We start from the raw sequence: 70466 nt of genomic DNA on the forward strand, positions 1-70466 counted from the left end.
ACCAAGTGGCTATTTAATGAGCCTGGGATGCTGAATGCAGCTGCTCTTTCAGGTGGGTGAAACTGCAAGGAACAGAAGACAGGGAAGGTGAACATGTGTGCAAAAGATGGTATTAAATAAGGAGGTCTGGTCATGTAAGGTCTTGTTGGGGAAACTGCTGACTTTCTTGCAGGTTAAAGGCTTGAAGGAATTGCAGAGTCAGGCTCCAGAAAATAAAGGCATACACCAAAAAATTAGCACCTCAGCACACAAACAGGCAAAAATACCAGGTGCAGGGAGGAAAGCCAGTGCAATGCCTTCTGCCCCAACCTTCCTGAGCCCAGTGAAGGATGCAGAGTTTGCATAGAGAACAGCAGATATTGTTGTACAGCAACACCTACCTGGCCATTACATTTATCACCATGCATTGGGTTGCTATCTGCATGTCTCTAGGGTTCCAGACTTTCAGAAACCTCCCATAAGGGCAGAACGAGATAGATTTCTTGCAATGCAGTTTTCCATCTCACCTCTTGGTGTTTCCTATGAGGAAGTCTGGGAGCTAGGAAACGTGTGGCATCACTCTAAGGTTTCAGAGTTGTGTAGAAAGTGTCAGTAGTACCTTCTAAGGTTACACTTGTAGGACTGAGACCTTCCCTGTTCTAGTACTCATCTGCCTGGCTTTGGCAATTTTGCTTTTGACCTACTGTGGCCGCTGTGTGGTGGCTGGAAATACTCCTTGTGCTCCCATGGCTTTTCCTTTAAGGGAGGAGCTGGGAGATGCCTCAGCTTTGGAGCTGGTACTTGAGTTCTGTCTTGGTGCTAGTCACTCCTTGAGTATTTTGGGGTAGAGCTTGAGGACTAGCATAAAAAAAATCAATCCACCTGTAACAGGTATGAGGAAAAGTCCTGGTATCTGATCACAGGTCTTACCAATAAGGAATGGATGTGTTGTAGCCTTATGAATGCCTTGTCACTCACACTTCTCCTGCACTAAGGCCAGCTGTGATGGGTCACACTGCTTTACACAGCATCTGAGCCCAGAACTGAGGTTTGTGTTTGGTATGTCCAAGTTTCTGACACCAAAAGCCTTGGGTAGACACTTATGTCTGGATAGTTTGCAGCAGGCAAAACTCTTAAAAGAAGAGCAGCTAACTGCATATTCATAATGGCACATGCAATACTTGAGAGAAGCCCTTAATTTCTGCCCTGGTGGATCTGGAAACTCACCTCTGGCCATGCCCAGCAACACCCACCCCCAGTCTCTGAGGAGTATGGATCAAGAGGAGCTTTTTGGCCCTTTTCTTCTGAGAAAAAAAAAACAAACACTGATTTCTTCCATTTGAGCACATTATTATTTTTTTAACAAAAGAGCATGATACAGCTCTATACACCAGTTGGAAGCAACGTGATTTGTGTCATGAATACTAATATGCATTTGACAGTATCCTATAAATTCAACACGTTTTGAAGAGCGTTAACAAGAGTTGTAGGAACCATACTTAAATTCTTCCCCTACTTCTTTTCAATTAAAAGAAAGGGAAGCTTGTGAGAGTCTGTATTTGTATCCAAAACAAATATGGCTTGGGTCACGGCAAGACTTCTGCACGCCGTGCTAGACCTGGGTCTACAGCACATTCATTGCTTTTCGTCTCCATGACTCACCCTAAAGCTATAGGAAACAAAAGCTGAAGCTATGTAGATGTGATTTCTAGTTCATTTGCTGTTCATTAGAAAGATTTTCTCTCTCTCATTTGCAGCACCCCTGCTGCTGCGTGTTCATTAGGAGAATGGAATGTATTCCAAATATTTCCTAGCTCTGGCAGGGCAGATGGTGGAAAGTAATTTTCCAAACTCTTCTAGAAAAGGGGGGAAAACACACACCCAAATAACCCCAAGTCACCCCTGCACACCAGAAGAATTTGGCATTTCTGAGTGCAGACGTGCTGTACACTTTCTGTCTCTCTGGTTGTACAGTGCTGTGTGTCGGAGTGGTGGGAAGTGTGTATGAATGGGAATGTATCACATTACATGTGGGATGTTAGCAAGGCTGGGATTTTTTTTCACAGGAAACTGCATTTGCAAAGAGCACACAACAACATGCAGTACCCTAAAAGATGTGTGTGAAGGAGTGAGCAAGATTCATTTCCTTCAATCTTCTGGGCAACCCAATGCCTAAGGGAATTCCAGGGAGGGAGGACAGAGCCTGGGCCATGCTCCAGCTTCTCTGTTCAGCCCCGTGCAGAGGCATGAAGCAAACTGGAAGCTCCTCAGACACACCATCCCCATCCCCTGCCCTTCACCAGTGTGGGCAGAAGGATGTCCAAGTGCTCAGAACTGTGGAGGAAGCAGCTCTGGCTGCGTTTCCCTTCTGCTCCCTGCGGAGTTGGGGGAGCACACAAGCCAAGGCCAGATTTAGCTCTTGGATCCACATGAAACATCTCTCTGCCGACTGCTCCCTTCCTTCGTGCTTAGCCTCTTGTCACGGGAGTGGAAGTCGTATACACACACAAGGGGAACAGAAAAGCCAAGTCAATATGCAGCAGGCAGAGCTGGGAACACAATACGGGCAAAACAAAGAGCGGGGCTGTATTTACTGCCTTCCCGGTGGCATTCACTTCTTGTGCTTGGAGCTGGTTTCCTCTTTTCATGAGCCTCTTGACCTGCAGATCCCTCTCCTCAGCAGACAGACCCCCAAAGCCCCGCGGCTGGATCTTTAGGCCTCTTGAGATCAAACCAGCAAAACACTTTTAACACAGAGCTTGAACTGTGTGTTTGCAGTGAGGCTTTAAGCTCCTTGGTGCTGGCACCCGAGGCTCCTATTTGTTCTCCGGCTCCTGAGGACAGCAGTGGTGCTAAGTCAATACAAACAAACCAAGAGAGGCTTGAGGCAGCATGGCAGAGTACTGCAGCCCCGGGACTGTGCCATGCTCTGGCCCATGGAAGGTGCCTCCAGCTCTGATCTGGGCTGTCAGCTCAGACCAGCATCCCCAACCTGGCAGAACAAGGAACTTCCTCAGAAGGGCATAAGTTGCCCTGCCTGTGCCACTGAGGCACCCAGCTGTGGAGCGAGGCACTTTGACAGCTCCTGCAAAACCCCATCAGGTTTTCAAATCCAAAGTGGTGGATATTCAAGCCCTATCTTTCTGCTGGCACTCTCATGTTGCAGAGTGTGTGGGTGCAGGTGGAGCTGTTGGGGCCTCTCACTTGATTCATTTCATAGAATCATAGAATTATTTAGGTTGGAAAAGACCTTTCAGATCACTGAGTCCAACTATTAACCCAGTATTGCCAACTCTACCACTAAACTGTGTCCCCAGGTGCCACATCTACACATCTGAAATACCTTCAGGGATGGGTACTCCACCACTTCCCTGGGCAGCCTGTTCCAGTGGTTGAGAATCCTTTTAGGGAGGATTTTTTTCCTAATATCCAATCTAAACCTCCCCTGATGCCACTTGAGACCGTTCCCTCTCATCCTATTGCTTGTTACTTAGGAGAAGAGACAAACCCCTACCTTGCTCCATCCTCCTGTCAGGCAGTTCTAGGGAGCGATAAGGTCCTCCCGACACTTCTCCAGACTAAACCCTCCCAGGTCCCTCAACCTTTCCCCATCACACTTGTGCTCCAGGCCCTGCATCAGCTCCGTTGCCCTTCTCTGGACCCGCTCCAGCACCTCAGTGTCTCTCTTGCAGTGAGGGGCCCAGAACTGAACACAGGATTTGAGGTGAGGCTTCACCAGTGCCCAGTACAAGGGAACAATCACTGCCCTGGCTCTGCTGCCACACTATTTCTGATACAGGCCAGATGCCTGTGGCCTTTTTGGCTACCTGAGCACACTGCTGGACATATTCAGCAGCCACCAATCATCGCTCCCGGGTCCCTTTCTGCTGAGTAGCTTTCCAGCCACTCCACTCCCAGCCTGTAGTGTTGTGTGGGATTGTTGTGACCCAGCATAGCTGGGCCTTTGGGTGCAGTTGTATGAAAAAGTGGTTCACAAGCAGACATTTGAAAGAGCACTGAGCACAGGGCAGGAGACACCTCTGCACTCATATTCAGCTTTCAGGCAGCTCTATCCTGTAGAATCCCACCTTCCTGTCGGCTTAGCCAAGTGTGGATACAGCAGTGTGTTGTGCATTGTGTGACGGTTTTGCGGAAGCAGGGTTGTGAAACGGATGCTCTGCAGCCACCGTGACCTTAAAACCTATTGCTGGGTCATCCAGCAGAGAATCAGAATTCCTTCCCAACAGCTGAGTGTGGGTGCCCTTCAGGAACTGCTTTTCCGCTTTGGCTAGCCAGAGCTCCTGCCTGCCAGGACCGTCTGACCGCACTGTCAGCTGAGCTTCAGGAATGTGTCTAAACTACACCTAATACCTCAACCTGTATTTTTCACAGCCCAACACAGTTTTAAACTCCTCTCCATCAGCTATGGCCAGTAGCCTTCAGAGATGAGCAGTGGTTGTAATTGATTCACCAAGACTCCCACTAATTTGTTTTTGCTCAATTGTTGCAATATATTTCATTCCAAACGATTATGCTCTGGAATCAAGCTTCCTTCAGGTAATTTACAGTGTAGCCTATGTATGTGTAAGAAATTTATCGTGATCGTGGTTTTAATTAAAATGCATACGATAATACCGAAAGGAGAGAGGGGGAGGAAGGGAGGGAACCCAGATTAAGTTTTTAATTGTTTTAATAGTGAGATTTGTTTCCGTGAGAACAGGGCATACTGGTTTCCTTGGAAACATTGGCGATGTATTAGCTGTATAAAATCTAGCATAAAAGATTTGCGAAAGTGAAGCCTTTAGGTTTTAACTGATATTATAACTCTTTTCATTTGCAAAATCAGATCTACATGTGGCCCCTAGAGTCCCCAAAAGGTGTCTTTTTTGTGGTTTTCTCTTAAGCCTTAGAATTAATGATTTCACAGATAATCAGAATCATTAGAAACCTAAAACTGCAGTAACAACAACAAAAAAGCCTTCAACAATTCAATATCCCTGATTCATATGATTTAATTAGATGTGCCTGTAAGTTCTCTTTGTGCCAAGCAGTACCAGGCTCAGGCAAGACTCTACATGGTTTGAGAAAGAAGTATAAAAATTTGGCATGTAAACTTTCCAATAAAAGTAGAGATTATTGGTAATGGAGCAAGAGGTGATGTTTTATGTACATCCCACATTATTTTATTGCATACACCACCACTACCTGGATGTACAATACATAATGCACTCCAGGCAGCCTGAAGTTCAGGGTATTGCTGTAGCCGCTACTCACGATCTGGCCTTGCACAAAGTCTCTGATGCCTCTATTTTTCCTGGTGTCAGTCTTAGGAAAGAGAGAAACCCCCGAGAGCATAATTCCCAGAGCCAGCACGTCAGTTTTGGAGCTCCAACACCGCATGGCACCACAGGTCAAATGTACATTTTAAGGTTGTTCTCATCCAAAGTTAAAACACTTTCTTGTCATTCTCTTTGAAAATCAGGCTCTCAAATTATCAATGTTGTCTCTTTTGTGTTCAAAAAGCCTCGTGAGGGAGGATTCAGCTCTCTGCAGTCAAGTGGGATTGAAACAACCAATTTTAATATCTGTGATTCACCTCTAAGCCCAAACTGTGATGATATAGTGCATCTGGAGATCAAATACTGCAAATGCTCTCTTTTAAACAAAAGGGGGGGGGGGGGGGGGAAGACTTTACAGATAAAGTACCAGATGTAGGATTTTGGACTATCAGAGAAAAGAATGGATGGCTTGGTTTTAGTATGTAAGACTAATCACTCAGTTGAAATCATTTCAGCAGCTGAGTAAATAGACTTACGGAAAGGCATTTATGGGATCATTTGGGTTCCAGGATCCTCCCTCTTTCCTAGTCCTCCTGTTTGTTTGCTTTTTCTGTCTCTTTGGTGTTGAAGCTTCCCAGTTAACAGGTTTATTAGGTAGTGATGACGATGTCAAATGCGCAGCTAGCAATGCACATGGCCCCGTGGCGGCCCCGTGGCTGCTCCGCGGCTGTAGGGCCGAGCAAATGGAGTGCAAGTTCAACAGCCCGTCCATGAACAATGGGCCTCTCCGCAGCACGGGCCTGTTCAGCTGTGTGCTTGGCTCGCTGCCACCCAGAGCCATGGCCACTCGAGCCCAAGCTCAGCTCCACCACGCACGTCTTGTCGCCTTTCCCTTCTGCTCTGGTGTGATTCCCACCAGCAGCACCCTGCCTGCTGCCTGCAAGTCTCCCAGCCCATCCCGGGTGACTTCCTGAGCGTTGTTTCCCAAAGTGGCATTTTGGGGGACATAAAATAACCGGAGCCCAACGGGAGGCATAGTTCAGGGCACGGCTGGGGCAGCGGAACCCTGCAGGCCCCGCCGCTGATGTACATGCACAGAACGGGCTGGGGCACCGGCCCCTCCACAGGCAGCGCGGACCCCATGGGCACGGCGGCCGCAGGCCGAGTCCTGGCTGCCGGCCCGCGGCGGGGCTCGTCCGCGGTGCTGGAGCTCCCGCGTCCCTCCAGGGGCAGGGCTGCGGCTGCAGCGGCCGAGCCCCGCTCTGCGACCCCCGGCGCCGCGTTCCTCCGGGCGCCGCGTCCCTCCGGGCACCGCGTCCCTCCGGGCACCGCACACGGGCTCTTTAAGGCGGCGGCGCGGCAAGGAGCGAGCCGCTCCTTTGTCACGGCCCCGGGTCACCGCGCGGTCACGGCCCCGCCCCACGTGGAGTTAGAGCCCACATGGCCGGGCGCGCCCCGCCTCTCTCTGCTAATTGGTTACCGTGCCCCCCTGCCGCCGGACGCCTAGCTTCTGATTGGCTGAGTGCTGGCGTCATTTAGAGGCGGAGGGCGGAGCAACGAGTGTCCGTGACACCGGGCGCCGTCTGGGGCCGCCCCCGCGGCGTCTGGGGGCGACTTAAAGGGGCAGAGCCCCGCTGGGTGCTCGGGGTGGAGGGTTTGGTTCGGAGGGGTCGGGGTGCTGGGTCGCTACTGAGCACAGCCCCTGAGCTCTGCGGCCGTGCCCCGGCCCCGCAGCAGGCGCGGGTGGCAACGATGTGGGGCCGTGGTTGTAATGGTCGGGGCAGGGGCGCCCGGCCCGACCCGTGTCTGCCCGGCGGGGCTGCGCTGCCATCGCCCGAGTGCTCACAGAGCCCGGGCTGCCTGGTCTCACTTTTCGTGCAAGACACAAAAGGAGCTAAACCCAGAGCAGTTGGGTGTTGGCAAACACGAGTATGTTGTGCGTGTGTGTACGTATCTAATCACGCATGTGAGAGCACGGGGGTATGTGGGCATCTGTGAGGACAGGGCAACCCATGAACTGTTGGCAACTGCTCCTAAGCGACAGCACACGGATTCTGGCAGCAAAGTTGTTGTGAGTGGTTCTGCGCTGGCTTTCAGCGTGACTCGAGTGCTTCCTCCGATGAGCTGAGGCTCTTCGCGTGGGTATGTCAGCGCTGAGCCAGAGAGTTCAGGGTCACCTTTGTTCTCCAAAGACCCATTCCTCTCTCCTGTTGTTCCATCAAGAAAAGTCACGGGTTATTTTATGTTCATGCATCTAAAGCGCTTTCCCTAGCGCCAGCACAAGAAACTGAAATGTTTCCAGCTGGGGAGCTGTGAATTCCAAGAGCGATTATTTTTTGTTAGAGAAGTGATACATTTCCTACCAGTGCCTCCAATAAAATGTAAAGGTAGGGTGGAGTCTTTGGAGTGACATCAGCTAGGGTTGTATCAGGCCCCAGATGAGACAGAATGGGTTGGAATAACATTCTGGTGGCTTCAGTAAAAAATTTCATTACAAACAAATACTCACTGACATTTTAGCCCTCCCGCTTGGGAACAAAACCTCCTAAACGGGACCCAACCCAGTGCTGTGCAGAGCTGGGAAACAAGCACTTGGGAAGAAGCAGCTGTGAACTGTCTGAGTTGGTGACAGCAGCTCCTGTCCCAGGGTCATCATCCTGTGTTGGCTGATGCCACAGCCGGAAGGAAGGGGAGAAGAGGGCAAGTGAGTGGGTTCCCAGTGAGGGGTGAGGATTTTGGAGCCTTTTAGGTGCGGTATTGTTCGAGGTCAGTTATTGACACCTTGCAAATGGGTTGAAGTCTCAGGAGAATGCTTCTGCTGTTCCAAACAAGGATGAGGGCTTATCTAATGAAGACTTAATTCACAGCATGCGAATTTTTGTACACTCCAGATCATACCTGAGATGTAGCTGTACTGACTTTCAAAAGCAAACAAGCCCTAAGCTAAAACTGGCGAGCATCTGTGTCCCTGCCCAGCATTGTTCTCCTGTCACAGCAGAGGTCCTGCTCTAATTGTTGAAGAGAATACTTGAGTTTCTGGGACTGAACAGTTAAAAAAAATAAATTAAGAGGTTAGTCACCAAAAGTGGAAACCATGTCTGGAATTGTTAGAAATAAGGCTTGCTTGAAAATAAATATAGAATTATTCACCATGGTAACTATTGCCCTATTGCGTTAGTGCATATTGATTTAACATTAATCCAAAGACTAATGCTGTGAAGTATTTGGTCTCTTTAATGGACAACTGTTTAGTTAAAGCTTTGGGGAGTTGTGGAGTTTTTTGCTTTGTTTTTCCTTAGATCACCTCACCCACTTTCGGAAGAACATGATTTGATTCTAAGGTTACATATTTCTCACATGGCTTTCTCCTTCCAATAACATTTTAGGAATGCCTGCACTGTAATGATTATGCGGCGTTGCTCCCATCTTTAACTAATGCTGAAGTGTTGCAGTGAGGAATAAAGGGACAGATTTAAATGTGACCGCACAGGCAAACGCCTGACTTCTGGTCTGGCGATGAGTGAGAGTATTGTTGTCCAAAGCTAGCCCCAGCAGACTGATGTGTCTACCCAAGGACCTCAGATACCATGGAAGCTCCCGTGTGTCCCTTCCCATGGCTGAAGAGCCCAGTGAGCAGCTTGGCTCACCCTGAAATTCCCACAAAAGCAGGAAGCGAAGGGAGATCTTGTAGTGCCAGCCTCATCCTGGGGCCGTCAGAGGTGTCTCTAGGGAGAACACAAAAAGAAACTGAAGAAAGCTTATCAGTGACAGAATACAGAGGCCAAAATCAACAGAAGTGTATTCCAGGAGAGCAGCACTTGCTCTGACAAACAGCAGTGGGCTGGAGGGTGGATAACGTTATTACAAAGTACAGGGAGAAGCATTTAAATTAGCTGATGTACTTTTAATTTTTACAAGCCCATTTGGGGATGACTTGTATTATTTGCTCTTAAATCATGGTGGAAAAATGCTGATTGTTCTTAAAGCCACATTCAGCCATTCAGATGAAGTCGGGATGGTGGTAAACAGTGCATTTTTAAACCAGCATTGACTTGCAAACAGTTATTTTCTCTGTATTTTTCAAGAAGGTTAGGAAGACGTGTGAACTTGCAGCAGCCTGCATCTGAAACTGGAGCCTTGATCCACCAGAGCTCTGCAAACTTGTAAAAACACCCCCTGGAACAAGGCAGCTGATTCACGGGGTGTGGGCAGGCACCTTTTCCCCTGCGGAGCCGGCTCTTCCACCGCTCATCCAAGCCTGGGCACTGGGTCTTCCTGCCTGCACTGCCTCGGACACTGGTGCTGGTTTGGGTCTTGTGAGATGCCTACACCAAGGCTCCTCTGCCACAGCGCCCATCCCCAGATCATCCTCCCTAAAAACAGGCCTCTGGCCGTGCCCTTCCATGTGCCACCCTGTCTCCCATTCCCTGGGCCCATAAGGTGATGCTGTGCTGAGCTTTGAAAGGCAAAGCTGTGCTTGAAAAGCAGAGCGCAAAGGAGGACTCTGTAACCCACCAGGCAAGGATCTGACCTGTTGCAGGAGAACAGTCTATTTCCTAAAGCTGCATTTACTTCCTGAAGACCATTTAAGGATGTGTCTGGGTCTTAAAATACAATAATTCTGAATCAAACACAAACTGTGGCCACAGCTACACAGCCGATGATCTGGGAGGGCTGTGTCTGGCTGGTATCTCACGCAACATAAGGAAGCATGTAGTGTTCACCTTGACTTAATTTATGGTGGTGCTACGTATTTTAAGTTGCAAGTTGGTGAGCTCAACTGAGTTTACAGCCACCTTTTATGGCCTGTCTAGCAAGGTCCATTGGGAAAGGGTCTCTAATATCCAGCTGCCAAGTGTTTTAAGAAGGAAAATATGTATTTCCAGCTAAATAATAACAGAAGTGGGTTGATCAGTAAGGCTGTCTTAACTGACATTTGTCTTCAGAGTTTTGACCACATGTGTGCCTTGCTTTAAGCATTTCTAGAAATTTCCCTGGCACGAAAGACATGGAGACTTCAAGACCTGAAGGAATTAGCCAAAAGGCAGGTAAGAATTCTCCCTCCTGCATTACTGATGAGGAAACCGAGGCTGGGAACAAAATACAGAAATAGAACTGGAAATGCTTTATTCCCAGTTGTAGCATAGATTTGGGGGGTGTAGTTGTCCCTCTCTGCCAGGCCTGCACTGAGCCCATCCTGCTGCCCTGCGTTGGGGAACAGCACTCGTATGGTTATTCACGTCTGCTCAGCATGGGAAAGCACAAACTCCTCACAGCTCGCTTCTGTCTGAGCCACAAGATCCCCTTCCGTGTTTCCTTTGGATTAGTAATTGTTGGGAGTTACCATCTGTCGAGTGGCAAAGAGTAAAAGATTAAACAACCTGGCAATTCCTTGTTCCTTCTCTTCAGGCATTTTCACAGGACTGGATGGGGAGTGAAGCACAGGTGTGTATTTAGCATTAGTTTGTAAGCAGTCATGTAGGAATGAATTCAATCTTTTGGAGAGGGAATAAAGATTAAACTATACTGGTGAGCAGCACTGTGCCTGACCCGACTATGGATACCATCTGCCCTGTATGATCTCTGTAGCTCTGTATTTGGGCTGGGAGCCTGTCCCTTCCTTACTGCATCCGTTGGGAGCATGGGCCCTGCAAGAGCCTCTCCAGGTATTGTGAGAAAATACAGTTTCTTACAGAATACCTGAAGCTGTCTTGATCTCCCTGTAACAGCATTCACAGAGTATTATAGCAGCTACTTTGCACCACTGTAGTTAAGCTTGTTTCAGCATTTTCATCATAAACCTCTTTCACAGCTTTATTTCCCAGAAAATTAATGGCAGTCTGTCTTGGTTAAGATGCTGCACACCAAGCCCTCAGGAAAAGGTGATGGTTTTAACTTTTACCTGTCAAAAAAGTGAATTGGGTCCCTCCATTTTGAAGTGTAAAACAAAAATGGGAGTTTCTGTCTGAAACAGTTTGGTAGAAGGAAGTGAGCGTTGTTATTTCCACACTGGAGCTAATAGCAGAATTTACACCAAGTTCAGATGCTTACAGGTGCCTCCCCTCATTTCTTTTCCTGTCTCTCCCATTTTCTCTTGGAAATGCTGCATGCGGGAGCTCTCTGCGCAAGCCGAGCCCAGGGCTCCGCGCCTCCCGTTCTTGCGTGCGCGCCGTGGGGCCGAGCCTGCCCCGCGGGTGGATGTGCCGCAGCCCGGCTGCTTCTGGGGCCCGGCTGCCGAATCCACCGCCCAGCGGTGCGGGCGGGCGCGGACCCCACGGACACCGCCGGTGCCTCTCCCCTCCCCGGGCTCCCTCCGCCGGATGCCCCTCGGCGGCGCGGGGCCGCGCGCGGCAGCCCGGGGCGCGCTCCCGCCGAGCCCACCCCCCCCCGGCGGCGGCGGCGGCGCGGGGAAAGGGCAGTCCCCGTCTGGCGCTGACGTCACAGAGCCCGCCCGCGGCTGGCGGCGGCGCGCGGCCGCGTCCCCGTGGCCGTGAATGAGCGCGGGGGGCGGGAGCGGAGCGGGAGCGGGCGGGCAGCGCTCCCAGCGCGTCCCAGCGCGTCCCAGCGCGCCGCGGCCACAAAACTGCGGGGCTGCCGCTCCCTGAGACCGAGGGGGCGCGGAGCAGCCGCCTCTTAGCCCCGTAGAGCCGAGCCGTACCGAGCCGTACAGAGCCGTACAGAGGCGTAGCGAGCCGTATCGAGCCGTACCGAGCAGTACAGAGCCGTACCGAGCAGTACAGAGCCGTACCGAGCCGTACCGAGCCGAGCCGCTGCGGGGGGCGCTGCTCGCTCCGCGCCGCGTTTTTCATTTCCAATTTTTGATCGCAGCTGCATTTCCCTCCCCCCGCCCCCCCGCGCCGAGGAGGAGCCCCGGCTTTATGTGGCGCTGCCCGGGGAGCGCTCGGCGGCCGCCAAGTTCTTTGTGTCGCCGTCGCCGTGGGTTTTTTTTTCTTTTTCTTTTTTTTTTTTTTTAATTTTTAAATGTACAACTTCATGGGGCTGAACAGCACGGCCGTAGCTATTCAGCCCAATGTGTCCTGCACATGCAACTGCAAAAGGTCTTTGTTCCAGAGCATGGAGATCAGTAAGTACTTGTCCTGCTGCGGCTGCCGCGGGGCCGGCCTCGGTTTCCCCCGGGTGCGAGGGGGGGTGCGGGTGGGGAAGTTTCCACGGGGGCTTCCAGCGCTGCGCTTCCGCGGAGTGATTATTATTATACCCCCTCCCCCAGTGCTCTCATCTGTTGCGGTGTGCGCGGTGCGGGTGTGACACGGCGCGGCTGAGCGCTGACACGGGGGTCGGGCTGGCGGGGCAGCTCCCAGCTCTTCCCCATCTCCCGTACCTCGCGCGTTGCCCCTTTCCGCAGCCCCGCGATGCTCCGACCGGTGCTTCCGCGTGTCTGCCGGCCAAAGCGGGTGCCGCTGACCGGCCCCCAGCCTGCTCCGGGGCTCCTCGCCAGCCCCGGTGTTCATCACCTTCATCTGGGTACGGGGGGAGCGCTGCGGTCCGGACACCCGAGTGGGGCTTACTTGTATTTGGGAACCTGCTCCCCCGCCTCCAGCCCCTGGGGGCTTTTTGTTACGAGGGGCGATTTGCGGGTTTTATTAGTGTTTTGAACCCTCGCAGAGTAGCGGTGAGGACGGTGCCTGACCTAAATACCCACTACTTTTCTGTTTGCTCTTTCCCTCCTGGAGATAAAGTGCATGGAGGTGAGAGGGAAAGAACATAATTGCTGAGAAAGGGGAAGTGAGTTGGTTTCTCTGGCAATTCGATGCAGGTGGTATTTTCTGTGAAGGGAAGGGTTTTGAGGCATCCCAGGCTGGGCAGGTTGTCAGAGTTGTGCCCGCTTAACACCTTGTTCTGTGTTGTGAAATCTAAATCCGACACAGACTAATGCAAAATGGCCCAAAATGAAAACTTGGGAAAGAGTCTTGGTTTTGCATATATTCCTGGCACTGCGATGGGGCAGGCTCACGCTCGGTGCATGCAGGGGAAAGTCAGCTGAGCTCTGCCTGTTTCTTCTAGCACAGGGTTTGCCCCGTTACCTCCAGCGGGGCTGCAGAGCAGTATTTTAGAGCCAGCATCTGTCCCTTGGTATTCTGGGTGACTTTTGTCCAGTGTCATCTGCCTTCGCCTTCTCCGGTTTCATCGTTGTTTAATTCAGGTGTCTGAGTCGTGGAGAAGGTCTGTAGGCATTTGTATGCTGGGTACTAAAATGTGTTCCTTCTGAATTTTAGCATAAACCATACCCTTTGTACTGTATGCACATTTAATCTTGATTTAATCTCATTCGTGTTCAGACAAAACTAAGCTGGATTTGCCTGATTTTATTAACACTACGGGTACTGAATAGACCATTATTCTTCCCTGACTTTAACAGGCCAGGCTAGATGTGCATACCAATAGCAGTGTATAAATAATGAAGATACAGTTCTTTTTTGTGTCAGCCAGTTGGTGAACATAAACTGTGTCCCACAGAATTGCAAGGATGAGAGACTTTACTTTGTGTCAGATCAAGGCTCGTGGTTATGATAAAAGTTGTGAATTAAAATACATGTCTTTTGAAGAAAAGGCTTCTCTTCCAGCCTAACTCTTGGCATGAGGTTATGTTGAAACAACTCAGGCTTTGTAATACCATTCCTTGGCTGTTTAGAAATAGCGTATTTTATATTTTTTCCCCATTTTTTTCAGCATATGCAAGGCTTGGGAGGGAGCAGGTGCTGGTTATGGATGTGGGGTGAGAGGCTGGGAACAGTGGAGCATATGCCGGAGGACACCTTGCCTGGATTTGATGTGTGTCCTGGGAGTCCTGTGCCGTATGGCTCCCGAGAGCCTTCCCGCACCCGCGCCCCGTATCAGCCACTCGGCTGTGGGATCCTGGCACTCAGGCGCCAAGTTCCCATCAGCTCCTGGGATCCTTGGATTGAGCTCCCTTAATGCTGCCACCCTTACCTCATTTTCGGGTAGGTTTCTGTATCACCAGTGTTCTTCATATTTCCTGCCGATGGCGTGCAGCATTAGCTCACCTCTGTGCTACAGGAGAGCTTTGGTTGCATTGCAGAGGCTGTTACCTGATCGCTTCCTCCACCTGGGATCAGTGGAAAGGACAGGGTTGAGCCTCCCTCAGATAAATTCAGTATATAGTTTTCTCCCACCTCTAATCACTTGCTTTTATTTCTCTTTCTCATGCGACTTTGAGCATCTACCACCAGCTGCTACTTAATTTTCTAGCCAAAAGTTGCCACGCAGGAATGCTTCAGGAAGGTGGCATAACTGTAAACTCTTTTAATTTACCCCTCTAATTAGGTTAACTGTACAACTGATCCCCAAAAATACTTCTTTGCAGGCTTTATTCCATCTGGCAGGCTGCGGCGCTGCGGTGGAGGAAGCAGCTGGGTTCTGTGTGTGGCGCTCCCAGATTAGGATTAGAAAAGGGCTTTTTGGGGGGCGGGGAGCAGAGTCTCGCCCGCTGGGGCTGTAGTGCCAGTACGCCAGGCGGCCTTAAGCAGCCAGACGTCTGTGCCCGTGGTCTCTAATCGCTTCGGCTGGGTGAAAGAGGTCAGGGGTGATTGTCGTGGCGGAAGAGCCTGTAAATAACTAATTATTTGGCACAGGGAACGTGCTGCCTTCCCGCCGGCTTCCCCGCTCACTTCTCCAGGGCAGCTCAGCTCCAATGCTGTGGCCCTGGAGGGACTTACCCTGGAAGATAAGGGGATGCTGCCTCCGCGGGCAACCGAGCATCCGTGTGAAAGGATGGCTCGAGGCACAGGGCATGAGGGCAGGTGGAGGCTTTGCTCGTGCAGTGCCATTCAAGAGGTTAAGATGTGTTGTTGGTCTTCCCAGGAGATGAGGCCGTTCCCCTCACCTTGCTGGGATCAGAGCAGTGTGCCCAGCCGATGGTGGACTGGGGCAAGCGAACCGAGAGAGCTGGTTTGTGTCCAAGTGAGGACTTCCAGGTTTTCACATTCTTTGGTTTAATAACAAACCAAAGGCAGATGGCTCAGCTAAGGATCGCATTTCCTTTCCACTTCAGACTGCTTTTCTGGCAAATAGGTTTCTTTCCTGATGCTGTGTCAATGGCAATTATGGCTTCTTCCAGGGCAGAGTGGAAAATAGCCATGTACTTCTTTCTTGCCCCCGAGTTTTCCTTCAGGAGGGAGGGATGGGAGAGCTGCTACCAGTGTTTCAACAAGCCAGAGAGCATTTGCACAGTGTGCTCAGCTTGTGGCATCTCAGTTTGACTCCAGCCAACCCAGTGTGTTCCCTGTGTCTGGCTTTGGCCATGTGTCTGTGGCAGCACCGCTTTTTGCCAAGATCAGCGTCCCCAGGTACAATACAGGAGGAGTGGAGCAGGATGGCTTTTGCTTATGGTGTACTAAGAACCGCCTGTAGTGCCCTTTGCTATCCCCAGGGACCCTGTCAGTCTGCAGCCCCAGCACTGCAGGTCCTACCTCATGTACCCAGGGCAGGAGGGAAAGTCCTAATTCCCTGTGCTTGGAGAGCACAGGGGTCTCAAAATTGCAGTTAATTTTGTGCCCTCAGGCAGTGATTCTAATCTTAGTGTTTTATAATGGGTGTTGAATGAGAGAGTGAAAATACACAGGGGAGGAAACAGGGGAAAATAGTCAAAACTTTGTTTTTCTCCTCTGGGTGAACACCTGGGTTGTGTGGTGCTGCACAGCGGGGCTGGCACACACAGCAGCAGAGGTGATCATATATAATGCAAACTGGAGACAAGACACGGGTAATTCTTCCTTTTCATTAAATATGAGGGTATATTCCAAAGAGGATGCTTGATACCAAGCCCTGATGAAGGCATCCTCTACCCCACGAATAAGCCTTTGGCTTGCCTTGGTTTTATTTAGTAGTATGTTTTCAGATCTTGGTTGTGAGAGGAGCGGCACTGAAGGGTGTGTGGGAAACAGCAACCATACTCTGTTCCTTAAAACAAGGAATTCCCAAGGTAAGGTCTGGGATCAGCTCTGAATTTTCAGGGTATTTAATTAGCTAAACTACCACTTCTTCCTTTGCAGATGAAGAGTACGTACAAATGTTTGTTCTAATTCAGTTTTGCTGTTGCTCACCAAATACACTAATATTTTTAGATTTCCCAGGCTGAGAGTTGGTGGTGTGATAAATTCAGTTTTAGAAAGAATTTGTAAACCTGAATTATAAATGGATAGACATGAGGAGACCTTTCCAAGGGAAGTACCAAAATATATGGTGTCACTAATAGACAGTAATTACCATCCAGCTTCTTTCCTGAATAACTCACTGTACCGTCATGTCTGTTGGTCTTGTTTCAGGTAATAGCAACCGTCAGAATTCGGTAATCCTAATTAGCTAAAAAAGGTCATTTGTTTGCAGTGGTGTTTCATGTAAAAACGGACTGCCAGTTTGCTCCTTGGAAGGCAATCCGGCGTGCGGTTTGTCTTATCAGATCCCTCCAGTTCTCTGATGCATGGTGCATCTGTTGTTGGTGTGTTCCATCAAAGTAATAAAGCCTGGCTGGAAGGCTGGTGAGGAGAGAGGTACAAGGGCCACTTTGCTGCAATTAGGTGGAAACTTGGTTCACACCATGAGCACACTCCCAGACGTCCATAAAGCAAAGGAATCATTGATGTTGACAGCGATGTTTTATGCAGTGTTTTCTGTCTGTGGGACTAAATTGCTGGGTGATTATTTTACAGTTGTTTTGGGTAGTACAACATAGGTCACTTGGGCAGATCCCCTTTGAGGAGATCCTGTGAGGAGACATCAGGGACCTGCTCTGGCTGTGGACAGCGCAGCCAAGTCTGGTCCTGGAGAGGACCCATTTGAGCACAAGGCTCCTGTCCGTGCGAGCAGGATATGACCCATCATCTCCATCTGTCAGAGCTGGTTACGTGGCTGCTGCATTGCTGCTTCCCTGCTGCACTAAATGTAGTAGTTGTGTTGGGGCTCCTTGAGGAGTGCAGGGTGCAGTAGAGCTGTGTCACAGCAATACTGGTGTTAAGCTGGACTGGCTACCTGAGCTGTGAGCACTTCACGTTTGCAGGGTGAGACTGTACACGTACACACCTCAGAGCTCACAAGTTTTCAGTGCTTGAGAAGGTGTTGGGGTACTGTTGGTGTGAGTACACAGGCATAAACGCATTTGTGAAAGTGAATTGATTTTGCAATACAGGAGAGTAGTTGAGAATGAACTGGTTAATGAAGTAGTTGGTAACCAGAGAAAGGAGTTGGGGGTTCAGGTTTTTGTTTGCTTTTTTTATAAAAGCAGATAAATTTCAGCTGTAGGAGTTTATCATCCAAATCAGAGGATTTGGGGAGCTGTTGAGAGTAAAGAGAGCTTTGATGATTTGGCAAGGAATACAGCTTCTAAGGCAGCACTTTGATCTGCATTTTAAATGCTTCTTTGTAATGACAGTTTCACAATTTCTTTTCTCATTTTAAGTCAGTTTTGCAGAGGTATGTTTTGAGAGAAAATAGTAACAGCACACATTATTCTTGTTGGCTCCGGAGCCAGCTAGAACTTGTAGTTCATCCCAGATCTTTTGGCTACTATGGTAAATTTATGATTACACCAAAAAGGAAATTAGCAGAGATGTTAAATATTATCAAAGCTTTGCAAATCTTTTGAAATAGCTCCAGTGTGAAACCTAAACTCGCATTAGCATTTTTGCTGCGGTTATGTCGTACAGTATTCAAGCATCCACCTAATATTTCAGGTTCCTGATGCTGCTTACTTTTTTTTCCCCTTCTGAAGGACATGTTGCTGTTTAGCACGTGTGCCCTTTTAGTCTTGCATTGCACCTGAAGACCTTGATTCTAGTGACTCAAGCTTTTTAAAGACAACCCAGTGCTGCTGTAGTGGTGCTATCGGGAACCTTTTTGTTCTCCTTCTATCTACAGCACATCCTCAGATAAACTCGTCATTGGAGGAAGAAGGTTGTTGTCGCCTACGTATTCTTATACAAGAGCTTGTTGCATTAATTTATGTAGTATGGGTAGAGTGGGAGCGAGGGTAGGAATTGGGAATGTTTATTAAGGTTTTCATGTAGATCTTGCAGAGCATCTTCCCTTCTTGTAGCTGTTTGGGGTGGAGTTTATACCTCTCTTGGGAAGTCGGCAGCCTTAAGGGTGAGGACAAATAAGCAAGTTTTCCCAAATTGATTTAGAGCTGTGTGGTAGCTCCTCTGGTGCTGTTTTTGGCCTCTCCTGAGCTGTGACTCTAGGCTGTACCAGGCTGGCAGTTCTCTGGTTGTGGACCAAGTTCAGATGGCTTCTAAAAGTGAGCACACTTTTAATTTGCAAGCTAAGCCAGCCCATGAAGTTGGGTCTTCAGTTACAGATAACTGGCAGTAAGACCTTAGACAAAAAGCATTGTCTATACATTTACATCCTTTTCCAAACTGTCAGTACTTTGTTCAGTTGCACGTTACCCTTGTTATTCTGAGTATCTCTCTGGTACAGGATGCAGATTTGGAGCATGTGATGCTGCGTGGTCCTGAAATGTGTAAATTCAGCCATCGTGCTCAGAGATGCTGCAGCCAGTGCACTGATGCATATTGCAGGCTCAGGTTGGCATCAAGCCCACCATCACCTTCAGATTTTTTTTTAACTTAACAATACTGTGTTACTGCATACAGCAACTATCTCCTATTTCTTCAAGCAGTCTCACTGATACAAGCCCAGTCTTACGCTCTGATCTGGAAGAGGGTGTGTTTTCCTGTGTGTGGTGCATGTTAGCATTGTCACAGGCTGTGACATTACATAAAGATACCTTACACATCTTTGAAAGTCGTCTCACAAGTTGTCAGTGTTGGTGGATGTCCACAGCGCTTTCCAGTGGTTCACACATTAGTGTTCAGTGTAATCAAGTCTCGCACATATCTTTAATAAAATGCCTCAGACTGGCTGGTTTTTCACTACCAGTATACATTTGAAAACGTGCACTTAGAAAGGCAAGTACTTTTGCACGTGGCAGTTCTCTGGTCATTCATGAGACCCTGCTCGTGCCCATGGTGCTGTGGAATCGTGCCTGTGATGCTTTGCTGGTGTGAGGCTTCTGCGCATCAGCATGTGCAACAGGATTTCCCACATCTGCAAACTTGGCCCAAGTAACCCAGCAGAGCAGGATTTAGCCTTGGAGAATGAAAGCTGATTAACCCCGAGGCTTGGAGCATACCAGGAATGAAGAGGTACTTGCACACAAATCAATACTACTTTTCAAGAATACATGCAGGACGTGGTTTGGGGATTTTTTTCCCCATCTCTTCATTCTGTCCAATATGTTAAGTAGCTGGTTTGTTACTCTAACCCCCTACAAATGATTGTCAGTAATAATTCTGTAAAACTATGAATCAACTCTGCATGACTTTGTGCAAATAGACTGAGTAATTTCTTTGTTCTTTTCTTCTTACTTTGTAATTGGAGTCTGTAAAAGCCCAAAGGTTTGGTCTTGTGGAAAGCATGATTCATTTATTGGTGTCTGTGCCGACTAGTTATCTTTCAGTAATTCCAGAGTGCTGCTACAAGCCAAGAGTGATTCATACATGGCTAAGTGCACAAACAAATGGGGTCATGGCCATCTGCAGAAACTTTTCTAATCTATTTATGGTATCGGAGAAAGAAGTGGGTGTATTAAGGATGATGGAATAGGTGTCAATTACATTAGTGAGTATAACCAGTTAAGTAAGGCTAACCATTACTCAAAGCCACATCTGCTCATTGCTGGAGATCACAACAGTAAGTCCTATTTAAATGTTAACATAGGTCTGATAGGAGAGACGGATTGAGTGTCTAGCTTGCATCGTAAAGGAGCTCAGCATCATGTGCTGTGGTAGTCTCTTCTACCTTGAGATGTAGACATTAACTTAATAACTTGAGTAGTTGTAGTAGCAAAGTTGGCTCTTTGCTGTTGCAGATCTCAGTCATTATATGCTTTATGTGCAGAATTTGGGCTAATAATTAATTAACTTATTGTCTGTGGTCAGCGATAGGGTTTCTCTCTTTGCAGACCAGGCAGAATGGTTGTGCAACGTCTTAGCAGAGACAGTGGTGATCGGGTGAATAGGTTTTCCTTCCAGATGCCTCTTCAGAGCTTTAAAATCTCAGCAGGAAGACAAGCTGCATCTCTACAAGGTAGCCTGCCTCTACTTCTGTCCCATTTCATTGACTGTGAGAATTAACTTTCCCCTTTGTAACTGATAACAGACCAGCCCTGGCTGCAGCCACGTGGGGGTTGCTATGTTCAGTCAGCTCCCACCGTTCTCAGGAGTGGAGGAGCCGGGTGCCAGGACTGGCACTTGGGTGCCTGAGTTGATTGTGTGGATGGAGCTAGAGACTAGTGATAGAAAATGCTGGGGGCAAGAAGCACCCCTGTGGTGTATGGATGAGAGCAGCTGGCGAGCTCACTCCAGACCGCTTCCTGTCAGTGCTGTCTGCACCTCAGTCCTGTGCACTGCTGCTGGTTTTGCACCTGAAACACTTGTATCCAGCAGCATCTTGTGCTTGCGGAGCATGTGGTGGTCTCACAGTGCTTTACAAACATCCCGCATGCACAGAAGGGATGAGTGTTACTCCAGAGGCAAGCTGGAGGCATGGGTGGACCAGTGCTGTGAGGTTTGGAAGCTGCTGCGGCCCCATTCCCTGCGCCCTGGGAGATTTGTGTGGTTGCTGCTTGGTTGTGTTTGATTTTAGAGGACTTGACTGGAGCACAGAGCTCATGGACTCAAATTTCTGTAAATTGAATTTAAGCTTCGGCGCTCGCCAAAAATATGGGACAATTTGGCAATGTTGCTGTTGTCCTTTTACTGACGTTTTGAACACGGTGACCGTTTCTGCCGCACCCTCACTGCACGTGCTCTCACGGAAGGAGATGGGGCCCTGGCTGACACACTGGGTATGCTGCAGAGGGGGAAGTGACCCAGACTTTTGCCCAAAGGACTAATGAGCCTCTCCTGATGTCTGAGCAGCTTTCGTCTTCTGCCCTTGCTTTATTTAAGTCAACAGATTGTGTAAGCCACATGCTAGATTTACCTGCAGGGCAAGAGGGGATGGAAGCAGTGCCATTTGGATGATTCCCAAAAGACGTCTAACCGCTCAGCGTTAAGACTAACATTTCCAGGCCTGAGTCCTTACAGCAGTCCTCTGGATTCTGCTCACCACCTCCTCCATCCGTGTGCTGAGGATGAGTCCCAGGGAAGCTGCCTGCTGCGGGTTGGGCTCTGTGCTGAGCGAGCGTTGAAATCATCCCCTTTAGTGGTTTCTGTTTAATAATTGTCATTAATATTGTTATCAAAAATGCCCCCTAAAGTGAAGCTGTGCCCTGAGCTTCCCATACCCTGCCGTTTCCCACAGTGCTGAAGGCTCTGGCTTGGCTGTTAGAGCACAGGGATGAAACCCGCAGCTCAGCAGCATCAGCGACCCAGCATTGAGTTTGTTCTTGGTGCCCACTCCAGACTTGAAACCAGGCTGGACTTCCTTGTGCTCTTCACAAGTATCAGTGCAATGAGACTCGGTTCCTCAAGAGCGGGAGAGTTTTCCCTGTGCTGGCCTGGCTGCAAGGGTTTGGCTCCTTTAAGGTGGATGTCTCTGCTGCTTTCCTGGAGCGCAGGTCCTACTCCTTCCCTGTTTGTTTTCATTCTTTCCACCATTATTCCATTTTACCAAGGGTGGACTCTTCACTTCGGTAGCTTAGAACAGCATATATAGGTTAGGCTTATCACTGAGCTTTGAAAGTTCCTAGGCCTTCTAGGTGCGGCTTTTAGGACACGTAAGGAGCAACACGATTTATGGACGCTTGTTTCACACAATTCTGAGTAAAATTAGCTTAAATTGTAATAATTTCCCATATAATAAAAGAGAGCCTGACAGTTACAGTCATATTATTGCAGTCAGACTCTGCTTGAATTGGAAAATGCATTTTTGAGTTCTGCATCTGCCCCTCTGGCATGCACAGACACACACACGAGGTGTATAGCACTTAATGATGCTGATCCACCAGTGTGTAATGCAAGGAATGTTTTATGTTTCCCTAGCATGACTTACTTGTAGCAGCATATACAAATTGCACCTTTTCCAGCTTTTGCTGTCAATGCAGGGTCTATCTTGTCAATTGATGTGCCAGAGATGGGTTTAAGAGCAAGGAGAGGGCGCAGAGCTCTCGGATGGGGTCCTGCATGCTCTGAGCAAGGCACGGAGCAAACTACAAGGTTACGTTTTCTGGCTTGCTGATAGCTTTTAATCCTCATCATTCTTACAGGTTTTCTTGTTAAATAATTTTTAACATCTGCTGACTTGCCATCCAGGCCTAAATTGTAAGGAGCAATAAATAAAACGAACAGCCTCAATTTAATAGATTTACTGTGAGCTTTTTGTTAATGCAGACTTATTTTTAAATAAAAAAGGAAGAAAAAAAGATGACTGTGTTTATTGAATTTAAGTTCAGAAAGCATTGTTGGAATCTGACAGCAGCCTGGCTGAGTGGGCTCAGTTCAGCTTGCTTGGTTCTGCAGCTAGGAAGGATCTGTGCAGCCTGCAGAGCGCTGCCTGCTCTCGAGTGAGTTAACAGCCACGTGCTGATGTTCAGGAATTTCTCTTCTGACTTGACCGTGGGGTTTTGCTGCTCTTCAGACCACAAGTGCACTCCAGTCGCAGCAGGTTCATGGGTTTGGAGATGCTTTTCATCCTCTCCTGTTCTTTCTCTTGCCTCGGAAAGGGATCACGCTGTATCTTGTAGCCATGTGTCTTCCTTGGTTACGCTTCTAGAGATTTGCAGACCCACATTAAGCATCTATTAAATTAAGCAAAATGGCCTTTAGAAAGCTGCTTTTGAAGTGGAAGAAATGCTTTATGTAACTTAGGGGTATGTGAGGGGACTTAAATACAAGCTTAAATTGGCTGTTACGAAAATAGGTATAATTGGTTTTTTGCACAGTGATTTTACGGCTTCTGAGTTTAATGTCCTGATGAAATCCTGTATCCAGTCCTCACGCAGCTGAGGAGATGGAGGTTGAGGAGCCTGAGTAATGGAACTGGTTCGAGGAACAGCCTTGCCCTCATTTGCAAAATGGGACATACCTGTCATTTGCTGAGGCTCTGCTTGGTTGGAAAGGCATCTGGAGCAGTGGTTCCCTCTCACGTGTGTTTGCCCTTCGGTGTCCCCCTGCAGCACTCCACTGCCCAGTGTCAGGGCTGGGCAGCGGAAGGGGGATCTCTTGCTGTGGTTGTAACTACCTGAAGGTGAAAAATGCAGAACGCTTGCAGCTGTATCCTCCTCACTGTGCACGTGCCAAGAGCTCTGCAGCTTGGTTTTCCAGCCTGATCAATGCAGTTACTTTAAGTCATTGGGTAATTTACTAGCTGGAGGCACTTCTGTGGGCTTGGCTGAGAGTGATTGCTTTGCTTCCTGCCTCAGGGATGGCTGGGGAGGGTTTTCCTCTGAGCTTGGCCTTTCCTGGTCGCTGCTGGGGCCAGGAGATGCTGTGGGGCTGTCACAAGCCGCTCTGGGATTCAGGAGCCTGAGGAAGTGGAGGATATCACATTTTGACCTTGCATCCTCATATTAATCCAGATAGTCTTTCCTGTTTCTATATTTAAAGCCATTCTGTTGTTCTGTCTGGTGAGACAGAGCGTTGGCTCTCTTGTGTAAAGACTGACCCATCCTCTTCTGGAAAGCTGGTCACCAAGGAGCATTTCTCCATAGAAAACAAGGCTCCTATGAATCCTATTGTCAGGAATTGGAATAATATTTTAGTTCCTGTCTCTTCAACCCGTTAGGACTTCAGGCTGGTTTCCTTTCTAGCTCACTAAAGGTCTTGCAAGGATGAAAAGAACTGTTGCTTTCCCAAGAGTGTCTTAGCCAACACATGGGAGGGAAGCCTTGGCACTGTGAGACGGGGTGGAAAACGCTGATAGAGATTTGCTGCCTCTTTGAAACTATCCCTTTTTAATTGTCCAAATGGCGTTTTAGAGAAAATCTCTGCTCTTCTCTGTCTTCTTCAAGCATCATAATTGTACATAATCACATTTCTTTCTCAGTAAGAATAAGGCGTGATTTATTTATTTATTTTTTGCAGAAGGGGGAAGGGATAAATTCCAGATGTTGCTGGGATACACTTTTTGCCTCTGTTTAATGTTTAGTGGCTCTCAGTAAACAGGCTATGAGAGGTGGGGCTGATGTTTTTATTCCAGGACAAATCATCTACAATAAATCCCATCTGCTGATGGGGGATCATATCTTGGGTGTGACTTGGTGCAGTTTAGGAGCTGATCCTGGCTTTCTTGCCTTGCTGAAAGACAGTGAAAGCTGAAGTTGGCCCAAGTTCTCCTTTGGGATCTTTACCCTTGTCCTTCATGGTATTCACCCTCCTCTCCCCACCTTGCTGCTGAGCTCTGTGAGTGAGGAATGGGGGGGGGGGGGTCTGATCCCCTGCCTTGTGTGGACCCTGGCATAGGAATGAGCACCTCTGCTTTGAACAGACTCACTGCTGTTTGAGGGGGCAGCCCTGGTCAGGTGAGGGCTGCTGTGTCCTGTGTGCTGTCCACATGGAATGCCCAGTTTAGCAGGAGCCTTCAGGCCATGCTGCCATCAAGCCGGGTTTGCTGGGGCTGGGATTACAGCCCAGCAAAGAGCATCCATGTGCCCTGCACCACAGTGTGAGACATCCCAGATGCAGGAGGTGGGCTCTGGGCACGGGCAGACCTCTTCCCTCCTCCCACACTGAATACTTCTCAGTGCATGTGATGCTTTTATGTGCTTTTGGATCCTTCTTGCAGACAAAAACCAAAAATAATGTCCCAGCATGCGCTGCAGTTGGGCTTCGTGGAACAACCTCAGCGTCTCCATTCCCCATTTTGTATTTTCACCTGTTTAGACGGAGTCCATCTTTGTTTTGTTGGCAGCCTATTTGGTTGCACAAACAGTGTAAGACAAAACCACCAGCAGGTGTTGGTCCAGCCAGTGTAATTACTGGTTCCTTGCTGCTGCTGCTGCTGCTGGTAGGCAGACAGCGTGAGCCACCCTTCACATGGAGCCGTCTGGCAGGACTGTGGCTGCAGAAGGGCTCCGGGCACTGATCCACAGGGAATACACGCCGACTGTTCAGCCTCTCTGGTATCCCCTTCCCTGCTGCTGACTGCATAAAAGAAAAGTTATGCATGTATGGAGGAAGGGAGGAGAGGTGAGGGTGGCTCTGGTCGACTTTAAAGCAATGACTTTAAGTGCAAATCTGAATCTACATTTTAAAAGTTGGCAAAATGGCTGAACCAGGAGGCTAAATGTGAGCATGGAAGAGCCGGGCGAGCTCAGAGGGTGGCGAGAAGCAGCATCCTCAAATCCCGCCTGACTTGAGAGGGTTCAGGCTCACTTCTCCCACACATCCCTGTCATGGCCAAAACACCCTGGGACCAGGCAACAGCCCTAGTGTGTGCTCAAGGGGACAAGGCATCCTGGGCATTGCCGGAGCCTCAGAGCAGAGCGAGGGGCAGAGCTGCTGCTGGCTGCACCTTTGGGAATTTACCCCGAGAACAGCAGATCCTGATCCAGGCACAGAGCCTGTTTTCAACCTCCAGCTTTCCCATGGAAACACACACGTTTGGCCATCCCATCCCTTTTTGGCCATCACTTTTTCTGGGCCTCTGCACACCCTTGGCTGCCCACCCCGTTTTAGCCTTGAACCTGGTTTTTGCCTCCATTTACCCATAGACTCCTGCCCTTGTTTGGCCTTCAGACCCTTTTTGGCCTCCATTATTTTTGCCCTCTACTGTTCTACTGACCCTCCACACGCTTTCAGACCGGACTTTTTCTCACCCTCTCCTTTGGCCTCATGCCCCTTTTTGGCCTCCCCTTTTTCCCAGCCCCTGACTTACTTTTGGCTTTGCTCTGCCTTTTCAGCCTCTACTTTTTCCCAGGCTCCACTTCTCCCCGCCTCTATTTTTGCTTTGGCCTCCCATGCATTTTTTGGCCTCCACTCCCTTTGTGGCCTCTGCTTTTTTCTCAGCCTCTAATTTCCCTCAGCCTCCCACCCCTCTTTGGTTTCCCATTCCTTTTGGCCTCAGCTTCTTTTCAGCCTCTACTTTACCTTTGGCTTCCTGAACCTTTTGAGCCTCCTGCTTCTTTTTGGCCCCACTTTTTCTCAGTGTCTGCTTTTCCCTTTTGTCCTCCTACCCCTTTTTTGTGCTGGTTTTGTTCCATCTCTTTTCGAGCTGTGTGCATTAAGGTGAGGAAGGAGCAGGAGGAGGAGGTCACACCTTGTTTCCACACGTTGCTGTCTGGCTTGGCTGAATTCCTTTGTTTCCTATCCCAGCAGGAGCGGTGCGGGTGCCCCTTCCAGTGGGGCAGTGATTACCCGTGTCAGAGGCTCCCTGCTCCCCATGCTCACTGCCCCTGTGGCTCTTAGTCTCTTCATCTTTACCAGGGTGGAGAAGCTGCTTATCTCCATCCTCCTGGGTGCATGGAAATCCCCTTTTTAAAGCCGTATTTTGGGGGAATGCTGTGTTAATACAAGTCTTTGAGCATCCCAGCCTGCTCTCCTGCACTCGTACCGCAGTGGTCATGGTGGGAGCAGAGACAGGAGCAGCGTGAGGTATGCAAGGACCCACGGCGCAGCAGCCTTGGTGTGTCTGGTGGCTGGAGCCTCCCTTGCTCTCAGGTTAGAGGCTGCTTTGATAGGTCAGTAGGGCTCCTTTGGCATCAGACTGCGGCAGGCAGTAATTAGTACCAATTAACTGTTATCAGTGACAGTTCTTAAGGGCTTCATAAAAAGGCCCCGTGTGTAGGTTTGGTCTGGGGGACTGCAGAGCAGCTCCTCAGGTGCTGGGGTTGTGCTGGCGGGGCTGGGGGGAATCCATATCCCATCAGGTTTGCAGATATTGGTGCACTGTTCACTGACAGGCCAAAGGGAAGTCATGGGTTGTCTTTTATGCCGAACTTTTTGTCCCTAACTTGAAAATACATCTGCTGAGTGTTGTATCTGGGGTTTTGTACAGTAATTTGCTGTAGGTCTTCATCTTTAGCACCTCTCCGTCTGCAGGCAGCACATGACAATTAGACCTTTGATAGAAGCTCTTCCCTGTGAGGGTGCTGAGGCGCTGGCACAGGGTGCCCAGAGAAGCTGTGGCTGCCCCATCCCTGGCAGTGCTCAAGGCCAGGTTGGACACAGGGGCTTGGAGCAACCTGCTCTGGTAGAAGGTGTCCCTGCCCATGGCAGGGGTTGGAAATGGATGAGCTTTAGGGTCCCTTCCAACCCAGACCATTCCATTAATTAGCCCACTGGTGCCTTGGTGTGCACACTGCTGCCTGAGGCCATGGACCAGTGGTGTGGTGCTGTTGGACATGGTGGGAAGGTCTCTGGGGTGGGCTGAGCGATCCCAAAACCTTTACAAACCTTTGTAAGGCTCTGGGCTATCATCAGGCAAGCTGGCTGCGAGCGGCGCTGGGGAAGCCCATGCAGTGGTGTGGCTGCAGAGGAGCAGGACCTGATGCTGCGACTTCTGGTGTGGGAAAAGCATGTGGGGTCATTACCGGGAGTGGTGGCACCCGGCTTGCAGTGCTGTGGTACTCCTGGCTACCACAGAGGTGGTAGGCTTGGGTGCAAATGCCAACCATGGTTGGCTGTGGGGGAGCTCTTCCAGAATGAGTCCCCAGGAGGGGAGCTGGGGTGTGTGTTGCAGCCGGTTGGAGGTGGCTCCCATCACTGACAGATGCTTTCTGTTTTTCTTTCAAATGTCTCCAGGCACTGAATGTTTAGGTCGCACCTTTCCAGGTAAACTGGGTAAGTGAAGTATTTCAAGAGTTGCCAAGATCTAATTATGAAGGCTGATTGCATGATTGCAGCTGCTGTACTATAAACACCCTGGTTACTCGCTTGACAAAACGGGTGGTACATTGCCTTGCCCTAAGGGCAGCAGGTACCTGCTGTTGGGGTGCAGAGGGGGATGCAGCGGTGTCTTCAGAGGCTGAATGCACAAGCTTGCTGTTTGTCTATCAATAGCTGCCTGCACTTTGGTAATCCTGGATGTGATTATTTCTCCTGTTAAATGCAGAGCATCTTCAAAAGCTAAATGAATGTCTTTTTAAGCACGAGTAATGAGGAGCATTACATTGAAGGAAGAAACTTTCACTGTGTTTTGTGGAAGTAATTTGACAACCTCAATCTGTTTAAGTCATGGCATGTTGGACTTCTGTTGAATGTGGCAGGAGCTGCCTGTGCTCAGGACAGACAAAACCAGATGCTGGGAGCCCTGTTGAGCCAGGCTGCTGGATCTGAGCTGAACCTGTTTGCAAAAGAGCCTTTGATGCTTTAAAAAGACAATTGAAATCATTTATGGGTCTGTCTCTCAGTTTAGAATTGAGTTTCTGAGAGTACCTCAAAAGTCAGGTGTCTTTGCTCAAATGTGGTGTTCGAAGCCTGCTGGGGAAGAGTGATTAAACAAACTGTTAACAAGTAGATTTTAATAAATGGCTAATCAATTGTTATAGAGCCTGGAGAGTCAATAGAGCTTACGACCTTGGCTGATTACCACACTCAGATCTTTAACGTGCTTATAATACTTACAAATAATTCATTAGGCTTTTATCAAGCATTATTAATAAAAGTCATAATCTAAAATACGACAAAAAGATTGTTGTTTCAGTTTTCTTTATTTCAAGCCTGATGGGCACAATTTGGTTGCACAGCAAAATAGTCCTTGCTTACACAAAAAAGCCGTAAGACGCCACTGGGTCCCACCAGCAGTGTTATCATGGTGCAGACATCAGGCAGGGGAACAGCAATAGCCTGAGGCTGGGAGCAGCCGGTGCATGGAGGGCAGACACAGTCCCAGTGCTGAGACACTCGCACCAGCCCATAGGGGAAGAGTCCTGCAGCAATCAGTGATTTATTTATATTTATATTAATGCCTTGAAGGACAGATTTCAGCAGATGAAGCGGGCGGGTAGAGGGAGCCTGTGTCGTGCTGTGCTCAGCAGCATAGCTCGGGGTGTTTTCAGTCTCGCAAAAGGTGTTTGCTGTTGCTTGACTGTTGTAAAACTTGCACCCGTTTTCTTGTCCTGTGATTGAGGAAAGTGTGTGAGCAGGGAGGTGTTCTACCTGTGCTGCTCTTCCTGCTTTCCCTGGTCTTCCCTGTCCCATTTTGTGTGGATGTTTGTGCCTCGGGGAGGGAGGCAAAGATGCGAGTGAGAACATGCGGTTTTCTTAGAATATAAATAACAGAAAATTAAATGTATTTTGTTGTTTCTGTAGAGCTGTTCCCTGTAGTTTCCAGTTGCTTGCTCCTTTGACACACTCTTGTATTCTTTGGGGGTTTTTAATCTTACTAAATGGATGCTATTTGGAGTATGGTGTCGGACACTTCAGCGATCTTGCCGCTAGTGTGGTTGTGGGCCAAGCACAGAGCTGTGTTTGCAGACATCAGTTCATGCCCAGAAAGTCTCCCCAGGCTTCTGAAAGCCACAGTCTGCCAGGCATGGCTGCCTCTGCTGCATGGCTTTTTGCCTTGCCTTTGTTGTCTGGGTCCTTGTCTGCAGCTACAGCCCGGACCAGTAGTGCCAGACATCTCCACCTCCTCCTGGAGTGCCCTGGTGCTGTCTGTGGAGCTGGAACCTTCTGGGAGAGATGCCCATCCCCGTGCTTCCTGTTCTAAGACCCTGCACATAGAGGGTCAAAACACAAACCCTGGGCAGGGAGCACCACCTGAGACTGACTCAACAGAGGTTTAACTTTCGTTGGGTTTCTTTTTTCCTGTGTTTTTAAACTATTACATCATCTTACAGTAAGATGATGGATGTCATCATCTCATGGATGTCTGGTGTGGATGCCAGTCTGGAATTTCTGTAAATAATTTGTGGATCCCTGTCACCTGATGAGAGGGGACCCAGTTCCTGAGCCACAGCCAGAGCTGGGTCATGGTCAGATGCTGTTGTCCCCCCTGGGGAGCAAAAAGGGTGCTGCAATTCCTGCTGGGTTTTGGGATTGGCTCTCCTCACAGAGGCTGGCTGGGAATGTATACAGAGGGTGAAGATAACTACACCAGGGAGCCACTCATCTGATCTGGGAGGGGATGCAACCCTTGAGCCCTTTAAAATCAAAGGGCAGGGTTGAGAGTTTGCACAGAACAAAATTCATGAGGGAAAATACATAACTGGATGGAAATGCATGGTCTGCTGATTTCTGAGAGGTCTGAGTGGATTCTGTCCAAGTGGACACGCGGACTCCCCTGTTTCCCAGCAGCTGGGTCACGCTCTGTATTCACTGCACTGCTCCCCTGTGAAAACGCCCCTATGCAACGTTCTTCATTTTATTGTTGTGGGTTTGGGAATTTTGTTATATTAGTCTAAATGGGTTTGTTTCCATAGCTGCATAGCGCTGCTGAAATCCCCATGTAGGATCTCGCAGGCTCCCTGTGCATGCGTACCAAAAATAACCCACACGCGGCTGTCAGAAGATGAGCTGCTGCCATGGCAGGGGCCGAGCTGCGAGCAGGTTTGGGCAGGACCTCCCTGAGGCTGCAGTTGTGTGGCATCTCACCCCAATTCATCCTGCTGCAGCTCCCTGCTCTGCAGGCAGCAGTGGTGCCTGGGTGGCCCCAGGGACCTGGAGAAGGAGCTGATGCAGAAGGGGTGATGTTTTGGAAGTAGAATAGGAAGTGGTGGAGATGGAGGGAGAAGAAACTCCCTGTCCCTCACCTTTTTGTCAGAGAGAAAAGTAAGGATGTGGTAGGGTGTGTTGGTGAAGGATGTGCATCACGTGGCTACCAGGTGCTCTCTTGCTCTGAATTCAGTGTATTCACCATCAGGTGTTATTAGTAGTCTGCTTTTCATCAGGAGGGCTTTAATGGATTTATAAACTGTCTCAGCTCCTGAGCCTGGTTTTGCTTGGCTTCAGGCTGTAACTCGAAGGGTCCAGCCTGGGGTGACAAGATGGAGGGTCCCCTGCAGATGTCTGAGGTGGCTGCTGGTTGCACCCAGGGTTGCAGGTCCCGTGTGGAATGGTGCTTCTGGGCCAGTGAGTGCTGCTGGTGCCTAGGGTGGTATCACAGTGGTCACCATCTCTGCACATGTGGGTCCCTCTGGCTTCACTGTGCAGCTGGATTTGGAGTACATCTTCTGGCAGAAAACCTGGTTTCAAAGAAGTCATTATCTTTCCTTTGGGAAGAGTGAAACTGGAGACTTCTGTTTTGCCAAAACTTCTGGTGTGAAGGTTGGCACATTCCAGCATGGGACCAGCCCCGTGCTCTGCTGGGAGCACTTGGGGCAGGTGCTGCTGCAGCAGCGTGGCCAGGCCATGGCCAAGGGCATGGCTGGGGCGTGGGAGCACTGCAGGGAAAACCTTGTTATGGGAAAACCAGAGGGTACAGGAGGGCAGCTGGCCGGGAACACTTCCCTCACAGCTCTGCCAGGGGTGTCCTCAAACCCCTGGCTGCTGCTCTCTTTTAATGCATCTTTTGAAGTACCGGGTAATAGGGTTTTCTTTCTGGCAGGGATGAACAAGGGCTTTTAATAGTTTTTTTGTTTTCTCTGTGCAGTTCCCTGGCAGTAACCTGCCATTAACTCTAGCATTTATCTAGGGTATTTGTATTTTTGTATGTGGGGACCTACAACGCTGAGAAGCTGGAGCAGGGGGGGGCTTGTCCAGGGTCACACAAAGAATATGTGGTAGAGCCAGGTTTCAGCTTCGTCTTTTCTCAGTGTTGAGTTGGTCTCCAGGCTTGGCAAAGAGGGAACATCTTGGTTTGTCCCCTTTTGACTGGGACAGACAGGGAAAGCAGGAAATAAAAGCTCCGTGGAAGGAAGTGCATTTTTTTGCTCTGTCCTGCCGGTGACCCACACGTAGCTGGAATTGCGGGATGGTTTCATTTGGGAGGATGGTACATGTGAAATACATGGAGGCAAAGGGAGACCCAGGCTGAGAGCTGCTGCAAACCCTGTGCTGATGGGGAAGGGTGTGCTGCTCATGGCCTCCCTCCCTCAATAAGCTGGAGAGTTTGGGGGCGATGTCTGCAGCTGGGGTTTGCAGCGCTGCTCCCATCCCGCAGCGCCTGTGTGCCGGCCTTGTCTGAGGCAGCCCCTGTGCGCCGGCAGCACAATGCCCGCCTTCATTCCCTGTCAGACTGGAGGTCTAGACGCTCTCCCTGCCTTTTGTTATCAGGGTCACAGGTTAGGGAGCATTCCCAGCTCCTGTTCCGCTCTGGTCAGGAATCCTTCCCAGAACTGGGCGCTCCACTCGGGACTGCGGCAGGGACCCCTCCGGAGGGAGTCGCTTTGCTACATGCTTAGATTTAAAATGACTGTGGCAGCTCCCAAAAGGAAATGTGCTTTTGAAATGCAGTCGGGATCACCCCCACTCCAGCTCTTGCAGGCACAGATGCTCAGCTGACACCAGCTAAATAGAAACCTTTTAGCCCTTGCCAGTAAGTCTAGAGCAAACTGCCAAAAAGCATCAAGGACCAAGATACAAAACGGAGTCAGGCCTGAGCAGAGTACTTAGAAATGAAGGATGGAACTGATGTGCTCTGTCTCTTGGTTTTAGCACATGAGATGTTTCAGTTTCAGGGAGTTGTTAAATACAGTGGTGGAATTTTTAAGGTTTTCAGCAGATACAAAGCAAATAAGTCCCCTAGCAACAAAGGAGAGAGTTTTTTTCCCTTAATGCAGACTTTTTTTGACATGAAGCATTTGTGAAATTTCCTCCCACCCCCTTTAAATCAAAGACGAGTTTTTCTGAAGGAGACATTTTTAATGGCTTTTAAACATATTCAGAGATGGGACTTGAGCCCTCGATGTGCATCTGCTTGTTCCCCAGCCCACCCTCCCTGGCTTCAGTGCTCTCCTGCCCTGAACGTGCATTTGGGCTGCAGCCCCTTGCATTGGGATAATAAGGGGGAACAAATACAGATAAATAAGTTGGTAGCAAGTTTCTTGCATGGTTTCTTAATTCCTGGTTGGGTTTTTTTTTTTAATTCCTAGCAAGAAGACGTATCAAAAAATTGGCAGGTTCATACCTTTTATGATTGAATTAAAATCTATTAAATAATACCAGTGAGCCAAGACCTGAAATCACTATTAGGCAGTGCTCTTGAAGTTAAATGCTTCTGGATCTGGCTCACTTCTGCATTTTCTGTGTTATGTGCATGTGTATTATGTGTGAAGAATGAGTGTATGAAGCTCAAATAGAGGTTTTAAATAGAAATAACACTGGCAGCTCTTTCTCTGTGAATCCAAGGCTATTAGGTGTCTGGCTCTTGCCAACAGGAATTGCAGAGGAAGTTCATGTAAACTCCATGGCTGATTTGGCAGCTGCACAGCCGTGGCGGGCTCAAAGCTGGATGCTGTTGCACAGAAGCGATGACATTTTCCTGTGCCTGGTGGCTTACATCTTTGCAGAGGGTGAGGGGCACCAAGGGAGCCTGTTTCCCACCCCAGTGCTGCTATGGGGATGGGCACGAGCTGTTGGATGGTGGTTGCATTGCCTCATGCCCCACTGTGGTTTGGTCCTTCTGCATCTCACCAAGGGCTTGTGGGTTTGAGTTGCTGAAAGCTGTGACAACAGAAGCATTCAGGGTGACTGCAGTGTTCATCTGGGACTTTGTTTTATCCGTATGGAAAACCCACCAACTTATAGTCAAGTCAAGGCTTGAGCTTCCCTATAGCTTTAATGGTGGTCTTGGATGATTCACTCCTGGGAGGAGAACATCATTGACTTGTGCTGCCTGGGGAGCACAGGGGAGACCTGGGTCCTGGTGGGTTGGATGGTGTCAGCCCCCTCCAGCACCACGTCTGCAGCCCCTGGAGGCAAACTGTGCATTGTGTCCCTGTGGAAATCCTGCATGGGGAGCAGAGCGCACCTGTACGCACTGTGGCAACCGGAATGATTAGGGGTTGATTCCTCTGTGAACCCGCAGTGCACCCAATGATGCTGCTTGTATGGGGCGTGGGGGGAAATAATGCTAAATTAAACCCTCCATATGGGAGGAAAAGCATCCAGCCCCATTCTTTACTGCTCATTTTAGTAATTTCTTCCAGATAACCTACACATCTGTGTCAGTGCAATTAAAGCAGAAATGCTGTCTAATGAACAGTTGTAGCCCTTGGGCTATTGCGGAATGAACAGTGGAGTTGGAAACACTCTTACTAAAATAATAATTAAGAAACAAGGGTGGGGAGACAGAGGGAGGTGCAAATGTGGTGCTGGTGGGATGCTATAGGGTGAGGAGCAGAGAGGGACTGCAGGGAGCCTGCCTGAACTTCTTGTGACACCCCATCAGCATCTGTGGGGTACAGTTTGCACACCTCGGTTCCTCTCCCTTGTCTTGGGCATCTGCTTGTGCCATGTCACAACTAAGCAGTCTTTAAAAGCCTGTCTTGCCCTTCTAATAGGGTGTCTGCAGAAGTGCCATGCACTTGCTCCATCATGGGCAGCGTTAGCTGTCCTGGAAAGCCAGATCAGCTATTTTGCATGGGTTTGGGGGTTTTTGGTGGGGAGATTTTTGGCTCTCCAACAGTCAATAAAGCTCAGGAAAGGAGGAAAATGTTTCTTGTGTTAGACACGATTATTTATGGGTTTGCTTTTTCCAGAAAACTGTCTTTTCTCAGTAAAAAAACATGCAGTTTCTTACAGCGCGGAGGTTATCTTAACTTCCCTGTCAGTCACTGACCAGGCTGGACTGTGTCAGTAAAGGAGGCTGTCCAGTTTCTCTCATGTGAGATGGTTTATTCTTTTGCTTTCCAGTAAATAAATGAATAAATGAATGCAGTCCGTTCCGATGTTAACCCTTGGAGTTATGGTGGTGGCTGTCCACAAGTCGTCTTTTTATATCAATAAATCAATTAATACTTGGAGCTGGCTTTTTCAAACTTAACATCTTTAGAAATGCGTGTGCTGCAGAAAGGCAGTGACATCTCCTATTAGCCAAAAAAAACAACCCCAGATGCCATTTAAAAAAGTCCAAACAAGTCCCACTGGAATGATACGTTGGAGTTATTCAGTGGGATTTATATCTATGAGCTGTGGGGGTTTTGTGGTTTTTTTCCTCTGAAATGGTTGTGAACCAGAGTGATTACTTATCATTTTCATTTTAACTCCATCTGACAAATCGTTTTAGATGGAGAAAGCAATACTGCATCTTTAAATGGCCACTCTGTCAGCGCATCTTGCAGGGCTTTAAATGCCCTTTGTTATCGCAGTCTAGACAGGACGCAGGCGGAATATTTGATATGTTATAAGGCAAAGATGTGACAAGGTTGAATTAATTTACTGGCTTATTTAAAACTGAATTTCAAAACATTCTTACTTACAAACTTGTCTTTCTGTGCTGTGTTCCCCCCCCCCCCAAGTTAGTACAGTATGTTTCAACTGTTTAGACTGGGAGAGGAGACATTAGCTTACTGCAGCCTGCAGTACTTTAATTGCCCTTTTTATGACTGTCTAGACATCATGCAGATGCATGTTTGTGGTGAGAAGACATTTCCCCCTCTGGTTATACGATAGTCTGAAACCTTTACATTGCCTATCTCCTTACCCCCTCTGTCTTGGAATGTGCTTCACTCCATCCATCTCTGAAAATCACTTTTTCCCTGTGTTATTTTTTTGAAGGACACTTCAGGCCCCGTTTTCCTGTTCTTTTCCGCATGCTTATTTGCAAGTGTTAATGCTTTCTGGGGGAATAAAGGTATGTGGAGCAAATGGCTCTTGGAGCCTCCCAGCAGGTCATGCTGCTGAAGCCGTAGCTGAGGGATGGCTTTGTGCACTGTTGTTTCTGTGTGATGCCCCGCATGTACCTGCAAGTATAGTGATACATATGCATTGCTGTGTTTGTTTGGGTTCCCCTTGCCATAAGAGTACAGCCTTGCAGGCCAGGTTTAAGAATGAAAATATCAGCAAGGTTTGAATGGGTTCAGAGTTTTAGTTATGCAAATAGGATGCATTAATTAACCCCGTTGCTATAGCTACTGCTTTATTGTTAAATGCAGTGAAAAGGGGACAGGCTGTGTCCATGGATAATCCTCCCCTCTGTGCTCTTCCCCCCTTCCCTGTCCTCCCCAGATCGCTCTCCATCCTGGTGTGAGGGCAGCTGCTGCTGTGCTCCGCTGCCGGTGCCCACCCGCTGCCCAGCATCTCCTCCCCATGGCCTGGAAAGCTTGGATAGGAATCACCTCTGCCACCGGGATGGAGCTGGGGGGATCCTCACCCCGTAGCCTCTTCCTTCCAACCACCCCCTAAAACCTATTGTCGGGGCTGACCTCACGGGTCACCTCGCAACCACTGTGTTATCAATCTGCTGTCTAGGGGCTGCATGGGGATGGGTGCATGGGGACAATGGGGCAGGAGGGATGCATATGTGCCAGGGGATGGGGATTGGGGTGGGGAGGCTGGGCTCATCCTGCTGCGGTCAAGAGATGGGAGAACTGGGAACAGCCTCATTCTCTGCTCCAGAAACCGTCTCTGCTGAGCAAACACCGCTGGGTTTTGCTTTGAGAACAGCTTCTCTTTTTGTGTATGCTTGAAAACTTGCAAGTGCAAAGCACTACAACAGAGCTGAGGCTTTGCAGCATATTTGCTGTAGGAGTTAAAGCCTTTCCCAGGCTGCTGCTACAGCTGAGGTGGAAGTAAATTTATTACCTTTTATTTTGTGAGACTTGGAGCATTTTTACTTCTCATCCGCATTCTCTCTGGGGTGTGTATATACACAGATTTAAAACCATTTGTCACATCTCTGTGTTGAGACTGTGCACATGCATTTGCTCCCATCTGGTGGTGTTCAGACCAGTTCAAGAACTGAACTTGAATATTGCAGTGACCAGATGCAGTGAGCACGCCTGGACATTTGCATGCATTTTGCATATATTTTTTCTGCGGTGCATAACTGTGTCTGTAACTTAAGGTTGTCCTTGTTCCAGGCAGTAACTTACCTTGTGAAAGGTCACTCCTTTTGTAAGCAAAAGCTGCGAAGTGATAGGGATGATAACAACCCTTAAGAAGAGGTGGAGGAGGGTGAGCCCTGGTCAGGGCTGAGGAAATCCGGTCACAGTCGCAGCCCCATTGTGACCTGTGTGGCCTTGACCGACTTGCTCAATGTGTGTTTCGACACCCGTCTGTGAGCCGCGTGTTGGGGCAGCCCTGGTGGCACGGCTGCCAGGGGACACGTGTCCTGGGGAGCCCAGGGCAGCTGCAGCACCGTGGCCTCAGGATGGGGTCCCCAGCACTGCTCCCACATACCGGTGGGCTGCTCGGGGCTGTGCTGGGTTCCTAAGTGAGGTGGCATGTGGGGAGTCATGCTCATTCACACAGAAAAAATGCTGGAGGTGCAGAGGTCCCCCAGCCACAGCTTGTGGTGTTTCATGGCTTCTCTGTGCCTCTGCCACATCCCTGAGCTGATGCTGTGTGTGAGTCAATGTGTGCCATGCCTGTGGCAGGGAGACACAGGCATTGCTGCTTGTCTGTGTCCCTCTCAGGGTGCCCCTGCTCGAGCGTGGGTCCCGCAGGACTTGCCAGGCACTGTGCTAGGGTTGGGTGCTGGTGCTGGGGCACCTGAGCCACAGCTGGCTATGGCGAGGATGTGGCCGAGTGTGTTGGGAATCAGCCGATGAATGGTTTTCCCAGGAATTAGTGGAAATGGAAACTAGAGGGCAGGCAGGGTGGAGGGAAGTGGGAAGGAAGACCCAGTAAAACCTGTTATATACAGTGCTAAATGTGGAAAGGCTGTGGTCCATGCTGATGGTGGATGGTCCCTCCTGCCATCACTCCTGTCTGTGGGATGTCACACACTGAGCAGGAAAGCCTGCCATCTCCTCCCTTTTCAGGCAGGGAGAATGCTTTGCTGCTGCTTTCCTTTCTGTGCAGTGCACTGGATCCTTGTGACCTGCAGAATTCAAGTTGCCCGGTTTTGATGGGCCTGGTGTCTAATGAAGCACATACTCAGTGGTGTATGGGTGGCAGCAGGAGGAGGGAGCAAGCTGTGGCATTGCCAGCAGCGGTCAGTGCTGTACACTGGATGGTGCAGTGCTGGTGGCTGTGCCTGACTGCAAAGCTGTGGGTGCCCCGTTGGTACGAGGCAGCTGTGTGGCAGTGGGAGACAGGGCTCACATGAAGTTGGAATCGGAAACCCAGTCCCTGTAATTGCTGTTGGCTTTCTGGAGAGGTAGCAAAGCCCTCCCTGGATGGAGCACTTGCTCTCCTTGGAGCGTCCGCGACTGGCAATTTGTCTGTCGAAACAGATGTGGGCAGTGACAAACATCTATTTCTATAACTAGAAACAAATTTGGTAATTGCCTCTTTCAACAGGACTTGCTCAAGCAGGAAATGAAATTCCTAAATGGCAGTTAGCAGAAGTATTTATAGCTAAGTTCATAAATGAGATGTGCTTTCCTTTGTCATGAGTTTCTGCTGGGTGGAAGGAAAAAAACCTCTACAGTAGCAAGCCACATATTGATTAGGAGTGTTTCCAGGGTATATGAAAATGCTTATTTATTAATGTGTTTATTTTTGCTAGCTGTAGAAATACCCCTGAAAACAAAACCCCTTTGGCCTTTCAGGGTCAGCTGGCAGGGGCTGATCCGGATATTGTGTGCTCGGTTTTTTCACTCAGTTTTTGGTAGGATTTTTTTTCAGACTCATGCTATTTTGGGTTGCAGACGGTGAACTGTTCCATGTCCCTCTCTTAATGCTCGTATTCAAGGTGGTGGGGATGTGCTGCCCTCACCCTTGCCTCAGACATTGTCCAGGCCTGGTGCCATCATGCCACATCATGGAGAGCAGGAGATGCTTGGGTTCTCAGTTTGGTGGGAGCCATGAGCCTTTGTCAACATTTCCTAGTGAGCAAGCAAATTGACCTGTCTTTTAAGTGCAAAATCAAAATTACTTTATTCTTTTAGTCCAGTTTAGCTGTCCTTAGCTTTGAGATTTTGTGTAGAAAATGCATTCTCTCAAAATCCGGGAGAAGGGGAGGGTGATTGAAACAGCACAGAAAGGGAGAAAAGGGGCTGGTGTATGCAAGTCTGAACGTTCCCATTGCTCTGAGGGGGCTGGTTAATACGAAATGGGTCTGTTTCCTTTAAAACAAACAGAAAAAGGGGTGGGGGTGCAGGATGAGGCCATCATTTGCCAATGACTCAGAGGATGTGGTTCTTTATTACCCAGGGTGACAAATGAAGAAAGTGCACTATATTCAATGCAGTTATGGCCCAGAGATTGATGCTGTGAACATGACTCTGTGGGGCTCCATCACGCATCTTCCAGTGATGCTTCTCAGACTGGCTCCATTTCTGAGTCCCACTTGCTCTCTGCACTCCTGCCCCTTCTCAGCTGGCCATCACTAGCTCGCAGTTATTTCTACTTGCTACATCAGAAGTGGCCATGCTGAATCTGAACATGCAATTTAGCTGTACTGATGATACTCTTCCCAGCTGTCCTGCCTGTTGTCACAGGCCTTGTCCTGCTCTCTTTGATGCTTCAGTGTTGCTGCAGCAACTCCAGCTTCAGAGTACTGCTGATCAGTGCCAGCCATGGCAATATCAAGATCATATTCTGTATCTATCTCCAGTACTTCCCATGCTGCCTTGTAAACAAATACAATTGTTGACAATCTGATGGGCCCTTCTTATGTAGTTTTATGGAGGTATTATTTAGAAGATAAATGTAGCAGATGCTAATACACGAATACTGCAGTAATGGCTTTGCCTGGTCTGATTGTTTCTAAGATGGTCTAACAGTCAAGTGGCAGAGGCTGAGTAATCTGCCATCTGAAGTTCTTTGTTCTTTCATCTCTTCTTCCCTGTCCAAGGCCTCTGAGAGGGAGAACATTGGTCTCTTTAACGAGTGGAACTCAGCATCTGGTGGGTGAAATGGCCTCTGGAAGGCAGGAGCAGTGTTCAGTGCTGCACCCTCTCTGGCAGCCTTTGGATTCCAGCTGTTGCCTGGAGCTGTTTTGGTTCTTGCTTAAATGAGAGCAGTTCAAATGTAATGTTTAGCATAGCGGGCATGTCCCTTTTGCAAGCAGGGCTGGGAAGTATGAGCCACGGCAGAGCTGCTTGTGCCAGGCTGTGTTGCTGCTGTGCCTGGGTATTTTCCTCCATGCTGTATGAGCAGGGGAAGGGTGGGGGGCTGTGGTCAGACATGGTCCCAGCACTGAGCCCGCTGCCTCTCCAGTAGGATGCTGCAGAATCCAAGCCCCAACAGCTGCTCACTGAGGAGCTGTGAGTTTATTCCCGACTAAAATCCTAGCTCAGAACAGTGGCTGGATTCAAATGGCTCTTCTCAGTTTCACATTCTTTAGCCTTGAGTAGAAAAAATGAGGTCCACTCTTTGGCTACATTGCTTAACCCACATCCTTTTACTTAGGCTTTAATGAGCATCTGACTTAATGACCACACTTTGCTGGACTTGAATCTGTTGAGTTTAACCCTCGTGTTCTTCCAGGGAGCCACATGCTGTGCCAAAGCATGCCCAAATTTTGCTGTAACATCTGTCCCTGATCTCCAAAAGTGTGCTTGTAGCAGGCAGGCAAAAATGCAAGCTCTTGGGGTAGGCAAGGCTCCAAAATGAGCATGAGGACAAGGTAGACCACAGGCCAGCTCTGGGGGCCCTTCTTTGGTCCAGGCTTGCTGCAGACCACTTCAGTAATGTCAGCTCTGGTTTTCTGGTTCTCTGCTTCCAAAAGATGTCATGCTGGTTTTTATAAGGCAAGGCAGTCCAGGATGTCTGCAGCTTTCACTTCCCAAAAGTGATCAGGACTTGGTTTGTGCCCTCACTATTGGGGCATGCAAGGCAGTGGTAGGCTCTCAGCTGTTCGTGGCAAGGACTGTCCTTGTGTGTCTCCTTGTTCTCAACAGTGCCTCTAGGCACTGCTGAAGCTCTGCTGCTCTGAAATGTCAGCAAAGACCAGGGAGGGGAGCGGGCTGGGCTGTCAAATAGCTGACAGAATGGATAAGGGTGTCCCTCCTCCTCCTCCTCTGCAGCCTGCTAGTACCCAAGCCCCTGCCCTTGCTAATGCCTTCAGCTGGAGATGGAGGTGCTGAGAAAGTCAGACCCATCACTTCTAGTTTAGGGCAGTGTCTCTGCCTACCCATTGGCAGTAAGTTTCGTGCGAAGATGGCAGCCCAGGTTGGAGAAAATGCTGGGTCATATCCTTTTTCTGCCTGTCAAAAGCCCTGGTGGGGAAGCAGGCAAGGATGCCTGGACCAGCAGCCGAGAAAGATGCTTGCTGCAGGATGCTGATGAAGCAGCCCAGGTTTTGGCTGCTGATAGACATTTACTGATGGTGAGAAAGGGGAACCTTGACCTGCCTGTATTCCAAGATTTGTTTTTCATTTGCTTCCATTTCTTCCGACCGCCTTCCTGGTTACTCTTGAACAGCCTCATCTGCACATGCTCACTCAGAAAGTACCTGTACCCTTATTTATGTTTTTATATGGTTTTTCTTATGTAACTACAGTGCTGCCATCAAGGGCTACAAGGAACCTGTTCAAACAGAAGATGCCCAAGGGTGGGGATGGATGAAAAGATGAGAAAACTGGGAGGAGAATGAGCTGCAGTCAGGGCTGTGCACATCTTTACTGTGTCTTGCTCTGAGTCACGCAGCCAGGGCAGCTCTGTGGATATCAGAGGTGTTAATGGAAAATCAGGGATGAAAGTGCTCGCTGCAGATTGTGAACACTCTTCATTAATACATCCAGTTAATTCTGCCATGTCTGGAAAGACTCTGTGTGTGTGTATGTGTGTGTCTATATGCATAGAGACCTTCCTTCCTGGAGGGTTGGAGGGGGGGTGGTGCATGGAGGACAGAGCATTGCAGTCAGTTGAATTTACCCTAAATCCCCAAGGATTATGGAAGAAGCTGGGGCATGTGGTGTGACATTACAGTGCCACCATATTTAGCTGACCGTAGGCAGCAATTCATGTATGGATTTCATAAGCTTCAGGACCTGACGTGGCCCAACCGTCTCCAGTCCTGGGGGCCGTGCTGGAGGCGCTGCTGTGGGATGGTCCCCACCGAGGTGCCCCACTCCACGTCATTGCAGACTCCCAAATGGAATCTGTTGAATCAGAGTGGTGCTGAGTCACCCTTGTGGACCAGGCACCATAAATAACCATGGGCGCTCCATGAAGCAGCTGTGCACCACAAGGAACAGAAAGTGCTGCTTCATGGTTGGAGCAAGGGCTCTGAGGGCACAAAGAAAGATGCTTTTCTCAGCTCTGTTCCCTAATCATCACCTAGCTCTTTGTATGGTGCTGACAGGTATCCTGCTGCCACCCTACAGGAGGCATGTGTTCTTCCAAGGGCTTGTTGCTAGCAGAGGGCTCAGGTGCCCTGTGCTGTGGGTTCCCTGTTCATGCCAATTGATTTGTGCCCAATGGTAACATCCTGTTGTTGGTGAGCTCTTTGGTTCCATTCCTGTACCATCGTGCTCCTCCTGCAGTCCCAGGGCAGACCTGGTTCCTTGGTGAGGCTGAGTCTCGTTCTTGGGCTGAGTGACCCAGGAAAAGACTTTGACCCTCATCAGTGGATGGGGCTGGGAACCTGGGCTTGCCACTCGGCAACTGATGATGGGGTCAGAGTGAGCGCTCCTTCACTTCGCCATGGTGCATCTCCCATGCCAAGCTTTGCTCCAGCTGCTTGGAAAGCCTCTTTGGCTTTCCAGGGACCGAAATTATACCATTCCTCACCACCAACCAGCTATATCTGTGCACTGATTTCATCCATAGGCTGTGGCTCTGCTGCCTGAGTGGAAGGGAGGCTGTGCTGTGCCCACTGCTGTGGGAAAAGCCTGGCTCTAAAACCCTGCCTGGGTGACTGCAGGCCCTGCTGGGGTTTTCAGGGGAGCTGCAGGGGCAGGGTAGGGACAGTGAGCTCAGGTTGCCTGCTATTAGAATTCATCCTTAGACTGTGTTTTCTGGAAGCTGGACATTCTGCCAGGTTTGTGCAAGACCTCATTGCATCCATCTGTACTTCAGCTGGAAAGTTAAAAATGTCCTAGTTTGTTTCTAGCTGTTTTATTGAGCTGGTTTTATTTTAGTGTTTATTATACTGTTTTATTTATCCCTCCTGTTTGGCAGCAGGAGGGATCTCTGTACAAAACTATCCCATTCTGCCTTGGTATGGAAGTTGAAGTGTGTTGTAGAAAGCGAAGACCAGGGGTGAAGGCACAGTATGTGACAGGGTTCCTTGGCTCTTGCTTTAGGCACTTACGGGATGTTTCTCTACGAACATAAGTGATAGTTAATTAGAAGTAGTCCCTATGTACAGTGACAAATGGCCAGTCTGGAAATTTCCATACAGCATGTTGCAGGGCAGTGTCCCAGTGCAGACAAGGACTCTGTTATCTTGGATTGCAGGCATTTGTGAAGGGTCTTCAACCAGATGGTCCTCGAGCTGCACTGGGCTAAAACCCAAGGTTGGGTCAGACTTGCTGCCCATCAAGGAGCCTGTGCGGCAGTGACTGCCCAGCTGTGATCCAGGGGAGATGCTGTCTGGGTGTTCTGAAATAGCAAACCCTGTGTTGTTCTCAGCCCCTTTTTAGTCTCCCTGACTCTTACTCACTTCCTTCTGGATTTTTATGTTACTCAAATTCAAATCAGTTTCTAGATTAGGTGAAACCACTGGAGTTAAGCTTTCATTTTAAACCCGTGTTTTTGCCTTTTCTGTGATCTGTGCTATTGCAGATGCTGGGGCAATGTTGGAAGTCTCTCCATAGCGACGGTGCTGTACCCAACACTCCCAAAGTGTGATAGAGGCTTTGCCTGCTTCTCCTCTGTCAGGCACATGGAGCAACCTCAAAACAGTTTTGGATGTATTTCCCACAGAATGCTGATAAAATGAGTGACAATGGGCCTGTGATGCTGAGGGACTGTCCTGGGAACTTCCAGAAGCTGAGGTGCATTGCCCTATTAATCCTGGGTAGAAATTAACCAAGAGCTCATTAGCTCTGAACAGCGAGGCTTGCTCAGCAGGTACCTGATCCTGCCTGTCATGGAGCAGAGTGTTGATGCCTCACACGAGGCTGATGTCCACCAGAAGATGAAGTCAGCAGCAGGAGGGTTTTGCCAAACCCTTGAAAGTGTGTTTGTGAGAGCCTGTGATCAGGCTCATGGTGGTTGAACTGTCCCACCAGCAGTGTTTCAGGTTAGAACTAAGGGGGTTTTAGTGGTAAAAATAGTCAGAGGAAGTGAAAGTCACCATAGGAGAAGTGAACTGTTTTGTGGGGGATTCTCTGCTTCCTTTAATTTGTCTCAGCAAACCAGACTTGGGTTTTAGCACTCTGCACCACACCATTGATGACGACTGGCTTATTCTTTTAAACTTTTCTTCTTAGGAGGTGTGACTAGTGCAGCTACATTGAAGCTTAGCCATTACCTCCTGAGTAATTTCACTTCTTAGCATCACTTCTCATGTGATACGCAATCTCCATATATATAGAAAATGTAACTGAAGCTTCCAGATAACTGTTTTGACCTGCAGATGTGCATTATACCCAGCTGAAAGCAAAGGTCATCTTGGCTGAGACCCTGTCTGAAAGCTGTTCTGTCCACTTGCAAATGGTAGCTGGAGGACTCGTAATTGCAGCAAAATGCAGGTGCCCGCTCCTCTTTATACTTGCTGGAGGTCTGGAGCATTTGTCTTCAGCAGTGATACTCTATGTGGAAGGAAGAGCATTAACAAAGTTTATAGTTAGTGTTTTATGAACTGTAGTGCAGCTGTAAAAGTAAGGAAATGCATTTAAAGTGTATCACGGCCTCACCTTCCCTGCGGCTGTTGTGAACTGTGCATGCATGCAGAGGCTCAGTGCTCCCCGTGTCACCATTGACTCAAATAGCTCTCCTTCCTTGCAGAAATACTGATGAATTTTAAACCTGTGCATGCCAAGTATTTTGTTCATTGCTGCTCAAGGAAGCTCTGAGATGCAGCTGATTCTGCTGAGCCCTGAGCGTGGTCGTTGGTGGGAGGTGTGGGGCCAAGTACCTTGGCAGCCGTGCCAGTGAGGTGCCTCATCGGCATCCATTGCCACTTCCATAGATTTCAGACACTTGAGAGCCTTATCTTGGTGGCCAGACAGCAGCCCAGTGCGGGCAGCAAGGGCATGTGCTGCCTTCCTCTGAAACACTGGAGAACGGCCACAGGCTGCACACTGCGGAGCCCGCAGGCTTTGGGCAGCAGCAGTCTCCTATGGTTCATTAATGTAACGCTATAATCCACTGCGAAACCACTATTCAAGGCCACATGTGGTTTAAAGTGGCAAGTGAGCGATGAACTTGAAGGATGGGATGTGACAAGTGATTTTACTCGATCATGAATATCCAGTTTCAGGATTGTGAGAATCTGGGGGGAAAAATGCTTAGTTGCAGAACAGTCGCACGCGTGCTGACCGCCTGCCAGGGCTGCGGCGTCTAGACAGAGAATACAGAGAAGCAGGTTGTGTCACTTCAATGTGATGTCTGAACCTGTTAGTTTGAAACATATTCTGGAATAAAAATTATGCAGAATTAAATTAGTGTGACCTTACTTTGCATTTGGAGGCTGAATATGCCCATCTTGTAAAGCCTCGTGCGTTTATAACACTTCCCTTGGGGAAAATTACAGAGAGGAATGGAATGAGGTCTCTTCTAATTGAAAAGTGACAATGATTAGGAAGCCAAATACAAAATGTGTTGAGTATTTTTTGTCTTGTTTGGTTGTGTGTGTGTTTTTAAGGATACCAGTAGAATTATAAATTATGTGCTCTGCAGTTTGGCTTGGTTTTCATTCCCCCAAAGGCTTTTTATTAGCAAAGCAGCTGAATTACACTTGTATAATAATGTATTAACTCCCGAGTTTGGGGTTTTAATGATGTTTCTTCATTAGTTTGACTGGGCTGATTGGCTAAAATCTCACCAAGTATATCCAGCTTTCCAGTGTGTTGGGTTTTCCCCCCTTCTTCTGCAAATGAAGCCCATAAAGACAAGTTAAAACAGAGGGAGAGTTGGCAGAAACTTTGGTGCCTCAAGTGAGTATGAGTCTTGAAACTTGAAAAGCACAAATTGAGTGTGTGGGACTTCTTTGTTTGGTTTCACTTTTATTTTTTCCAAAGGCCAGATTGGGCAACATGGGCATTCTTGAGATTAAAGCTCATCTCGCCATACCTGTGTTTGCTCCGAGGCACTGCGAGGCTGTGCTGCTCCTCACAGGCTAGGCTTGGGTAGAGTGAAACTCAGTGCACTGTGTGTCCTCTGCTCTTCCCTGAGCTCCTGTGGGTGCAGAGAGCAGTTACCTGGTGGGTTTGGCCTCTTTGTGTACATGAAGCATTGGGAAGAAATCCTGATTTTCCCTCCAAAGGATGCAGATGCATTTCTTGTGTATGATACTGAAACATTTGAGCCCTCATCTGTGTTGCAGAAGGAGGGTAGATGTGCTCTGCTGCAGTGACTGAGTTGTTTGATTCCTTGTACTAGTGATGGAGAAGGGAGAAGTGCATGGCCATTGGCATGAAAAGGACAAAGTCCAAGCAGGGGGAGCTGATCAGGTTTTATCATTCTGACATGTTTCACCAAACCCATTTACAGAACATTAATTTGCAGCTTCGTTGTTCTCATTCCTCCCACAAAGCAGGATATTAAAATCACTCTGCTGTTGTTAACACCACTGTGATTGCTGTAACGTTAGACTGGATTCCCATTGAAATAACCAAATGTAGAGTTTGAAGAGCAAGGCCAAACACTGCCTTCACCTCCTGGCCATGCTATGTGGCTCCTGGGGCAGTCCAGCCCATCCAGATGACCAGCTCCAAGGAGAACATGGGAGAGAAAGATGGGGCAGGAGGAGTGTCCCTGCTGGAAATCAGCATCCCCTTTGTTCTCGTAATCATATTGTGTCTTGCTCTTGGCAACTCTTTGTAATACTCCAGTTACAGGAGTCCCAGAGCCAGAACAACATTTGGAGCTGGATGAGGATGGTTGAGATGCTGGTGTGCTGTCCCAGATCCTGATGGAATTCCCACCCTTTCTTCTGCTTCAAGCTCTGCTTGTTACACGGTTGTATGTGTGTGAAGGAAGCTTGGCTTAGGTTGTTTGTAAATTACATGTCTTGTGTATGTTCCTTCCTAGGAAGGAATTAGGGCAGCACTTCCTGATGGCCAAACTTCACCTGTGTCACCAAAGGACTGTGACCAATATAGCAAGGTTTGGTTCATTTAAGGGACTTTTCATCCTAGGAAAGGAACTTTCCCTTATAACTGCCTTGGTCTTGTTTTTCTTCAGAAATATAACCTCTTTTACCAGAAAAGGAAGTTTTCCATCACTGGCTCCATTTATGTATTTTTTTCTTGTGTTTTCTCACTGCGGCCAAAGCACATGCTGCATTTTGAGGCTAAATTGACTCATCTCCCTAAAAACATTGGTTGGTGTTTATTTTGTTCTTTTCAGTAATGAAAAAGAAAACGGGTGCAGCAGCACTAGGGCATGCCTTTGGGCTGTGTGGGGACATGCTCTTACATGGGGGGTCGCATGGGAAGAGGCAACTTGCTTTTTGTTTTTAGTGGTTTTGCGTCATCCTCTTTTCCCAACCCTTTGAGTTCTGGTGTCTTTGTGTGTCTGGTTAATCTGACTGTTCCAGCCCATTCCTCCAGCATGGAGCACCCATGGGTGTTCTCAGGTCCTATCACTCGTCATTCCCACGGATAAGCTGTGCTGCTACTTTGGGGCTGGATCATGAATTGTTGGGAATGTGTTTTTTTCCAGGCTTTTCCCCTCACAATGGCATTTAGGCACTTCTTCACTGGGGTTGCTGTGAAAGACCCAGAGCTTCTCTTTAAGAAGATGTCTTTAACTAAAAGGCATTTTTAAGGCAAAATTCCTTTGCAATGTTTGGCTTTTAATCCCTCTCTTCCCACCCCGTGTACAATTTTCTGGTGTAGAGGCAGCTGCTCTTTAAGGGTGCAGAAGTATATGGGCTCCAAGTCACTCATACATCTAACTTCAAGTGACAGCTAAAGCTTCTGCTTTCAAGGCATAATTCTGCTTTTTGAAGGTGGTGGGCAGAGCTGGTTAAGCATTTTGGGCAGAAATAGCTGCTGTTTAGCAGAATGAGCTCCAAGGTAACTGGCAGCACTCACCACCTGGACTGTTTTCTTGACATTTATTTGCTTTTGCTGGCACTTAAATGCCACCTGCCAGGAGAAAACTTTCCATAAAAAAAAAGGTAAAATTCAATTTGCCTGACTCAGCAGAAGCCACCCCGGCCAGTGCGAGTGGTGTGATGCTGCCCTTTGAAGGCATGGTGGCTCTTCTTGTGTATCTACAGATACATACTATACGTATGTGTGTCTGTATATAAAATACAGATGGCAGTGTCTGTGATAGCTCAGGGCACAGCTTTCTAAACCTGGATTTTATAGCTGTCCCTGCTGAGAAGCAAACAAAGTGTAAATCCTCAGAACCATTGAAGTTTGTTGGTCTGGTCCCTCCTTTACGATGAGCACTGAAGCTGCTGCTGCCCTGTTCTGTGCACAGGGAGCCCTGGGTGCTGTTGGCACAAGGGAGCTTATGGGGAGCGACCAGGCAGTTTGGACCTGGTGTCTGCTCTCTGGGTGCCTGATGCATGACCCCAGTGCTACCTTTGCCTCCCATACTCAGTTTTCCTGAGCCTGAGAGAGGTGAGGAATTACTTCCTTAGGAAATTTTAGGAGCAGCTTCTTACTGCCTGCTGCCAAGTGTCTCTGGAGTTGACCAGATAGCCTGTTATTTGCTTGTTTGTGTTTGTTTGGAGGATGTTTTTTCAGCCTTTCTTTATGCCAGTTCAAGCCACTCAAGCTGCTGCTGTCAGCTGGCTGAGCCCTGAGCCGTAGGATGCTTGGAGCTGTGGGATGTGGCCCCCATGGGCAGCTTCATTGCGCCCATCTGGTGTCTCACCAAGAAGCAGGAGGGCTCCCTGCCTGTGCCCTATGGTGGAGGCATAGGGAAAAGGGGGTCTGGGAAAAGCACTGGGAAAAGGGGGTCTGCCTGCTGTGCTGTGCCACGGGCACCCCACACCACTGTCTGACCCCTGTAACAAAGGGGACATGTGCCTGATGCAAGGGTATACCCCAAGGGGGACTTCTGGGGAGGACTGGACTGGGGTGGTGGTGATGGGAAGGGAATTACAGAAATTTAGCTTGTGTTTAGCTGAAGTGTTCTGTTAGGATGGTTTCCTTATAATAAATAAATAATAATATAAATAAATTTTTATAATAATTAATACTATAATTATGCTGGTTCTTGGCTTCATGGCCCTGAGCAAGGCATACTCAGCACTGAGATGCTGCTGGTTTTGTCCTGGTGGGGGAGGTATCCAGCACACTACAGCTGGGGGGGGGGGCTCTGGGAAGTCCTGTCTGCATTGTAGCTTGGAAATGCTCTGCTTTGTAGATTGGTTTCAAAGATCCCTCCTAGAGACTTCTGTGGCACTAAATATGTGAATTCATGAGCTTCGTTAAACAGGTAGCTGGGCTCAAAGCATGCAGAGCCCGGTTAGGCATGTGTGAGAGGTTTATGGGGGAAGGATGTAACAGTGTCACTGGGGTCTCATCCACATTAGCAGTTTTTGTGCTCAATTACATGCTGCTTTTTCTGGTGGCTTAAGATCTGTCTGTCTCTCTTGCAGCGGAGTTGGAGTTTGTACAGATAATCATAATCGTGGTGGTGATGATGGTGATGGTGGTGGTGATCACGTGTCTGCTGAACCACTACAAACTCTCTGCGCGATCCTTCATCAGCCGGCACAGCCAGGGGAGGCGGAGGGATGAGAACCTCTCATCAGTAAGTCATGCCCTGCTCTTCCAACCCACTTCATCCTGCGCTGGTTGCCAAATGATGTGACACTGGGGAGGCATTAGAGCCAAAGGCATTCATGTGGTCCTGTTTGCCCATGTGCCACTTGGCACTGCACGAAGAGGCACTGTCCAGGTTGGACCTTGGCATCATCTTCTGTCTCTGTTACTGGGGGGAAGCTTTTATGGGTGCCTCTGGCTCTGTATGTTATATTTACAGCAATAGCCTTTGCCCTCAGCTTTGCAATTCAGATTTTACATCAGTAAAGTAATGGTGTGAAACTATTCTTGATGTTGGTTTTTCAGGAACAAGACACAAGTTGCCCTCAGCTCTTTGGGGTGCATATGCCTTGCCTTTAATAGCCCCAAACTATCAAGTCCATTGGCAGCTCCAGTTGCAGTGTCTCAGATGATTATATAAGTACTTATTGCCTGCCTTGAAGAGAATAGGAAATCCTGAAAGACTTTCCCCAGTTTTCACCAATGGTGCTGCCATTACTGTGGTGCAGGGGTCAGAAAACGCTTGTCAGCCAGCCAGGCATCTTTCCAAGGGGATGCTTGGGAGATTCCCTGTGTAACCCAGGCTCCGTGCTTCATAAAAGCCTGAGGAGAAACATGTTAATTGTACCTCTGACAGGGACTCGAGGGGGAGCCTCTCCAGCCTCAAGGCAGGTGTTGGTTTGCATAGTTTCCTCAAATACAGCAGCTCAGAGAGACTTACGAGAACCCAAAGAGAAAAACCATCACCTTTCCTTGGAGGTTGAGCATGCACCAATCACCGCTCGCTCTGTCTTCAGCACAGGGATATCATGTACTGATGCTATTTTATTTTTCTTAGCATTCACCCTGAAGGATCTTAAAGCTCCTTAAACTGTAGGGCTTCCTCAAGGTCACTGCTTCGCGCTCTCCCTGCTGCAGGTTTCCAGGGCAGGCTGAGCACACTAGTGCTGCCTTGTGGTGGTCTGTGTGGGGCCTTGTATTGAATCTGTGCTTGCTGCCGGTAAAAGATCAAATACTGGGGTTGCTTTCTTTTTTCTTCTATTTCCTTCTATTTTTTTAATTTCTATTTTTTTTGAGAGAGAGCAGGCAAACAAGACAACTATCTAACATCTTCTGTTTTGTAAGCCTTCAGTACAGTGCTGTTGAATGCTGTCTAGCCCAAGCTGCCCAGGGCACAGCCTGTCCCTCTGCTCCATAGCTGCTCTTTGTCACATGAAGATGAAGGTCCCTTAGACAGTACTGAAGTGAGGAGGGAAGGAGAGCTGTGCAAACTCCAGGCTCAATTCAACCACTGGAGTCCTGTGGGCTGTGGAGTGTGTCTCCAGAGGGCATGGCAGTGAGTTCAGCTCATGGACCTGTATCAGTGCTGTGCAACAAGATCAAAGTGCTGGGAGTGTGTGATCCCACGTTAGACCAGCCAGTGGTGACTGCTCAAGCACCTGCCTGTTTTGGGGATTGGAGCTAAACTTCCCTGCACATATCCCAGCTCCTTATGGAGTTACAGAAAACCTATGTCTCTTGTCACCGTTCCATGTACCCACTTTCAACAGTAGCAGAATGTGAGCATCCGAGCATGCGAATTATTAAAGATAGCAGAAAGGTGGTTTTCCCATTTTCATTTTTTTTACTGGTTTTTCATGTCCAGAATGATTTGTGTTTTACTTGAGCAATACCAAAATGTTTAATTTTACATTTTCTAACAAAACCTCAGATCAGGCATGTTTTTATTTTAAACTACTGATCTCCATTTCTGAAAGTGGCCTGACTTTCTCCCTCTTTTAAAAGAGGAAAGCAGGCTGACATGGAGTCAATCACATGGAGATTGAACACAAATTTCAGGTTGAATCCAAAATTATTGACTATTTAAATACCTTTTTTTCCCCTTTTCTCTTTTCAAGCTTCACCAGGCCAGAATTTCCAGCCAGTTTTTGGCCCAGTCCCCACAACAAACCAGCTCTGTCATTTATTCAGCCTTCAGATGCATCAGTGATTAAATCGCTTTCCAGCAAAGGTTTACCTCTGTGCCTCTGCTAAACCTCCATGAGGATGCAGGCACTTCAATACCGTTCTCAGAGCTACAGGGAGAAAAAGCTGATGTACCAGGGGGTTTGTTGGGTGGGTTCTGGTGGCTTTTCCCCCTCTTTATAATTATTCCCTTTCTCCCTGCTCTGCCTCTCTGTCTATACTGTGCTATGAGTGCATGGTTCTGTGTTGACAGAGTGACAGCCAAGCTTCCCTGTGGTCCAAGCTCCTGACAGGACAGAGAATCCCCTCATTCACTAAGTTTCAAGCTCATTACAGTGGGATCAATTGTAGTAAAGATCATAGAATCATAGAAGAGTTAGGGTTGGAAAGGACCTTAAGACCATCCAGTTCCAACCCCCTGCCATGAGCAGGATTGCCTCACACTAGACCATGTTGCCCAAGGCTCTGTCCAACCTGGCCTTGAACACTGCCAGGGACTGAGTATTTACAGTTCTGTGGGCAGCCTGTTCCAGTGCCTCACCACCCTCACAGGGAAGAACTTCTTACTTATGTCTGTCATGGTTTAAAACCCCACCTCAGTCTCCCGCAGTACCACACACCCCTTCCCCCCCCCCCACCTCCCCACTCCCAGAGGGATGGGGAGGAGAACCAGAGGAATATAACTCCCATGGGTTGAGATAAAAACCAATCCAGCAATTAAGGTGTAATACAAATCACTACTGCTACCACTGATAAATCAATAATAGAGAAAAATAAACAAGGAGAGAGAATACGATACCACCCGCCCAAACGAGCCCAACCTGGAAGAGAGCTAACCCCCCCCTTCCAGCCAACTTCCAGTTACCTCCCCGAGCATGACGTGCTGTGGTATGGAATACCTCATTGACTAGCCCAGGCCAGGCGCCCTATCTCTCCCTCCTCCCGGCTTCCCCTCCTCCCTGGCAAAGCATGAGCTCAGAAAAGGCCTTGGACAAAACCAAATGTTTGAGCAGTAACTCAAAACGTACGTGCCACCAGCAACCGCTCCCAGCCCGAAAGTCAAAACACAGCACTGCACCAGCTACCAAGGAGAAAAAATGACTGCTACTGCTGAACCCATGACAATGTCTAACCTGAACTTCCCCTGTTTTAAGTTTAAACCCATTCACCCCTTGTCCTGTCACTACAGATCTTGAAGGGACCTCGTGCTGGATATCAGCACAGCATGTCTTTCCAGTAGAAAACAGCTCCAGTTTGAATGAGTGCTGAAGGCTGGCAGACAGAGGCTATGCTGAACTGGAGACTGGGTTATGTTATCCATTAAACTTGTGCTGACCTGGTGTTGGGCTTTCTAAATCCCAAACTTCATTTTGCTGTTGTGACTGCAGATGGGCATCAGAGCTGCATGCATGCTTTTCATCTTTTGAAATATTAAAGTAGTTCATCCCATGGTTGGGATGCTGCTAGGTCTGCCAGCGTTGTCCTTTCTTGTTGTTGTAGCTCAAAAATTACCACCGAAGGAGAAACTAATTTCCCTAGGGGCTTTTTTAAATGCAGTTCTTGGTAGCAAGGAATTCTTATATTATGTCGTATTTCTCCATCCCCATTCTTGTTATACTTAAACTCTGTGTTGTTATAACAAGTACCTTCATTTTTCCAGAACTAAGATTACTTAAGAAATGCTACTAAAACTTCCACAATAAGAAAGGTTCCTGCACCTTTGGAGCAGTGATATCCTAGTCCCCCAAGACAAAGGGGTTTAAATGATATTTCAAAGCATTACCTTTGTCCCCCAAAATGGAAAATACAGGTCTTCGTGCAGGCTCAGAGGCTTAATCTGCACCATGCAGCTTTACAGATAAAATTCTCTGACACCGCTAAAACAAGTGGTTCTATAAAAGTCGAGGATTGATCTCTAAAAAGAAATTAAGAAGTAATTTTAGGTTCTGCAGTGAGTCCTGGAATACTTGCGGAGGCTTTTACAGCCTTATTGCTCATCAGACAGCAGGATCTCAGCTTTCATTTCAGAAAGCCATAGCTTTCTAGCCTCAGCCATTGTTGAGATGAATTCAAGTCCTACACGTTCTGAAATGGAGAGGTGAGTGAGGAGAGCCCCGAGGATGGGGATTTACATCAGTGATGCTCCCTCATGGGTCAAGCGCAGTGTTGTGTGGCTTGCTGGGGCTGCATAGCCATCCCGTGGCCAAAGCATGAAGGCTAAAAGTGTATGTTTCCTGTCTCTGAGGCTTTGCCCTCTTCTTGCTGATGATTTTCAGCAATTTTATTCCCACTGCTGGGTTTTTAGGAGAGATGAGGCTCCACAGGCTTCCTGGTGGTGTGTGAGGCATGGGGTCGGTGTCGGTGAGTGTGCTTGTGATTGGTCAGCCATTGGCACGAAAGTGTGTCCAGGTCAAAGCCCTGGAGTCCTGACAGAAGTGTTTAATAACAGCTGAGAGATCCAGCTCCTACAGAAAATGGGTCTTCTGTCTGCTCCTTGTCTCCCTGAGGTGTTTCTGTTGGTTTGCTATTCTTGCATCACATGCTGCCAGGAGCATCACTCCTGGACCTCACCTGTAGAAACAGAGGAGTTAATGTGAGAGCCAGGGCTTTTCTTGTGAATGCCTGGGTGATATATTGGATTCAGACTTTGGGTGAGTGATACTTAGGGCCCATGAGTGGTTTGGGTGGAGCAACTCACATAAGGGTGCATACATGGTCTCCTCATTGCCTGTCGCAGCAGGAAGCCCCAGCTGAGCGCAGTGATGCTCCGCACGCCAGGATGCACCGGGATGCAGCCACCCTCGTAGGAGCTGGCTGACATCACTCCCAGGAAAGGGGGAAGCAGATGGGATATTGCCATGGCACTGCCCACTGCCAAGTTAAATATAAAACATCTAGCAGAAGGCAGCGGGGTACTCACTGCTCAGGAAGTCTGCCATGGGGGCATGGCAAAGTAAACACAATATTCAAAGTGCTTCCCACTCCTGCCTCCTGCTTTGGCGTCCTTCAGGATGAAGTGAAGGGCTGGCAGCGCATGTGGCAGTGCTGGAAACCCTCCCTGTACCCTTTGGTCTCAGCACCCTGACTGAGTGGGGTCTTAGAGGCACAGATTTGGTCTGTGGCAGATGCAGTTTGTCTTGGTTCTTTTGGCTGCTAGGGGAATTTGACTGTAGACTGTCCCTGCCGGCAAGAAATACGTGTAAAATGGACCAGACTAAACAGTTGATGCCTTTGTAAACAGTTGCATATTGAAGGCTCAAGGTCTGTGTAAATGTGATGCTGCATTGTTCAGGAAGGGCTATGTGGCTCACAGCTCAATGAGTGTGTTCATTAGCTGGGATGGATTAGCAGGGGAGGGTGCTGGTATTGCAGCACATAACCTCTGCTCCAAAGAGATGCTTCCTAAAGAACACCTAGAAATTGGAAGAATCTGGGGCATCTCATTTGCATATAAATCACTGTTTTCCTTACACTGCCAACAGGACCGCTTTGAGGTTTGTGTGCAGAACTGAGCTTCAGAAATGGGCATCTGATGGGATTCTCTCCATATCTGATACCGTGTGCAATGCCACAAGAGAAAATATATTCCAAACTTGGGGAAAATAAAGAAGAAAAAAGCAGGGGGTGGGATATTACGATGGGTGGCTTCTCTGGAGATCTTAACACTGTGCTGGTGCTGTGTTTTGGGCAGCTGGATGCCCAGGTGAGGAGGTTTCTGCTGCAGGGCTAGGGGCTGGCTCTGCCCACAGGGGCACCCCTGCTCTGTCTGCTCCCTGGGGTGCTTCCGTGGTGAGTGGTGATGCTGCTCAGCTGCTTGCTGGGATAGCTGCGGAAGTGTGCAGCAGTGTTTTTCCCTTGTGTACTGCAGCCTGCTATGAGGCCAGATGTGCTTTGCAGCTGGATGAGGTCCAGGGAGCATCAGATAGCAAAATCCCTTGTGATTTTATCAGTGAAGGTGTTCATGGTGCTGCAGAACTACTGCAGCTTTTTACAGGCTTCCACCACGGCTTCAGGCTGCCTGGGCCACCACCATAACTATTAGAGAACTAGGTGGTTTTATAGCAGGAAAGTTTGTGGTCTGCTCATCTGAGGAGCCCTGCTGGGGCTGGGCCCAAGAATGGCTTTTGGATAGGACAGATTGAAGGGAAAAAGTGGGGGAAAACCACCCTTGGCATTTTTTTCCCACTGGTGTAAACACTTCTGCTTGTGCTTGACTTGCTGGTGCCAGATCTAGAGATTCACCTGCAAGGAACTGAAAGGTGCCAGCTATTCCAGGTTATAATTATGAGCCTTCTGGCCTTTTTTCCCTCAACCCTGCCTGCCGGAGGGATGTTGCTATGTGTGAATATTTGCAGTATTTAAATACTTAAGTGCTCGTGGCAAAAGTGTCCCGGGTGAGCTGTGCATGCTCAGAGCATCACCAGCAAATGGGAAGAACCTTTGTTTGGTTATTTTGATCATGAAGTGTAAGCTAATCTCATGGTTTGGGGGAAATTGGCTTGTGGCTTTATCATGCCTGGGGTTTTTTGGCACCTGGATTGGGATCGCAGGATCAGGGTGATGCTTGCAGTGTAGGGAAGCCTCTAGATCACAGTTCGTCAGGCTGTTTAAGCCAAGCACCACTTATTTTTTTGGGGAAAAACACTCTAGAACCACCCTGTTGCTACAGATTGCTTTTTATTAGTAGTTTTTTTCTAGCCAAATCAAAATTAGGCTTAACATTTGGTTATTCACTTACTATCTTTATTTTCCCATTATTTCCTTGATTGTGTGCATCATAATGTGATTATGTGGGTGTGAGGTGGGTTTGGGGGTTGATTTTTAGGGGTTTTTGTTATGTTTTGTTGGGTTATTTTATATGTATAAATAATATATATATAATCTTGTCATTATTTCATGGAGCATTTTGTGATGTCTTGTGAATCACCCACGGCTCATGGATCACAAATTGGCACGTTGGAACCAGGGAGGGAAACATGTTGGGTGGGTGTGGATGAGAGGGGGGAAGTCTGCAAATGGGAGAGTGTTGTTTGCTGGTGTCGTCTCATCATTCATTCTGCAAGTGATCTATTACATGTAAATGGAGGTGAAAATGGAGGGAAATGTTAGTCAAAGTGTTGTTTTCAGTGATAATATACCCATATGATACCCAACATATATGATAATAGCTTATACCCCCACCAGGGGTAGTTGCCTGTTTAGAAAAGGGTGCATGCCATGTGTCGCTGCAGCAGGGTTAGGGATGTGCTGATGGCAGCAGCAGCGTCTTACCTGGGCTCTGGTGCAGGATGAAGCCTGGCATGAGAGCCACTTGCAGGAGCTTAACCACTGCTGGCAGTCAGACTCACTCTGCACTCTCTTCTTTCCAATGCAGGAGGGAAGCCTGTGGCCTTCGGAAAGCACCGTGTCAGGGAATGGAATAACAGAGGTGAGGGCGATGTGATTGCAGGTGCTGCTGCCAATCCTGTTGTCCCAGGCTGCAGTGTCTCACACTTCTCTTACCCTCTTTCTCTCTCTTTTTCTCCCTTTCAGCAGCAAATCTACACCCCGAGACCCAGCGACCGCCTGGCAGTGCCATCCTTCCTGCAGAGGGACCGCTTTAACCGATTCCAGCCAACCTACCCCTACATGCAGCACGAGATCGACCTGCCTCCCACCATCTCGCTGTCAGACGGTGAAGAGCCCCCCCCTTACCAGGGACCCTGCACTCTGCAGCTGCGGGACCCCGAGCAGCAAATGGAGCTCAACAGAGAGTCGGTCCGGGCCCCCCCCAACAGAACCATCTTTGACAGTGACTTGATAGATAACTCCGTGTACGGGGGGCCGTGCCCCCCCAGCAGTAACTCTGGCATCAGTGCGACCTGCTATGGGAGCAATGGTAGGATGGAGGGACCGCCGCCAACGTACAGCGAAGTGATAGGGCACTACCCAGGGTCGACGTTTTACCAGCACCAGCAGAACAACAACGGGATGCCTTCCATCTTGGAGGGCAGCAGACTCCATCATTCACAACTCAATGGCCTTGAGAGCACAACTGCGTGGAACAAAGAGAAAGAGAAACAAAAAGGGCACCCCTTTTAAAAAAAAGAAAAAAGGAGAAAGAAAAGAAAAGAAAAAAGGCAAGAAAGTAAATGAAAACACTCTGCACTTCTCATAGAAAAAGGAGAGAGAGAGTTGAGGAAGATGAGCAAAGAAAAAAGCCCTTCCCCATCTCTCCATGTATAAATATTTACTTGTTATGTCTGGTCTGAATGCACAAGCCTCCCAAGCTTGCAAAAACATTTCTTTATTGAGCTGTGTCTAGACCTTTAAAAAGGAAAAAAAAAATCAACTGTAGTCCTTTTTTTTTTCTAGTTGAGCTGTGTGTGAATGCTTTTTATTTTGATTATTTCACTTATCTTTAAAGACAAAATATTTGCACAAAAAAAACATTTTGTTTAAAGATCTGCAATATAAATATATAAATATATATTAAAAAGAAGAGAAAGTGTATGTGTACGGAGCAGGAGTATTTTTGTATTAGAAGAGGCCTATTCAAAAAAAGAAAAACAAAAAAAAAGTTGTTTTCTGAACTAGAAGAAAAATGGCAATTTTTTGAGTGCCAACTCAAAAAGCGTGTATTACATTGTAAAAAAACAAAAAAACACAAAAAAAATCAAAAGCAGGGGTTTAGAGTTATTTATATAAATGTTGAAATTTTGCACTATTTTTTAATATAAATATGTCAGTGCTTGTGTTGGTCAAAGCCTCTATCATGTCTACCATGAACCTGTTAAGGGATCTATGTCGAAGTGAAGAGCAAAGTAGCTGGAAGGGGGTGGAGAGGCGCTGAAGTGGAGCTGCCAGCCCCAGGCGGAGCGGTGAGCGAGACTGCATCTTATGCAAATCCTTAATTTCCAGAGTCCCTGCGCGTGGCCGCACGGCTTTACACATTCCCTACAAAGCAAGAGGAGTTGGTGTGTATCTGTATGTCATCCCGTAGGATTATTGGAGTGGAAAGGTAAAAGCAAACCTCCCTGCTTCTGAGAGTCAGTAACGGCTGAAGCAGCAGAAATTACTTGATTTTTATTTTCATTTTTTTATTTGGACAACCTCTAAGTTTTGGGGGGGGGGGGGATGAGAATAAACTTCTGTGTCTGAAGGAACAAAGTGGTTCTTGGTTTGTTTCTTTCGATGTCCAACTGAAGGGCCTGATTTGGAGCTTAAAGTGGTGAGGAGGGAAGTTACTGTGAGTAAATGGTAACGTGCCCACTGGCTGCCTTTCAGCTGGGCGTTAGATGTGATTAACAGTCCGAGCTGAGAAGTGTGGTGGTGGTGAAAGTCATCTTTATTTTGTATTAACTTCCCAAGCTTCTATTTGGGATAAACAGGCTCAGCCGTGTCAGCTGTTTTTTACTGTATTATCCTAGCTAAAAGGGTGTCAGATACAGTAGATGGAAATGAATCTGCTCCTGTGATATAGTAATTAAAGGCTGAAGAAATATGCTAATGCTTTAGAAGCAAAACCCCTTTTACCTCTTCTGAAGATGTCCTCACCCACAGCAGCAACGTGCCGCTGCCCTCCCGCCCACCGGGTGTTGCGCGTCTTTAGTTTACCTTGGTTCCAGAAGCATTTTGTCACTATGCTATTGTTTACATGTGTATATTGCGCAGGTGTCTGGTAGGTGTTTGACCCTCGTGGTGAATCTGTATGTGATGGAGCGAGCGCGTGAGAAACCTGAGAGCAAAGAGAGAGAAAGCAAAAGGGAATAAACCGCGGTCCTGGTCCCGTCCCTCCCGCAGGGAGAGCATCTCCCTGAGCGTAAGGAGGGATGGGTCGGGAACCACAGAGAGTGAAGCTTTTACAAGGGGGTGTGCTTACATTTTCTGCAGGATGCTATCTAGTAGAGTGACATAAATGAAAGATATAAAGGCAATAACTATTGTTTTTAAGGAACTTTTCTATTACTTGAAGAAAAAGAAAAAAAAAAACCATGCAAAAGGTTTTGAAGTTCTGACCATTTGAACAATATTTATATATATTTTAAAGAAGATGATGAATAGCTGAACTTGAAGTTTGATCCTTATTTTTTGCCTTTTTTGTTGAATTTTTGCCTAGATCTAGTCCTGTACCTTCTCGATATTTCAGACTGCTTTTCCACAGCTCTTGAAATCTTCATAGCTTTACAGTCCTGTAACCTAAATTCTGATGACCTAAAACAAAAAGCCACAAAAAAAAACAAGTCCAGCAAAGGAATAAATCTAGTTTGTCATGAAAGGTACAAACCTGATGAATTCATAGGAGTTTTTAAATTGTATCTTTCCTTTATGTAACATGTCTATTTAGTGCCTTATTAAAGAAACAGTAACCCTCCCTTTTTAAGAGAGGGGGAAACAAAATCATCGTTAGCATCACAAATAACCAGCGTCTGGTCTCTTGCTCTTTTGGACCTTGCATTTGGTTTTCCAGTCCCTCCTTTCCTGGCAGTGCTGCCTGCTCCCTGGAGCAGCTCCATGGGCCTGGCCCCGTGAGCTGCTGCCGCTGCTCTCCTCCAACTGTTTGTAAGGGAACTTGAACACATTTATGCACATTATCCTACCCGGGGAGGTAGGAAATCTGTAGTGGATATTGTAAATGAGATACCAACCAAAAGAGAAACCGAAATATAATATCTACTGCCCTCTTGAGCCAAAATGCGTGAATAGTGTTGTTGGGGTTGCTTTTTTCTTAGGGGGGAGGGAGGGGATGTGGGTCTGTGATCTGAATTAGTTTGTTTGCTACAAAAAAATGGTTACCTCAGCAGGTTTTGGGTGGAATATGCATCACATGTTTGAAGTGAGCAGTGAATGAGGAGGTGTTGTGGGGACCGGAGGTTGTTAAGTAACGGGATTGTCTTGTTGGGTTGTGTCACTTGGCCACCAAACCCTGCAGAGAGGTCAGGGAGGTGGGCAGGGTCTGGAGAGGTGCGGAAGGGTAGCGGGAGAGGGTCTAAAAATGCAGTGCAATTAAACCCAGCTCTTGTGCTTTGGAGTCCTCAAAATTTCAACCAATTCTCCTTTTTTTCCCCCCTTTTTATCTCTTTCCCCAATCCACTCCCTGCGTGATCTTTGTTTTTGCAAGCGTCAGCCCAAGTGTCTGCAGTTGAGTGATCAGTTTGTTGAGTTTCTGGGTCCAGTTTCAGTTACCTCTTTCTCTACTTTGAGGAATTTCATGAGTGTGAAAAGGGGCAGCTCGTCAGCACCAAATTGCTCTTGCAGGCACTGCCTTTCAGTCCATGCCATGCACAAACAAAACCCAAGCTGCCAGTGCAGGTTCCTGGAGAGCAGCTGCAGCCCCAGTGGGGAGCCCTGGGGCCCAGGCAGTGGGTGGCACTCGAGTCCACCTCAGTGGAGCCTTTTGTCTTTGTTCTGTCCATCCCTCTGCTTTGCAGTCACAAGAACTGCATATTTCAAGTGCAGATACCAGATCTGGGGTAACTCCAAGTTCTGAATGGGTGTTTAGAAATAATGGTCTGTTCTTTTTTATTATTGTTGTTGTTGTTATTGTTGTTATTATTATTATTACTATTTAATATTACTTTTTGCCTCGGGGTCCATTTTTCCCCAATTCCCACATCTCGTATTGCCACCAAGGCAGAGAATTTGCTTTGCACACCCTTGCTAATGTCTCTACTCATTTCCTTCTGGCCTTCATGCAGCTCAGGAGGGAACTGTAGTATAAGCTGGGCTGCAGTCCTGCTCCGTAGGAGTTTCTAGCATCTTGCAGCTGCCAGCAGAGAGATTCAGGCCCCTCAAGAATGATTTATTTTTAAACAAATATAGAAGAAACAAGGCATTGCTGATGCTTAGCAACCTCTTGTCCTAGCCTGCCTTTTTGCTTGAAGTTTTAAGTCACGTTAGCTTTAAAAGGGGTTGTTAATCTCACAGAGTTTCTTAGCTTACAGTATGGCAAACAGCATTCTTAAAGTGCCCCGAAATCGTTATGGCTCTGTCTATCAGGATGGTGAGGAAGGATGGGTTTCATTTGGGGCTGACACTGGTACAACTTGTGTTCCCTTCACAACCCTTGATTTCACCAGTTCGAAAATTCAGCTTTACTAATCTAGTGCGTTGTTTCCATAAAGTGTTACGAAATTCATTCTGTCTTAAGCAGGGGTTATAAGGAAATTCAGTTGCGTTCTGGAGACTCACCCTTTTGTATGTGTATTGAACTCCGAATTGCACTAACTGCTATCTTACAAAATAAAGGAACGAAATTCCAGCGTTTTTTACTAAGGATCGGGAACAGACTGAACCCAGATGTGTAGCATTAACAGTGCTAGGTGAGAGCAGAATGAATTTGTAATGTCTCTGTGTTGCTCAGAGATTTTCTATGTACCACGCAAAGCTACAAACACAAGTTTTCCAGAAACTGCGCTTCAGATTTTTGCTGTACTATAGAAGCTCATGAAGGACAACAGTAAAGTCCTAATTTGCCTGCCTTATAGACACATTTCATTGTATTAATATTTTCTTAAACTTCCAGTTGCATTGCGTTGGCTTTGGAGTTTGTTATAGGCAGTCCTGTATCCTGAGTTCTGTTCAAGTTTAAACTTATGTAAACTATTGACAGCACATGCAATGCAGTACTTATCTATATTTTGCTGGTTTAGTATGAATATGTACTCTGATGCCAATTTACAAAAACCTGTTGTAAACGCTTATTGTGTAACAGTAACCGATAGTGGCAATTATATGTCATTCTAAAAGCTGCAATACTTATACAATAAATTTTACAATACTTTGGAAAATTTGCCTTCACCTTTTGCTTTGTTACCCAAAACTCAGAGTTTGCCAACACAATGTAATTTCAAATGCTCTTCCTGTTCTCAAATATTGGAAAATTAATATTCTCAGTTCTTTCTATCTGTGTGGTTTCTTTCCCCCTTCCTTGTTAAGGATCCTTCTGAATAACAGGCCAACCTCTGTATTGCCACAACACGTGTTTTCCCGTGAAGCTGTAGCTGGTTCCCGGTGTATTTGCATGCTCGGTCTGTGTGTGCGTGTACAATTCTGTTTTCTTTTGAGTAGATCAGGTATCACAGCTTTAATCCCAGAAGCATTCCTGGTTTGCACCAATATGTCCAACATTTGCGATCCTGCCTTTCAGCCAAGAACATCACTGATGGTCAGAAGGTCTTAACTTGAATAACCGTCAATCAACAAGAACTGCGTAGATTGACTCAAATCCTAAGCACAGATAATTTGTGTTTTTCCTTTCTGAGACTGTGGTCAAGTTGCAGTGATCACATTAAAATGATTGAAAACTTAACTGTTTGCAGGGAGTTTTCTTTTTGTGTTTCTGAAGGATGTCCTGTAGATTCACCCACACCTTGGCTTCCCTCTTGGGGCTAAGGAGTGTGTACTGATTAATCCCTAGGCTTTACCCTGAAGGCTGTCAGCTCTGCCTAAGCCCTCAGTCTCCCCAGCCCTTCTCTCTGTCTGATTGGAAGCCTCTGTTAAAGTCTTGGTCCCTGGCTTTTACAAGCAGTCCATCCAGCTGATTTGGGTGGGCAAGTGGTGGACACTTGGCTTTCATATGGGGGAACTGTGAACCCAAGTAGCTCCTGTGGACTTCAGTGGGATGCCTGGATGCTCTGCCTGGCTGGTTACTTGCAAGACAGCCCTGAGCTGGTGGCCAGTTGGTAAAATATCACTAGTAATGACTGAAAGCAGCTTCGGTGCAGCACAGGAAGGAGGACCCCAAATCCCACATGCTGGCTCTGATCCTGGAGCTGTGCCGCTTGCCTCCAGTTTTGCTGGTGTCCTCTGTGTATAGTTCAGAGGGATACAGTATTGAAAAGCAGCTGTGTTGGGTTACAGCACTACAGTTTTTCCCCAAGGGGGGCATTGGTGCATGGCCCATAGGTAAGGCTCTCCTGGCTTCAGGGAACATTCACCAGCAACTGACCACAGGCTCTGATGGGGCAGATACCCAAACAAGTCCAGTCTGGAGCCTTTCTACCTTTAGACCCAAATGACTCAACATATCCCGGTGTCAGCAGCTGGAATGTAGCTAGGGATGTCTGGCAGGGGACTGTCCCTACCTGCTCTCAGTGCCATGGTGAGTGGTGGGGCTTCAGGCCTGGTGCCATCCCCATGCCCCAAGAGAGCCAGAGGTTCCCAAAGAGCTGAGGAACCACTTGGAGGAAGAGTGTGTTGCTGGGCAGGCTTGGTTCATGAGCAGCACTATGGGTACATTGCTCTCATTGACATCTTTGAGCAGAGGACACTGGCCCCAGCTGGTTGCGCTCATAGGTGAATTGATGAGTGATGATTTAGAGGTGCAAGTGGGCTTCTCGAGGCATCACGGAGCATTTGAGATGATGTATTGGAGGTACCAGCAGTGTGCTATATGCAGTACTGCTCTATGCTGCCAGCACTTGCTGCCTTCCAGTCCATTTACAAACCGCAAGCCATTGGCCAGGGGCCTGATTTTCCTCTAAATCATATTGCAAATGAGCAGAACCTGCTCCCTCCATTCCAGCAACTGACCAACTTTCACATGAGTGTTTGGGGCAGTCAACAATGATGCTCTGTCCCAAAGCTGGGCTCTTCAGGGACAGTACCCTAGCAGCCTAGGCAGGCTTGAGAGGAAGCTGGTGGCAGCTCCCAGGGAGGCTGTGCAATGGGGTAGCATTTAGGAAGCAAAATCTGCCTTTCAGCCTAAGTGCATTGACCAAAACAGGCAATGGCCCACTGCATGTGGTCAAACAGGTAATGAAGACATGACCTTTGTCTTCACTGCAGTCCTCGCTGGCCCTGCTCCTGCCCCAGCTGCCATGCATGTGCAAGCATGATCGGGATGAACCCACGATATGCTGGGAGCTCTGCAGGACTGACATGGCTTATGGAAACTGAGGTCCCCATCCTGAAAAGACACAGATGTCTCATTTTACGCACTGTGAATAGCAGATAATTCAAATGGCTTACTCAGTGTGTAACACTGCACACGGGAGTCCTGTGGCATCACGGCCGGCAGGAAGAACCGGGGTGAAAACCCACGGAGGGGATGAGTTGATTTGCTTTGACTGACAAATGGGACACCGCAGGCTGTGAGGGGCAGCATGGCCTGGGGGTGCAAGGGCCTCAATGACCTTGGTGTGATGCTGATGGTCCCAGCACTGGCTTGAGCAGCTCCAAATCCGCTTTCCCATCCCATGTCGCAAAGCAACCTCAAACCCTCTCATTTCTGAGAGGGGGCAATGCCCGTGCCCCAACTTCAGGATCACAAGTATCCAAAGGGGAAACATCCACCTTGGCGAGGTGGGGGAAAGGGCAGGGCTTGGTTTGAATCACTGCTTGGAAATGACATTTCTCACTTTCAGATTCACAGCTGAAACCAACAATCTTCCCACACAAAAAAAAAAAAAAACAACCCCAAAAACAGGAATTCAGCTAAAACCACATTTTCCAAAGGGGATTTTTTTAAATGAAGAAAAAATTCCCAAACCCCAACCCAGCCAAGTTCAATGAGCGCAGTGCGTGGGAATGGGCAGAGAAATGTTGTTACTAAGCTACCTTTCCGTGGCTAATGAGGTGAGCTGGGGACACTGCAGCACGCCTGGCTGGCAAAAGAGTATTTTTAAACCTTTTCCTTTTTTTTTCTCCTTTGCAACTCAGTTGAAGAAACAATTTTGTGACTTTTGGAAACCACAAGTGGCGAAGCCTTTGATTTTAAACAGATTCCTGTGCTGCAGATTGAATGGGATTTGAGAAATCAGATTCAGCTTTCCCCCGAGCTCCCAGCATCAGAACCCTTTCTGCAGCGCTCCTGGCCCTCCCCACCTGCGCTCGCTGGAAGGTGCAAATTCCAGCTTCAAAGTATCTGAACTTCACAGCAGCTCTTTTCCCCCATCACCATTTTTATCCCCATATTTTATCTGCTTGCCCTAACCCAAACTCTTCCCCTCTGTCTGCCAGCAGCTCCTCTCTGACAGTACCCACCTTGGGAGCTGTGTTAATCCCTGCTCCTCTCCCTAGCTGATAACTCAGTTCTCACGTGTCCATTCATGCCATGTCAATGCATAAACTGGATACAAGGAAGAAATTCTTTCCTGTTAGATTGGTGAGGCACTGGAATGGGTTGCCCATGGAGGTAGTGAATGCTCCATCCCTGGCAGTGTTCAAGGCCAGGTTGGATGAAGCCTTGTGTGGCATGGTTTAGTGTGAGGTGTCCCTGCCCATGACAGGGGGGTTGGAACTGGATGATCTTAAGCTCCTTTCCAACCCTAACTATTCTATGATTCTATGATTCTATTCAATCCACTTTGTGCCTGGAGGGCACGAAGCAAACACCCCCAGGGTTTGTTCAGCTCCAGGTCTGGTGGTCAGGGATGGTCCCCACCAGTGATTCTCTCCCAGTAAAGGCAGAGGAGATGGCTTGGGGTGCTCTGAGGTAGGGCAGGTGTGAACCTGGAGTCAGCCTCTTGCTTTTTAACCTGCTTTTCCCTCAGGTTTATTGGAGGGTTTTTGCCTCCAAGCTGCTGGTCCCAAATCTTCTGCACAGGCTGAGACCTGCCCCACTGTCAGGAGAGGGGAAGCATTGACCAGGGACAGAACCTGCCAAGTAGGGTAGCTGGAAACACGCATTCCCCCTCACAGTGGGTGTTGCAGTGATGGGTTACACTGAGAAAGCAACCTGCTTGCACAGGAATCCTTGCTGTTGACTGTCCTGACTGTAATGGGAATCTACTCCAAATGCTGCTGTTCAAGACTCTAGAAATTCCCACTGCTTTGGCATCAAACAGGACCTTGTAACATTGTTAGCGGGAACTAGATGATCTTAAGGTCCTTTCCAACCCTAACTATTCCATGATTCTATGATCCCTGCCTTATGCTCCTGGGCATGATCAGGCTGGAAAATCACGGCTCAAGATTCATTTAATTTAAGGTCTGGTGGGATCAAAGCTGTTTCCCACTCCTTCTTTTGCCCTTCTCAAGAGCCCTGCAGACAGCTCACCCCCCTCCTCTGAACCCAGTGCAGGGAGACGCATGGGTTTTCCTTGGTGAGCAGGCAGGGTGTTTTGACCCAGGTGGGCACAATCCTGCCTTGGCCCAGGAGGCAGATTTAAGCAGCTCCAGGGAGGCTGTGAGGTTTTTCTGCTCCTGTGCTGAGTAGGAGCTGGAGGAGGTTTTGAAGAGGGTGTTCCAAACCACCCTTTGCAGCTGCATGAGGTGGGGCTGGGCTGTGGTGTGGCCATGTGGGTGTTGGGGTGATGTGAAGGAAAACGCAGCCACTTCAGAGCTTGTTCTTTTTGAAGGGAGATTGAGATTCAAGGCATTTTTTAGGCTACCCAGAGCTGGGCTTCGGGGAGTCCTGGAGCCACGTGCTGCAGGAGCTGTAGGTGTGCTTTGCCATCCTCTGGGGCTGGAAGTGCATCCATCACTGCAGCTCTGGGGCTTCCTCCCTGGCTGCCTTCCCTCCAGGACAGCATGAGCTGCTGCTCCCATGCAAACAGGGCTTGCTGCCTGCTGGAGAGCATCCCTGTCTGCTGGGGGTGTCATTGGCTGTGCTGCTCCCCAGCCTCCTCTCTGGCTCTGCATATGGGGAACCTGTTGTCAGGTAAGATTAAAAGGTTCATAAACTGAATTGAAAGCTCTGGACTAGGCAGAGGAAAGGTGACATAAACTGCTCTATGCAGTGTGCTTGGAGTGGGATTTGCAATGCAGAAATGTGGAAGAGTGCTGACTGCTGGTCTGGATTCATTCATTAGTTGTCAGCTCATGGTGGGTACTTGTTCCTCCCCCTCATGCAGTCCTGACTCAGTTCAAATGCACGCAGTTGCCTTGAGATTGATTGTTAGAAGCAGCAATAAATCACAATCACAGCAGCCAGGGGTGAGTTTTGGATGCCAGTCAAAATGCAGCTCCTCAGAGTATTTATCCCTTATGAAGGCAGGGAACCTGGACATTGAACAATTAGAGCAGGGTGGCTCTGTGAAGTTGCATTCGATTAAGAGAGTAACTCTGATGTACAAAGCTATTGCTTTGGGGCTGATGTGCATGGCTAATAAGCAGCTTGCTTTGCAAGGAAGAAACTGGAGACTTTAGTATAAGGCATTGTACCAAGCTCCTTCCTTCTCTTATCTGCTGTGGCTTTGCTATTGTCCAGGCATAAATGGAGAGAAAAAGGTGCCTTTTGCTATATTAGAAGCTTGGCATTGATGTCGTATCTGGTTTCCCAATACCAAAGAAGCTATGAGGCTACTTTAAAAGACCTTTAAGATGGATATTGTGCAGTGTTCAAGGCCAGGCTGGACAGGGCCTTGGATGACATGGTCTCATGTGAGATGTCCATGCCCATGGCAGTGGGCTGGAACTGGATGATCTTAATGTCCTTTCCAATCCAAACCATTCTGTAATTCTACCATGTACCTGGCCCAGGAAGGAAAATGGCTCTGCTGTCCTGGGAACCACAGCTGTGGCCATAGCTCCTTTGCTGATATTGTAGTGTTCAGTTAACATTGTCAGTACCAAGGGCTACCTTTTTGCAAGAGGTGTTTACAGTGTTTTAGTCCTTTGGCCTGTTAAGATGAATAAGAATTAGGAATCTAAAACACGTAAGGGAGCCTTAAAACAGTCATGCAGTCTTACAGTTGTGTAAAACCAACCCCTCTGGGGTGCTTGGTGGTGTTTTGAGGAGAGTCTGTGTAGGTCTGGAGTAGTCAGCATTGCTGATGTAAGTGCAAGGAGGGAGCTGGGTTGGATTTTAACTCAAGGTGAGTGCACACCAATGGCTTTCTCAGGGAAGATTATGAGCTATAAGCACATGTTCACTCCAGACAACTTATTAATGTACTTGTCTGTCACAGTGCACACAGATGGGGTTTTTCCTTTAATCCCAAACCAAGGCTCTGCAAGGTTCAGATGAGCATAATCAGGTTAAAAAGCAAATGATGCACAACCCTGATGGGCCCCAATGCTCTCTTATTCCCAGCTCTAGCCTTCTGCAAGAGCTGCGGTTTCTCCTGTTCTGTAAAACTGCTCCCTTGATTTCCTGTTCCAAGGAGGAAAGCTTGAGGTTCCCCAAGAGCCTGGCTCCCTGCTCCCAGGGCAGCCCCCCCATGGGAACGGAGGGGCTGAGGCTAAATATGAACTGTGGAGGTAAAAAGGGGAGTGGGGAGGGGGAGTGAGAGGATCTGTTTGTTTTCCTTCTGATCTCTGAGCCCTGTTATGTTTTACTGCTTTGCAAACAGGAGGTCTGGAAAGCTTCCTTTCCTTCTGTGCCAGTGCAAGGTCAGCTGGGTGCACAATTCCTGCGCTTGAAGGAAAAAACACTGAATATGACCGGATTTACAGTAATGCCATAAGAGTGGCATGAAACTGGAACTCCCCAGGCCAGATTTGACTGTAAATGCCTAAATAATCTATCTATATAAGCAATTTCTGCAAACTTGCACAGTGAATGGATGCACTTGCACCTTGCTGCTGAGAACTGAGATCTGATGAGTAACCTGTGCCAGAAGAGCAACTTTACTGTAGAAACCCCCTACACAAGGTGATGCAGGCATGTGCTCTACATGCATCACATCTCAGGGAAGGTGAGGCACCTCCAGCACACTTGCTCTTTACGTGTGCTAAGGATGTGGTTGCTGTTCTCTATAGTTTGGCTATGCTTCAAAGGAAACTCTTCCATTTTGGGGTGTGTGGTGTTTGAGTAGCTGTGTTGAAGAACAAAGGGACAGTTTCAAGGAATATAATTGAGACTTCTTGTGGTGTAGAGAAGCACAGGATGAAGAGAGGCTTTAAGGAAGTAGGCTAACTTTAAACAGATTATTCAAGTTTATTCAGTTCTTCAAGTTTGTCAGAAGATGCCCAACTTCTTGCTGAGGTTTCAGCCCTGAATCAAGGTCTTCTCAGAATGAGTCATAAGCAAATGTAATGTGCTGTAATAGCTGGAACCAAATGTGAGCTTGGAAATGAGCTTTGTCTTTTCTTTTAAAGTTTTGGTTTATGGGAAAAGGCATCGGTTTCATTTTCCTGCTCTGGCTTTCAGTACCACATGTGGGTAAGAGGGTAGCCATGAGTCGCTGCTGCTGTGTATGCTGCCTGTGTTGGGGGGTTTCTGACACCCCCCAGGAGACTATGCCCATTGCTCACTTTCTGTCTTGATTTTCAGCTTCTGGACTGATTTTAGGACTTGGGCAAATAGCACCAATCTAATCCAGCACAGGGATGTGCTGCTCTGAAGTTCTCCATTATCAGTCTTATGCAGAAAAAGACCCAAAGCCCTCAGGGACTGCACCCTGTTGTCCTCCATCCCCATGTGCCACCTGTGTGTGCTGTCCTCTTTGCCTCTGGGTTCCTGTTAACCCAGGACTTGTTCATGGCTTGGGAAACAATGTTCAGCTGCAGAAATAGCCCAGTCCCCTGGTCCTGTCCTTCAAATCATCTCAGTGTCCTCACAGCAAACTGATGAGTAGCACTTCCCATTACTGAGACCCCTGATCTGTCTTTACTGGAGACTTGTT

General features: G+C 48.1%; 1 protein-coding gene across 3 annotated transcripts; it reads left to right on the forward strand.

Annotated features, from left to right (window-relative positions):
* The first annotated feature begins 11939 nt into the window (after positions 1–11939).
* Positions 11940–58328, forward strand: PMEPA1 (prostate transmembrane protein, androgen induced 1). 3 transcript variants are annotated; one of them, XM_034066984.1, is made up of 5 exons: positions 11940–12342; positions 27977–28015; positions 49845–49999; positions 57350–57403; positions 57511–58328. In XM_034066984.1, the coding sequence occupies exons 1-5, from the start codon at positions 12240–12242 to the stop codon at positions 58054–58056; spliced, it is 897 nt and encodes a 298-aa protein (XP_033922875.1). In that variant the 5' UTR covers positions 11940–12239; the 3' UTR covers positions 58057–58328. The 3 variants fall into 3 exon arrangements, with proteins under 3 accessions (XP_033922875.1, XP_033922876.1, XP_033922874.1); XM_034066983.1 differs by having other exon boundaries at positions 12240–12342; positions 57508–58328; XM_034066985.1 differs by lacking the exon at positions 27977–28015 and having other exon boundaries at positions 12080–12342; positions 57508–58284.
* Positions 58329–70466: the final 12138 nt, after the last annotated feature.

This window comes from Melopsittacus undulatus, chromosome 10, assembly GCF_012275295.1.
Source record: "Melopsittacus undulatus isolate bMelUnd1 chromosome 10, bMelUnd1.mat.Z, whole genome shotgun sequence".
In the NCBI taxonomy this organism is placed as follows: domain Eukaryota; kingdom Metazoa; phylum Chordata; class Aves; order Psittaciformes; family Psittaculidae; genus Melopsittacus; species Melopsittacus undulatus.

What these genes read in the sequence shown, in the direction of transcription:
- PMEPA1 (XM_034066983.1), top strand. Translation starts at nt 12,240, where the DNA reads ATGTACAACTTCATGGGGCTGAACAGCACGGCCGTAGCTATTCAGCCC. An exon ending in GTTCCAGAGCATGGAGATCA is followed by an intron (nt 12,343 to 27,976) that starts GTAAGTACTTGT and finishes AAATGTCTCCAG; the next exon opens with GCACTGAATGTTTAGGTCGC. An exon ending in GGGATGAGAACCTCTCATCA is followed by an intron (nt 50,000 to 57,349) that starts GTAAGTCATGCC and finishes TTTCCAATGCAG; the next exon opens with GAGGGAAGCCTGTGGCCTTC.